General features: G+C 34.8%; 1 protein-coding gene and 3 non-coding genes across 4 annotated transcripts; 1 reads left to right on the forward strand and 3 right to left on the reverse strand.

Moving 5' to 3' along the window:
• Window positions 1–28922: 28922 nt before the first annotated feature.
• On the forward strand, window positions 28923–34763 carry LOC105060807 (subtilisin-like protease SBT5.4). The gene is made up of 11 exons (XM_010944640.1): window positions 28923–29012; window positions 29129–29241; window positions 29328–29425; window positions 29528–29692; window positions 30507–30618; window positions 31381–31912; window positions 32278–32372; window positions 32879–33124; window positions 33623–33737; window positions 33818–34031; window positions 34228–34763. The coding sequence occupies exons 1-11, from the start codon at window positions 28923–28925 to the stop codon at window positions 34761–34763; spliced, it is 2316 nt and encodes a 771-aa protein (XP_010942942.1).
• Window positions 34764–48046: 13283 nt separating this feature from the next.
• On the reverse strand, window positions 48047–48134 carry LOC140855001 (small nucleolar RNA snoR27). The gene has a single exon (XR_012138094.1). It is a non-coding gene; the product is annotated as a small nucleolar RNA snoR27 (small nucleolar RNA).
• Window positions 48135–48276: 142 nt separating this feature from the next.
• LOC140855003 (small nucleolar RNA snoR27) lies at window positions 48277–48366 on the reverse strand. The gene has a single exon (XR_012138096.1). It is a non-coding gene; the product is annotated as a small nucleolar RNA snoR27 (small nucleolar RNA).
• Window positions 48367–48402: 36 nt separating this feature from the next.
• LOC140854999 (small nucleolar RNA snoR26) lies at window positions 48403–48494 on the reverse strand. Its single transcript, XR_012138092.1, has one exon. It is a non-coding gene; the product is annotated as a small nucleolar RNA snoR26 (small nucleolar RNA).
• Between the last annotated feature and the right edge of the window lie 23595 nt (window positions 48495–72089).

The following is a 72089-nucleotide window of genomic DNA, read 5'->3' on the forward strand; positions in this document are numbered from 1 at the left end:
GTATCAGAGTAGGTCTGAAATACATGCATGTATAACTAAATTTTTTGAAATTAATTACATATGATGTAATCAAAATTTTTTATGAGATATTAAATCTGATTTAAATCTATTTGTAAAAAAAATATGATCTAATTTTGATTGGATTAGATGAGCCTAATCAATTATTGATTAAGATTATTATAAGTTTATTATAACAGAATTCTGCTGTTGCTAAATTTTTGATGGAATAACAATGTGAATTAAAATTTATTTAAAATTTATTTTAATAAAATTTTAATATTATTATTTTTATTATGAAGTAAAATTTATTTCAGATTGGATCTATTTTGATGGATATTTAGATCTGAATCCTATCGAAATTCAGCACTGTGTGAAAATAAATTTTACCAACAATTTATTTCTTATGCATTCATATTTACATCTAATTAATTTTTTATATGATATCAAATCTGAAATTGATATTTTATAATCAGTATAAGATGTGTTTCAAATCTAATATAATATATGTGATGTATTAAATCTAATTAGATTAGATGAGGAATATAATTGATAAGATCAAGGATATGTTCATGACATAAAATTATTTTATCAATAATTATATATTGATGTGATTATATATGAAATTAGATTTCAGATCTTAGTAGCTTAGTACTCAGATTAATGAGATCATCAGATCATCCGGTCATAGGAGATTGAAGAGATTAATCTCTTTTTTACCTATTCGATTGATTCTCTTATGACATATAAGGGTGTCATCATGATCCGATTTCATAAAGAAGAAAAGTGAATAGATTTTAATATATTATTTTGATCATAAATATATTTAGATTCGATCTAAATTGATTTATGATTCATTATAATAGGATAAATTTTAGACTTAAAATTATTTTAGATCTGAATTGTATGTTACATAAAATGTAATCTATATTGATCTAAAAGTTGTCATGATGCATGAGATGTATATATGAAGTTTAGATCATACCTATGCATGTTTAATTGTTAAACATATTATAAAAATTTATTTTTATGAATTGAAACATATGGTATGTTTCACTTGAAATCCTTGTAGAATAGTTCTACAGACTGAAACACATGTTTCATATATTTAATTATGAATTAAGCTTTGAATGATCTAGATTTGAGAATTAAAGATTATTAAGACACTATATAAAATGGTGGGCAAAGGGTTAGCTTGAATCAGATCCTTCTAATGGGTTAGACCTAGGGTTAGAAATACATATGGATCAAGTAGAGAAATTGATTAAATCTAATCAAGTGTTGAATTAGATTAGATCAGAATTTTTCTAGATCAATTTTAATAGTTGAAGTTTGATCAAGTCTATGTGTTTGATCGTAATAAATGGACCATGATCATGGCTCTATGGTTGAATTTGAATCTTTTGGTGGACCAAATTGAAACTAATTAACCAGTTGGTGTCTAAAGTAAGTTTGACAGATTCGATCAGGTGGTTTTTAATTGGGAGCTATTCACCTAGATGCGTCTACAATGAGTTAAGGGCATATCCCTCCCACTAATCTCACTTACCTGGACAACATGGTATATTATGTTTTGATTAGATCACTAGTCGATTCGTGTAGACCCATGCCATTAAGGTGAATTAGTGTGACTGATTTAAATATCTTTAGATCAGCTTGTGTTTAATTCTTTACATGACTTGGTGAAGTCAGTGGGAGGATTTGCAGCTTGCAGGTCGACTTCTTCTCTTATTCTTAGATCAATAAAATCAAATCTTCTAAATTATTAGATCTATAAAGTGATAAAGGTATGATATAACTTAGTCATTGTCTCCCATTAAGGTGTATGATAATAAGTCCAATATTCTAAATAGGTATTGGAGGTGCCACACGTCTGGTGTCTATTATGTATTGAAATTGTCATTCATCATATGACCATCATAATGTACCTTCAGATCAATACTCAAGTTGGTTGAGCTACACTCAGGCTTGGACATCCATTTGTTGGATGCACTTGGTGTGTCATGTTAATGGTTGGACCTAACTGAAATTTTCAGTGGAGGCGTCACACACCTGCTGAAGGGATGCTTGGGGCAAAATCTAATTATTAGAAGTTGTTTGGAGAAACAATTAGTTATGAACCTACCTATAGATGTACTAGGGTTGGCCAAGCCATACTTGAATTCGAATGCAGTCTATGTGGATTCTAGTACTCACTAAGAAATTAGTACAATTTCTTGAGTTGGAGGTAGAGGCTATCAATTGGTAAAAATAGTGGGAGGATCTTTAGACAAAAGTCCATATCTTCAAGATTAAAAATAATTCATATATCAATAGGCTTATATTTTTTCTTTCAGTTATGGCCAACACAATATCCTTCTGTTCGCTGTTGGATAGAGACAAGCTCACCAGATCCAACTTCGATAACTGGTATCGAAAGTTGAAGATTGTCTTGGAGCATGAGAAGATTTTGTATATCCTTACAGACAAAGTACCTGAAGAACCTGCAGCCAATGCTCCTCGTGCCATGAGAGATACTTATATGAAGTGACTTAATGATCGTACGACTGTGCATTGTGTGATAATAGCAACCATGAACGACGAACTTAGCCATGAGTTCGAAGATGCACAGCCAAAAGAGATCATTCAAATATTGAATGAGTGCTTTGGCACCCCAAAAGATGCGGAGAGACACAAAACATCCTGCACAGTGTTCCGCATGCGAGAGGGAGCTTCAGTCACTAATCATGTATTGTACATGATTGAGCATATTGAACACCTTAGCAAACTTGGCTTTCTATTGCATGAACAGTTAGGCAAGGATGCTATCCTCAATTCACTACTAAAATTCTACCTACCCTTTCTCAATCATTATAGAATGACAAAGTCTATAGTGAACTGTCATGGTTTGTTAGGATCACTACAGACTTTTGAGAAGGATCAGTAGCTCCAAAAGAAGTCAGTAAATTTAGTGGAAGGTTCATCTGCAGGACATCGATCTTTTAGGAGAGGAAAGAAAAAAAAGGTACAGAAATCTCGTACCGTTGATCCTAAACAGAGCAAACCGTCAAAAGTTGACAAGAACCAGATAGAGTACTTTTTCTGCAAGAAGCTGAATCATTGAAAAAAAAATTATTCTGCTTATATAGCTACCCTTGACCCAAACAGGCCTAAGAACAAAAGAAAGAAGTAAACGATTGCTTCACAAGGCACTTATATGATAACTCCTTGTAATTTCTTTGTTTGTGATACTACTACCTAGGTATTGGATATCGAAAGTCTTATTAATATATACAATGCGTTGCAGGGACTACAAGTAAGTAGAAAGTTTCGAGAGGATGAGCTGTTCTTTAATGTTGGAGATGGAAGACTTGTTCCAGTTCTGGTCTTGAAAACTTTGCAGCTTGTCTTCGAGTCTAGTAATGTCATGTTAGATGATTGTCATTATTGTTCCTCTTTTTTGATAAATATCATCTCTGTAGGCCTTTTGATCAATCTTGATTATAAATTTATAATAAAAAATGATTTTTGTGATATCATTATGAATGATACTACAATTATATGTAGACAATTGAAACATGACATATACATAATATCACGGCCTATTAATGTAATATACACAGTCAGTAAATGTCCTAAGTTAGATAATGTTAGTGAATCCTACCTTTGGCATTGTAGGCTTAGTCATGTGAACAAGAATGGAATTGACAGGTTGATTAAGGAACATATCCTTGAGATAGATGATTGTGAATCATTGCCTACCTACGAAATCTGTCTACTTGGTAAGATGATTAAGTTATCTTTTAAGAAAAAAAGTGAAAGAGCCAGTGATATCTTAGGTCTAATACAACTGATGTATGCGGACCTATGAACATAAGTGGCAGAGAAGGATACTTCTACTTCATTATGTTTATAGACGATCTATCGAGATATGAGTATGTCTATCTTATGAAGCATAAGTCAGAATCATTTGAAATATTCAAATGATTTCATACTGAAGTAGAGAAACAAACTAGGAAGAGTATTAAGATCCTTCGATCAAATCGAGGAGGTGAATATCTCACCAATGACTTCCTGACATATCTAGAAGAGAATAAGATTCTCTCACAGTGGATCCCTCTTAGAACACCACAACATAATGGGGTGTCTGAAAGGAGAAATCGAACCTTATTAGATATGGTCCGATCCATGATGAATTTTGTGAGTCTGTCAATCTCTTTTTGGGGATATGCTCTAAAAACTACCTGCTATATTTTGAATAAGGTGTCCAGCAAGTCTGTTGATAAAACTTCCTATGAGATATAGACTGGACGTAAACTGGTGCTCTCATACCTTAGGGTCTGGAGGTATCCAACTTATGTCAAGTGTTTAAAGATAGATAAACTTGGATCAAAGTCTAATAGATGCTTGTTCAAAGGGTATCCAAAGAAAACTAAAGGGTACTACTTCTATCTTGCTGCAGAACAAAAAGTGTTTGTCAGCAGTCGGATAGTCTTTTTGAAAAAGGAGTTTCTTGCTGAAGGAGCTAATGCCTGTAAAATTAAACTTGATGAAGTTCATGAGATGGAAAGACTGACACACACAGAATTATATTTGATTGGTGAATCAAATCTGGAGCCAATAGAGGTACCATTAAGAAGATCCGATAGAGTACCATGTCAGTCGGACAGATACTATGGTTTCTTGATTCAAGATGGTGATCTCATTGAACTTGATGAGAACGATGAGAATCCGATCATTTATATAGAGGTCATGCAAAGGTCCGACTCTCAGAAATGACTTGAAGCCATGAAATTCAAGATGGAGTCCATGAAAATTAATGGTGTATGGACACTAGTTGATCCATCCGAAGGGATAAAACTCATAGGATGTAAATAAATTTTCAAGAAGAAAAGAGGAGCAGATGGAAAGGTAGATACCTATAAAGTTTGTCTAGTTGCTAAGGATTACCATCAGCATTATGGTATTGACTATGATGAGATATTCTCTCTTATGGCAATGCTCAAATCCATTCGGATTATGCTTGCTATCGCTGCACACTTATATTATGAGATCTGACAGATGGATGTCAAAATCATTTTTCTTAACAGGGAGTTGGAAGAAGAGATGTATATAATACAACCTGAAGAGTTCATATCCATAGATGAGTTGAAAGTGTGCAAGCTGAAAAGATCTATTTATGGACTAAAGCATGCATTTAGGAGTTGAAACATGCATTTTGATAAGGTGATCAAAATATATGATTTTATTAGGAACAAAGAAGAGCCTTGCATCTATAAATGAGCTTCCGATTCTATAGTCATCTTTCTTGTGCTCTATGTGGATGATATATTGTTACTAGGAATTAACATCTCAGCTTTGCAGAGTGTGAAGCTATAGTTATCACCACAGTTTTTTATGAAAAACTTGGGAGAAGTATCCTACATCCTAGGGATGAAGATCTATAGGGATAGATTTAGAAGGTTGCTTGGATTGTCCCAATCCACATACATCGATATCTTATTGAAGCAATTCAACATGGATAATTCTAAGAAAGACTATCTTCTGATAAGCCATAACATTACTCTTTCTAAAAAAAATTATCCGACAACTCTTGAGGAGAGAGAGCATATGAGTAGAATACTATATACTTCGGTAGTGAGATCTATTATATACACTATGACATGTATGAGGTCGGATGTGGCCTATTCACTAAGGGTAGTGAGTAGGTACCAGTCTGATCTTGGTGAAAAGTATTGGAAGATTGCGAAAGTAATTCTAAAGTATTTGAGAAATACTAAAGATCAATGACTTATCTATGGAGACACTGACTTGAAACTTGTGATATATACTGATTTTAGTTTTTAGTCAGATTGTGATGACAGTAAAAGCATGTCGGGCTACGTATTTACCTTGAATGGAGGAGTTGTTTGTTGAAAAAGTTTCAAGCAACATATTGTGGCCGATTCTGTATGCGAAGCGAAATATAATGCTGCATTGGATGCTGCAACATGTTTTGTGCCGCTATCACCTGATATGAGAGATCGTGAACTGAGATGATGTCAAGCTTCAGAAGATTGATGGAAAGGAGAACTTAGCCGATCCCTTAACTAAAGTTCTCGAGATCAAAGAGTTCGATGATTTTAAATGGAAGATGGATATAAGATACTACCTTGATTGGCTTTAGTCCAAGGGGGAGTTATTGGAAATTGTGTCTTAAAATCAATCATATGACGATTGAGTTCATCTTTGTATATGAATTATTGAATAATGAATAATAATTATTCTGATATTTTTTATCATAAAGTTTTATCTTCCATGAACTCTTATGCTGTGATGAAGTCCTTAGAACTATACTAGTGTATGATAAAGAGAGGATTTATCATAGAGTTTTTAAATATGTTCGCGACCAAATTATACGTCATTATAGAATGATGATGTTTATCGAGTGGAGGTCGTTGTGTGCCATATGGGTTGGTTATCCTCTTAACCTAAGAGTGTGATGACATTGGTATGACATACAGGTGAGATATAGGAGTACATCATCATTGAACAAGTGACTCACCTATTGAGCATTCTGCTGTCAAGAGCTGCTCACGAAACATATGGGTATAAGTATCCTTCAGACCTGAGATCACCATAGTGACTTACACATAACTCATTGTGCTTTTGTGCTGGACATCTGAATTTCTAATGCAGTGACAGAAGACTACTGGGTACAGTCAAGTACTTGCAAAGTCTGTATATGGATCAAGATGAGATTGACCCCTTCAAATTATTGGAGTTGATGTATTGCTGTATTTTAATTTAGCAAAGTCTTGGCTAGGATAATCCATGAGATGGATTTGATAGGTTAAAATACAATGTGGATAATGCAATCTCGGTTGACAGTTAACCTGAGACCATCCTAGAGCATCCAGGATCAAAAGGATGAATTATGCGGTAATCATGTGTATGGGTTCTAAAATATTTAATTATGATAATTCGACCTATTTAGACATCAAAAATCATTGCTATATGGTATCTCGATTAGTACAAGATTGGTTCCTGTGCTACCAGCTTAGTGTTTGAACTTATGGAGTCATGCACACAAGTCAGATAAAGTAGGAAGAAATTGACCTATGTTTATATGTTCAATTTGGAAGTACTTGACTTGATTGAATATATAAGCTAACTTAACTGAGAATTAAGTTATGGATCAAACAGGATTGAAGAGTTGACTATGTCTAGTTAGCACTACACATGAGGTTCAGGTTCGATCTTGGGGATGAATAGTTTCTAATCTATGATCCATGGATCATATGAGAGATTGAATTTAAGTATTAATTAATTTTAGATTAGATCTAAATTAATTAGACTTAATTAGGTCTAAAAATTCAAGTTAGATTTAGTACAAAAGTTCTAAAGAATTTGAGATTGACAGCCTTTTGAAATTGTTTCGATCCAGCTTCGAATTGAATTCGAATCGGATCCATTTTGATGAGATATGAGAAATTCTACTTACACTGGAATTCTCATATCATATGGGCTGACCAACACTTAGAATGGTGCTGATTGGGGCATCCCATGTGGGTGAGAGATTGGGTGTAATTTGGTTGTCATATGTGATGGTAATTCTATCTCATGTAGGAATCCTTCTTTCATGAGTATTGGACTGATTTAAATCAAATTTGAGTTAAGACTCCTATACTTATTGGGTCATGAGATTCATCTATAAATAGAGAGGGTCTCTACCTATAGTAAATAGCAAACAAATCAGATTGAGAGAAGAGAGAAAGAGAGAGAGAGGCGTGTGAAGAGAGAAGCCCTTCTTCTTCTCCTTGGCCTCTCCCCTTTGGTGTCACCCCTCCTCCCTTGGACGTGGGCCCTCCTTAGGCATCCCACCTACTGGTGAGAGATGTCACATCAGTACATCTCCTCTCTCATTTGATTGGATTGCGAAGATCAGAGTTCATCATACTTTTCTGCAGCATCTAGCATGCATGCGAGTAAAGGGTCTGTACATCCAGACCTCTGTGAAGGTTTAATTCAGATTATTTGAGATTTGATCTCTGGTTCTGCTACTAATTAGATAAAAATTTGATCCTTATTTATGTAAATTAATAAAATAATTTTTAGATGCAACCTGGGCTATTCGAAGAAAAATAGTTTCCCTTCCTTTTAATTAGGTCATGCAAATTTTTTGAGGAGTTTGAATGATTAAGTATTTTATGAGAAAATATCAAATTTAGTTCAATTTATCATTTTTACAAATAGATCCAAGCATAATTATGCATATCTTATTTTATGTTTCATAATCAATAGTACGTTGTGAGCAATTGAGAATATGCAGAAGATAAAACTTATACTCATAATGATCAATATGATACTAAACTTAAGAGAACAAATTTATCAATATATCCAAGCAAGCAAAGAGAATTCATCATGATATCAAGTATAAGTATGAGGCATCAAAATCAATTATTCATGCAAGATAATATCAAAAATTAATAAATTCAAATATTCAATAATAGATCATCAGAATCAATCACTAATTCTAAACAAAATTAAAAAATATTCATGGCATGACATATGAAATGTTTAAATTTTATCAAGCATCATTGCCCATCCATTTTTATTTCTAAGGCATCCATCCAAAGAACTTTTTCTCTTTTTACTCCATTGGATCCTTGATATACCTGCAAAATCATTTCATAATTTTTGATGCCCAAGCTTTCTTAGATTCATAGGAGTTAGTGCTCAAGATTTTTTTAGGAACCCAAATTTGCTTATTTAAAATATGGTCAATTCTTTTAAAATTATATTTTAAAATTTTGTGGCCAATTTGATTACATTTAAAGTATTTAATATGATGATTTTTAGATGAAGTCTTGTAAATATATGTTTAGTATGTTGCTATTTTCTTGAAGCATTAAAACCAGTTTCTGTTTTATTAAAAATAGCCCTATGATTATTTATCATTGATTGAAGAGTTTGAAAGCTAAGGGTGAATTGTTCAGCTATTAGTTTCAAAATCTTAATCTCTTTTCTTAACTTTTTATTTTCTTCCACAAGCTCTTTTTTTTTTTTGAAGATTTTTATTTTTTTTTAGGAAAGATTTCATATTTTCTCATCTCTCTTTTACCTGAATATTTTTTTCAACTAAAGATTTTTCAGATTTTACATATTCTTCTTTATCTTTAGCCAAAGCATTCTTTTCTTTCAAGATATTTTCTTTTTCATTCAATAATTTACTCTTTTCATTATCCAAAACAAGATTAGAATTTAAGCTCTTTATTTTTTGACCTTAATTTTTTAAATTCATCCATAAGGTCATTAAAGGTCTCAAATAGTTCATCAAAAGTAAATTAAAAGAGTTTTCATGATTTATCTCATCCTCCACTACCATAAGGCAAAGACTAGCATTCTTCTCTTTTTCATTCGAACTTGACATGTCACTATCTCCCCAAGTCCCTGGTAATGCTCTTTTCTTGATCCTTTTGGAGTGCTTTTTGATAAAGGGGCAATCTGACTTGTAGTGACCCTCTTGTTGCAATTGTAGCAAGTGACATTCTTCTCTTGTTTTTTTTTTTTATTTTCTTTCATTTTCAAGCTTTTCTTCATAAGGAACCTTTTGAATTTTCTTACGAGAAGCATCATGTCCTCATCACCTTCACTCTCTTCTTCTTCTTCATCTTCTTCTGACTCATCATTTTCTTCAAGATTGGTGGACTTGAAAGTAATAGTTTTCTTCTTTGACTTTTCTTCTTCCTCCTTTTGGACCATTGTCATGAGTGTACCAATAAGTTCTTCTAGGGAGAGCTTGGTGAGATCTTAAGCTTCTTAAATTGCTATCACTTTTGCTTTCCATTTCTTTGGTAGAAACCTCAAAATCTTGTAAATAAGTTCATGGTTAGTATAGGTTTTGCCAAGAGCATTTAAAGCATTAATAATTTTAGTAAATTTAAAAAATATATTAGAAATAGACTCATATTTTTTCATTTTAAACATTTCATATTTGTGAACAAGTAAGTTAATTTTGTACTCCTTAACTTGGTTTATTCCCTCGTGAGTTATTTTCAATCTTGTCTAAATTTTTTTGATCGATATATAAGTAGATATTCTATTAAATTCATGTACATCAGGAGAACAATAAAGAACATTAATAACTTTTGTATTTAGTTGAGCCATCCTCTTATCATACTTAGCCCAATCCTTTTCGGACTTGGGAAGGAGAACTTCATTTACATTAATTATGGGTGTGTGTGGTCCTCTAGTCATGATTCCCTACAAATCATAGTCTAGAGCTTGTATAAAATTTTTCATTTTAATTTTTTAAAAAGAATAATTTGTTCCATCAAAAAAAGATGGTCTGGAAATGGATTGTCCCTCAACAAATAAAACACCACTTGGGGTTGCCATAATCTTTAGCTCTTTGACCGTTGGGTCAACACTTAATATTAGAGCACCCACTCTGATATCACTTGTTGCCCAGAGGTAGCTACCCAAGAGAGGAGATGAATTGGGTTCTTAAAAATTTTAAGCCAAATTGAACTTTATCAAGTATGTGCTTTAATCATAATCCAAAGGTGTGGTGAAGATGTGTATAATAAAAATAGTAGTGGAATGAAGATATAAATGATATTGTACAAGTATTAAAATAATGCAAGTAGAAATTAAAAGCTAAGCAGAGCAAACAAAGAAGGCCATAACACAAACATACAAAATTTTATAGTAGTTCAGAGCAATCCGCTCCTACGTTCACTCTCCGAGTTTTTCTTAAAATTTTTACTATAATCTTTTCTTGATTTTAAGATATTTGTTCTTGCAGGCTCACAAACAAATCCAATTGATTTTAACCTAGGTTAACTAATCAAAATCTTTACACCATTAATTTTTCGAACTGACTAACAATCCAGTTGATTTTTCAGACCAACCAACCAAAATCTAACAATTTCAATTTCTAGCTTGAACAGGTCTAATCTCTAAGTTTCTTTCTCCCAAAAAAATTTGTAAAGTAAATAAAAATACAAGATATAAATTTTAGCTCAACAACAAAAATAGAAAAATAAACTCTTTTGTAGCCCGGAGAAGTTGTTGATGTGTTGCTCAAATGAAACTTCAACTTCTCTTCTTGATACTTGAGAGGATGAAGAAGATGTTGGAGAAGATTGCTCTTTGAAAGCTCTCAAAATAGTACACTACTTTTTTTTTCTTCTCTTTTCATAGATATACAATGTTCCTCACAAATCTAAATATTTTTCTCTTTTTGTAATCTTTTTTTCTTACTTTCTAAATAATTCTCTTGCTTTTTATAACCTTAGAAGAGGCTTAAGAGTAAGTTTTGGCCGTTGAAGTACTTGGAAGAGCCATTGGACCCAAAAATTAGCTGTTGAAAAAGTACAAAAAATTAATTGTTATATATTGTCCCATACAGTCGAGCTGGCTCGGGCAGGTAATCTAAAAATATAATTTTTTGTCCTTCTAAGAGAGCTGGCTCGGATCCATTTTGAGCCAGCTCAGCTGCATACCAAGCCAAAATTTTAGCTCTATTTTATGCCAGAGTCGGCTTCAAACTTTCTAACTTTATTTTTGTTCATTTTTTGACCTTTCAAATCTGAATTTCTTAGCTCCAATCTCTTTTAAATAATATTTTCATCTTTCAAATTTATTTTCTTCATAATGAGCCATCTTTGTTTCATTTTTTTAAAACTCTACTAAGTCTAAACTTGAAAATCTCTTTTTCATGAATTGCTTCTTCAATTTAAATACTTGAAAAGACCTACAATCACTCTTGAAATATATAGTTCGATATATAATATACTCAAAATTTGACGATCATCAAAATCAATCATGGGGTCAACATCATCTTTTTTGCTTTTTTCATCATAGATAGCCTCTTGATCCTCGTTAGATGGTTCTTCTTTTTTGATCAATAATTACTTTCTGGGCCATCCAGCAGGCTTTCTGCACTTGTTCTACATGTGTCCAATCTCACTACAATTGTAGCACCATAGAGTTAATGATCTAACCAGGGTTAGCTTTGAGAACCTTGTATCAATAGCATCATGAACAAGAGGGGTGGAAGTTGGGTTGTGCCGTATGTTCTCTTGATTCTCTGGCATTTGGTTGCTCTATAAGAGAGGATCAGATCTGGATATAGGCCTTCATTGCAGTTGCTTCTTAGCAACCATGGCTTAGTGAAATGCTTTTTTGACCATCCATAAGGAGTGGAGCCTCAAGCCTTCTTGGATCTACTGCTTTAGGCCACCAGGATACTTCACCACTATCTGCTCCTCGCTTGCTGTCAGATCATTTCTGGTGGTCAATTGGTAGAACTCCTCTCTGTAATCATCCATGGATTTAGGCCATTGTCGGAGGTTTTGTAGATACTAATTTAAGGACTGCATGTATGTGAAGGGCAAAAATTACTCCTGCAATATTTTCTTCATCTTCTCGTAGTCTTGGATTTTCAACTTGCCTTTACACTTCTTGATTTTTTTCAATTATTGCCACCACATAGAAGCCTGATCTGTCAATTTTAGCACAATAAGCTTCACCTTCTTATCATCTGGGACCTCTTTGCATTCGAAGATGCTCTCAATCTGATCCAACAAATTAAAAAATACCTCCATTTGTAGACTATCCGAATAATCAAATGGATCTACTCTGATGACATCGAATTAGTGGGTTGGACACTCGAATTAATCACCTCATCCTTCACGATGGTGGGTGGGAGTACCCTTGTAGAAGGGATTCTCGAAATCTAAAGACTCTCCATCAGATTCATGATCTTTTGGATCTATCTCAAATCTTACCTTTCAAATTTTTAGCTACATAAGATGAGCAGTTAGTTCCATTACCTATCTCCTCAAATCTTTGCCCTCAATCAACAGATCCCATTCTCGTTGTATGATTTTTTCATGGGCTATCGCTGCTTGATTTATAGGTTGGTTCTTCTTACGACCACCACCCATCATCTAGATCATAGGAAAGAATTATTGTTCAAGGATTGAGTAGGTTCTGATACCAACTGATGCAATCTAGACCATATTTTGATGGAAAGAGGAAGAAGACGTACGAAACAAACAAAATACCAAAGGGAAGAAGCAACTCTCTTCTCTAGAATTTTGCTTTAATAATCATAAAAATAAAATAAACTGTAATTACAATGATAGCCAAAGGGGCTTTATTTATAGAGTAAAAGTTATAACTAAACAATAAAAAAATTGAAACAAATTAGGATAAAGACTAAGATAAGAATTAAAAGTCTTAATTTGACTATGATTATTCTGAACTCCTGATGACTTATCAATCAACTAAATTAGGCTCCAAAATTTGGAGTGGCGATGAAGCTAGCCTCATAGGGCATGAAAAGAGCTTTCTAAAATTAGGTCATAATAGTGATTCTAATACTAGATGAGAAAGTTATGACTATTCTAACATAGCAGTATCAAAATTATTAGGACCAGGCATAGTCAGCCTAGTTTCTTGACCTTTCGAGCTCGATTCTTCCTCTTTCGAGCCCGACCCTTTGAATCAAGGGATTTACTAATTATGACATTTGCATCAAACTTTTCAGGCTAGAAAGAACTCATCCTTGAGTTCGAAGAATCCAATACTTTCTATAAGTAAGAGTAATTCATCATAAGGTTGATGGTAGTCTTTGACTTTGATGTAGGCAGATCTTCCTTCTTCATCGATACTAGAATAATCTTCGGATAATTTTTCTAGAATGTGTAGGTATTCTAACGATCATCATATGTGACACTACGATTATACTACCAAGACCTCCCCAAAAATAGATGATAGACATTTATGGCAACAACATTGCACCAAATCTTGTCGAAGTATTTCTATCCAATAGACAAGGACATAAGGTAGTGACTATCAACAACCACCTCACTCCTTTTTCAGAACCATGATAGCTTGTATGGCTGAGGATGCTTTTCTATGATCAGTTCAGCTTAGAGACGGCCTCTTGAGAGATAATGTTCTTGCAGCTACCTCCATCAATGATGACATTACATACCTTATCTTTAATAGGGCAATGAGTGTGAAAGATGTTGATCCACCTCCAGTCTTCTTTTTCCTCTTGTTTTAAAGTAAGTAGACTCTTTCAAACAATTAGAGCCTCTCCTCTGTCTCTAAATAGTAAAAAACCATCATCTTCTTGGCCTCCATCATAGATGGCCTCTTGATCCTCATTAGATGTTTCTTCTTCTTCGATCAGTAACTGCTTTCTGGGCTATCTAGTAGGCTTGTTGCACTTGCTCTATATATACCTAATCTTGCAATAATTGTAGCACCGTAGGTTGATGATCTAGTCAGAGTTGGCTTCGAGGACCTCATCTCAATAGCACCATGAATAGGAGGGGTAGAAGTTGGGTTGCATTGCATGTCCTCCTGATTCTCCGATGTTTGATTATTTTGTGGAAGAGGATTAGATTTGGGCATAGGTTTCTATCGCAACTGCTCCTTAGCAACCATGGCTCGATGGTATATGATCGGTCATAGAGAGTGAAGCTTCAAGGCATCTTGGATCTGCTAGTTTAGACCACCAAGGTACCTTACCACCATGTACTCTTCACTCTCCATCAAGTCATTTTTGTCAACCAATCAGTAGAACTCCTCCATATAATCATCCCAAGGATCTACATCTTTGTCGGAGGTTTTGCAGGTGCTAATATTGGGACGTCTGCATGTAGTTGAAGGGCAAAAATTACTCCTACAACATCTTCATCTTCTCCCAATCTTAGATCTTCAGCTTACCTTTGTGCTCTTTAATTTTCTTCAATTGTTGCCACCATGCAAAAGTTTGGTCTGTCAACTCAACGAGACTAGCTTCACTTTCTTATCGTCTAGGATCTTCTTGTACTCAAAGATATGCTCGACCTGATCCAACCAATGGAAAAATACCTCTGTTTGTAGACTATCTGAATATTCAGATAGATCTATTCTGATGAAATTGAACTAACAGGTTGCATGCTCGAATGAATCACATCGTCCTTCATGTTGATGGGTGGGGATGCCCCCATGGAAGGGGTTCTTGAAATCTGAAGGCTCCCCATCAAATCTGTGATCTTTTGGATCCGTCTCAGATCTTACCTCTTAGGTTTCTAACTGTATAAGATGCGTAATCAGTTCTATTGCCTATCTCCTCAAATTTTCATCCTCAATCATTATATCCCATTCCTGCTGCATGATTTCTTCATGAGCTGCTGTCATCTGATTTGTAGGTTGGTTCTTCTTATGACCACCATCGCCATCTGGATTGTAAGAAAGAATTATTGCTCAAGGATTGATTGGGCTCTTATACCAACTGACACAGTCTAGGCCACATTTCAATGGAAAGAGGAAGAAAATGCACGAAACAAGAAAATAGCAAAGAAGAGAAAAAAACTCTCTTCTCTAGAGTTTTGATTCAATAATTATGAAAATAAACTTGTTGGGGAATACCCACCGACCGACCGACCGACCGACGGTCGGAGGGACCGACCGACCGACCGACCGACCGACCGACGGTCGGAGGGACCAACCGACAGCCGGAGCGACCGACCGATGGGCGCCATCACCGGCCAATTAACGGCCCATAACCGACTGAGGATGTGTCGGTCGGGCATACTTTTCCTATTTTTTCGATCGACTGAACCGGAGAGTCTGATGACCGACTCACGTAAGACTCGCTGACTAACAAAGGGGCCCGAATCTCCATCCGACACCACACAGCTGGCCACCGACCTAGGGTCGGTCGACTCCTCCGATCGCCGTACAGCCGCCAGGGCTTGTCAGTCCTGACAGCAACATGCGGCACTGCCACCTAGGGGCATTATCCCGCCTAGGGCATTGTCAACCCTAGTGATTTGACAGCCCCACGGCGATATGACACTTTTACGGTGACTCTGACAGTCTACAGTGAGTTGACAATTCCTCAATTATCCGCACCATTAATGGCGGCGCCATGCCATGCTCCACTATATAAATCGAGAAAGGCAACAGTGCAGGGGATCTCCATTTTTCGACTTCGAAACCACAGGCTTGCTCCTCTCTCTCTCTCCCTCTCGATTGAGCTCTCTGTCTTCATTTCACTGTTGCCCAGTCACCTCTCTGACTTGACCGTCGGAGGGTCCCCGCCGGAGCCGCCTCCGGTCAGTGTGGACTTCCCTTTTTGCAGACGTTCGTTCCCCGGTGATCAGGCGACGAGGCGATTGGCCGCAACAAAACTAAACTCTGATTACAATGTTGGCCAAAGGAGCCTTATTTATAGAGTAAAAGTTGTAACTAAACAACAAAAGAAATTTGAAATAAATAGGATAAACAATAAGACAAGAATTAAAAGTTCCAATGCAACTAAGATTTTTTTAGGCTCCCATTCATCTATCAAATAATTAAATTAGGCTCCAAAATTTGGAGTGGTAGCAGAGCCAGTCTCGTAGAGCACGAAAAGAGCTTTCTGAAATAAGATCATAATAGTGATTTTGACATCGGATGAGAGAGTTATGGTTATTTTAGCGTAGCAATATCAAAATCATTAGGGTCAGGTATACTCAGCCTAATTTCTTGACCTTTCGAGTTCGATTCTTTCTCTTTTGAGCCCTACCCTTTGAATCAAGGGATTTATCAGCTACAACATCTGTATCATATACTTGCTAAGAAATAAAGATGAGGCTAATGATATGTTTGTAAAGTATAAGAATGAAGTAAAAAACCAATTAAATAAGAAAATCAAAAGGCTCAGATCTAATAGAGGTGGAGAATATGATTCAACTTCGCTTCATGAATTATATGAAAAAGAAGGAATAATCCATAAGGTAACACTACCTTATTCACTTGCGTCTAATGGTATGATTGAAAGAAAGAACGGAACCCTAAAGAAAATGATGAACTCTTTGCTAATTAATTTAGGTGCTCCGAATGACTTATGGTGGGAAGCAATTTTATCAGCTCATCATATACAAACTAGAATTTCCAATAAAAAAATTGGAAAAACCTCTCGTGAATTATTGAAAGGATATGCGCCTAATGTTAAATATTTAAAAGTGTAGGGGTGTCTTGCTAAGATGATGTTGCCTGTTCCAAAGAAAAGAAAATTAGGTTCTAAAACTACTGATTGCATGTTTATTGGTTATGCTTTTTATAATATTGTATATAGATTTCTTATGCTTAGAAGTGATGTGCTTGAACCTAACACAATAGTTGAGACTAAAAATGCTGAATTTTTTTAGCATATCTTTCCTCTTAAAGTTAGTGTAGAAAGAACACAAAAAATTCCTAATAATGAATATGAGAATGATAAAAATGATAACATTGATATGGAATTAAGGAGTAAAAGGCAAAGAAAAGAAACCAACTTAGGGGATGATTTTTATATTTTTTTTGATAGATAATGATCCACAGACTTACAATGAAGCAATAAGCTCACTAAATGCACTATTCTGGAAAGAAGCAATAAATAGTGAGATAGAATCTATTATATAAAATCATACTTGGAAACTAGTAGATTTACCTTCAGAAACTAAAACTATAGGGTGTAAATAGGTCTTCAGGAAGAAAATGAAAATTGATGGATCTATTGATATGTTTAAAGTCAGACTAGTTGCTAAAGGCTGCACTCAGAAAAAGAACATAAATTATTATGATACTTTTGCTCCTGTAACTAGAATTTTTTCTATTAAAATATTATTTATCTTAGCCTCCATAAAAAAATTTATTATTCATCAAATGGATGTAAAGACTGCATTCTTAAATGATAATCTTGAAGAAGAAATTTACATGTCTTAACCTAAAGGTTGTGTAGCTCCTAGTTAGGAAAAGGTTTGTAAGCTTGTCAAAAACTTATATGGATTGAAACAAGGACCTAAGCAATAGCATAAGAAATTTGATGATGTATAGTTATCTTAAAGTTATTCATATGTTGATGCTAATAAATATGTGTATACTAAGCTTGAAAATAATGATTATATTATTCTTAGCTTTTATATTAATGATATCCTCATTTTCGAACTGAATTAGAAATTATTGAAAGGACAAAGAAACTTCTTGCATCAAGTTTTTGTATGAAAGATTTAGGTGAAGCAAATGTAATTCTAGAAATAAAAATAATCAGGTCAAATAAATGTATAATGTTATCATAAGAACATTACGCTGAGAAAATCTTACAAAAATTTTGGTATTTTGAAAGTCAACCTATTTCCACACCTTTTGATGCCAATTCATAATTAAAGAGAAACAAAGGTAATAATATATCTTAGTCTGAGTATGCTCAAACAAGTAAAAGTTTAATGCACTTGATGAATTATACTCAATCTAATATTGCTTATGCTGTATGTAGACTGAGAAGATATACATAGTCCTAATTAGGATCACTGAAATACTTTAATTAGGTTGATGAGATATTTGAAATGTATAATAGACTATGGTATTATGTATAGTAGATTTTTTGTTGTACTTGAAGGGTATAGTGAAGCTAATTGGATCACTAATTTAGATGAGACAAAATCCATTAGTGGCTACGTGTTCATTCTTGGTAGGGGTGCTATATCTTAGAAATCTAAACAAACCGTTATTGCCTAATCTGCTATGAAGTTTGAGTTTATTGTCTTAGAAGTGGTGGGAGCTAAAGCTGATTGCCTAAAAAAATTTTTAGCAGATCTTATATTATGGATGAAACCAACACACTTAGTGTCGATACATTGTGATTGCCATGCTGCCATAGTCAGAACATAAGATAATACCTATAATAAAAAAAATAGGCATATATGATAGAGACATAATATTGTAAAGTAGCTATTTAAATATGGTGTGATATCACTTGACTATATGAAGTCAAAAATAAGCTTAACAAATCCTTTAACTAAACCACTAAGTAAAAAATTAGTGAAAAGTACATCAAGGAGAATGGAACTTATACCTATATTAAAGGATAAGAGTGATGGTAACCCAACCTGTATAATTGGAGATTCCATGAAATAAGTTCATATAGATAAAAATAAGTCACTTGTTGACCCAAAGATTACTATCATTATAAAATGCTTATGTCTCCATCCTATGCTATAGATGGTACAAAATTGCAATGAATAAGGTTGAGTCTCTTAATGAATTCCATAGCCCTTAAGGGTGGGATGTTTAGTTGCAATGCACTTTTGATGGGTACACTTATATGAGTGTGGAGTGGGGCCACTCCTATGAGATCTTAGGCAAGTTATTTAGAGCACTCATGAAAACCCAGGCAAGGTGCATGGCCTATTCATGCAAACCCGCATTGAATAACATGACTATTGAGGATGCAATGTGGATGGTAAATATGTTAATTCATAATAAGAAATTACGGTTTATAGAAATTTATATTTCACCATACTCCTATAAATTATAATTTACTTATCCTAGGTTTGGTTCATAGCTCAAAAGGCACCAAGCTCAATGCATTGCATTCTTGTTGCTGATTCAAAATTTTTCTTAGACTTTTGAAATTATGGGAAATTGTTGTGAATTTATTTTAATATTTCAAAAGCCTAAAATATATTGCATGATGGCGTCATAGCCTAAAACCATGGGGTGGTTATATGTTTTATGTCAATCATGATTTCTTTGCACATGGTGCAAAATCTTTCAAGATTTATAGTAGTTTATAGCCAGAGAAAGTCAAGAGCTAAGAATAGAGTTCTAGTCTTGTCTATACCTATTTGAACATAATATCCTATTGCCTATTATACTATGATAGTTTTAGAAAATCAATGATATCCTATTGCCTATTATGCTATAACAGTTTTAGAAAATTAATGATTACCTAATATTCTATCCCCTATTGTGCTATGATCATGATAGTTTTCAAAATTAATGATTGTTTTAAGGATTGAATTTTTTCAATCATAGATCTCATTCCTTTCTTGCATGGTATTCCGTGCCTCTAAATAGGTCAATGCTCTTACATCAAAAGATAACTTTCTCATCCTTCTCTAATAGTGCTCATAGCTTATTCTTTAGAAAGTTTAATTCATATAATTGTCTATCAAAATTTTTTGGATCAAGGATAGTTATGTGTTCCTAAGATCTCATATCATGAGTGCACATGATTAAGATGCATCTGTCATACCCTGGGAGGGTGGTCGCCTAGAAGCATGTTGTATCAAGATTTGTTCTTCAAGAGATGAAATCTACCCTCAAGGGAAGTGACATCATATCCCAGATGATCCGTATTTTTATCTAGCATTTTTTATTCTAATCCATTTTCAAATATATTTTTTCTAACACCTTTTTCTGTAGGACGTCTCTTGTATTGAGTTTGTTGAAAAGAGCTAACCATAGGAATCATTTCACTTTAAAAGGGCAGGGAATCTTCCATACAATTTAGCAAGGGGGCAAGTAATACCTCTTTGAGAAAGAAACTTATATAGGGAAGTATATGAAAAAGACCCATTTGATTCCAAATTCGGGACCACCTGATCTAGATCAGAAGATAAGGTAACTCCTTGAAGAGTAGTGAGGATATTTTGCCTTTGATAATGGCTTTAGAAGATCTTGGTTGACACTAAGATTCCAAGAATGCTTGCTTCAGTTGTAAAAAGATTCAACCATTCCAATTTTTTTACTACAAATTTGATAAAGGTTAGGAAATAAAATCTTTAGAGGGCCATTGGAGAGCCAACTATCTAACCAAAAGGAAATTGATGACCTCTTTCCAACAATAAATTTGCATCTATTCCATAGAGGGGGAAGGGGTTCAATTATATCCTTCCAGACTTTTGAGCACCATTTGGGAGGTCTCCTCCTTTTCGAGAGCTTGCACTTTTTGAAATAAAAATCAGAAACTAACTGCCTCCAAGGTGCTAAATCTCTTTTAATATATATTTAGTCTCATTTAGCTAGAAGAGTCTAGTTAAAAATAGAAAGATTTTTGACACCCAAGCTTTCTTTCTTAGCAAGACAAAGTTTTGCTCAATTTATCTTACATGATAAACCACTAGATAGGGGTGCAAATGGATCAAGTCAGATTAGATCATGAGTGACACCAATCCAACCCAGTCTCGTGATCGGATCTTAATATTGGATCCAGACCCAATCCAATTGAAAATCAGATCGATTCGGATCGGATCCATAATCAAAAAGGCTGCCTCATTGGATCATTTGGGTCAGATCAGATCCATATATAATCCGATCCCAATATAAAAATTTGAGATCTGGCTTGGGCCCAAATTCTGATCGGGCCTTGTTTGCATGATAAATCAGCATATGCAAAGTTATGACAAAAGACAATAAATATTATTTTATCTTGACTATTAATTTATAAGTAATTTATCAAAATCTCATAGTCAAATTGAGAAAAACTATATAAAAAATAACAATACTACAAGAGCATTTGGAATTCTAATCCTGCTTTATTTGTTCTATCATTTACATGTTGGATTCAATACTAAATTCGGATCGGGTCGGGTCTGAATTTAGTAAATCCAGATCTGACCTAGAATATTGAACATGTTCAATTTTAGAATCTGACCCGACCCCGTGGGTCCTTTAAAATGGATTGGATCGGATCTAAGCGGATCCGGTTATGGGTCAACCCAACCCATTTGCAGCCTTACCACTAGACAAGCTTGAGCCATTCCAAAAGAAAGATATCTAAATCATGTCAAGCTTTTGAATCACCCATCTTGGTGGCTTAAAAAGGGACATATAATAAATAGGTAGAGAGGACAAAACAACATTAACAAGGGTCAATCTGTCACCAAATGAGAGTAATTTTTCCTTCCAAGTAGTGAGTTTGGATTTTAAATGATACAATAAAGGCATCCAATCGGATTTAGATAATTTTTTATGTTTCAGTGGAATACCCAAATAATTGAAGGAAAAAAAGATCTACAATTAAACCAAGATACTCCATCTTCCAAAAGAGAATTTGATGAATCAATAGTAGCTACATTGCTTTTTCGGAAATTAATAAGTAGACATATAATGAGTTCAAAGGAGTAAAGAATGATCTTTAGGATGACTACATAGGTTTTTTGGCTTTGACAAAAACAAGGGTGTGATTAGCATATTGAAGTAACTTATGTCCCCTATAGACCCAAGGATGCCCAATTTATGCAAAGTGTTAGCCAATGCAGCCTTATTTAGCATTTTGCTAAGGGAGTTAGCTACAAGGATGAATAGGTAAGAAGAGAGAGGATCTCTTTACATAAGGCTCTTTTTGCAACTTATCCACTTGCCTTGATCCCCATTGATACTGACAGCAACTTTAGATAATAGCAATAAGTTTTGAATCTAACCTCTCCATTTCAAAGGAAAATCTCTAAATTCAAGAACTTTGAGAAGATAGTTCAAGTTGACTTCATCAAAACTTTTGCAAAATCAAATTTGCAGATAAGGCTGGCCTCAGAATCTTGTTTTGATTGATGGGTTACCTCATAAGCACAAAGTACATTATCTAAAATCAACCTATCTTTAATGAAGGTAGTTTTAGCAAAATCAATCAAGGAATCAAAAAAGGTTGAAGCTGGGCAGCCAAGACTTTAGATACAATCTTCACACAACTGTAGATTAGGTTGATTGGTCTATAGTCTGAAGGAGAGGTCGCAACATCTTTCTATGGAATAAGAGTTAGAAGGGCATAATTTAGCCTAGACAAGTTGATATTTTCAGCATGAAGCTACTGAAAGAGGGCAAGCAGATCTTGGATGATGATCTCCCAAAAACTCTAAGAAAAATACATTGTAAAACCATCAAGGCTAGGACTGTTGTCTCCTTTGAAGCTGAACATGGCTTCCTTAATCTGATCGAGAGTGAAGGGAATATCCAAGTACACTTATATTTGGAAATAGGGGTGAATAAAGATTCCTTTTTTTGAAGATTTATCAAATAGATCTTTGAAGTAACACTAAAATGATCAAGGATCTGATCATGCTAGATGAGAGTTTTATCATCCCAACTAAGATGAGAAATCCAATTAAGTTTTTTATGATAACTGGCAACCCTATAAGAAAAGCTTGTATTATTATCTCCCTCTTGAATCCATTTGACTTTGGCACACTACTTCCAATTGATTTTCTCAGCTTTATACATTTGAAGGTGTTGGGATCTACAAAGGTTCCTACAATCTCTTTTGATGGGCGAGAGAGAGGACAACTCCTCTTCATGATCGAGACCTTAAATTTTGGAAAGCAAGTCAGCTTTAAGGGTGGTAGAAGATCTCCTTACCTTAGCCTCCAATTAGAGAGAGCCAATCTAGTCTTCTAAAGCTTTAGAATAAGTTTATGTGCTGTATCATTAGTAGGAGAAATAGAATACCAAGCGGTAGTAATAATATCCCGAATAGCACTATTCAATAGCGAACTCCTATTGAATCTTAAAAAATCTCCTTGTAGGTGCTATGTTAAGGATAATTGGATAGGACAGTGATCAAAGCAAGAGTTCGAAAGAGCACTTTGAAAAGCATTTGGAAACAAAGCATCTCACTCAGTAGATAAGAGGAAGTGATCCAATCTACCTATAATAGGGTCCTCTCTTCTATTGCAACAAGTGAAGTTTTGACCATTCAAAGGAAGGTCAATGAGCCGAAAGGAATGAATTAGACTAGCAAAATCCAAAGTTATCAAGTGAGGTTTTGGTTTGCCATTTCTTTCACTAGATTTGTAGGTGGCATTGAAGTCACCACCAACAATCCACAACCCCACAAAGGATCTCCAAAATTCTTTAAGCTCAAATCAAAAAAGAGGCTTAAGAGCATGATCAGAAGGCCTATAAACAGAAGTGAAACTCCAACTATTATTACTCAAACGATCTTTTTAATAGATAGAAATGGGGAACCGGCCAATATCTTTATGAATTAAGATAAAATGAGTAGAATTCTATTCGAGAAAAATACCACCTACTGAACGATGGGCCTTTAAAGGCAACTAGACATCAATTTGGTCACTAGAAAGAGAAGTTAAGGGTTGAGTAGAGGAAGAGTCAAGTTTAGATTCTTGTTTTCTGACAACATAGCATCCAAAGGAAACAATTATATCCCTTACAACTCATCTTTTGATAGGTTCACCTCATCCTCTAACATTCCAAATGAGCAAAGACATGAGGAACATCATTGAGGCTATAGATATAGAAAGAGAAGGTGGGGAATTCCATATTAGAATATAGTAAAAGGTGCTAGATAGACTTATCATCTTTGGCAACTTTCGCTCTCACCTCTTCCATGGAAAGCAATAGATTGATAAATTTTTTGGCATCATCATCATGGATTAATATGCCACAAGATTTAGCCCAAACAAGAACTGAATCTAGAGCAAAACCATAGAGAATCAGATGATCTTTATTTGGTAGAGAGATAACTATCTCATTAGTAGTAGAAGACCTTGACTCGATGGATAGAAGTATTTTTTTTCCTGATGCGAGGATAGAAGTTTGGCCTTGGCCACCCTAAACCCCTCCAAAGTCTTGTCTCTAGAGCATCTTTTGTTATCATCCACCCTTAAAGCAATGTCAGGCTCTAAAGGCACCTCAAGATTTGAGATGGGGGGGGGGTGGCAACTAGGTCGCACTCAAGGTATAGGTTCTCATTGCTCAAGCTCAGTTTTGATATCAATGCTATCAGGACTAAAGCTGTCTTACAGGCCCCCTTTTAAGGGATCATCTGGATCGATAGCAAAAACAACCTAGAACCCAAGGGCAATCGGGCCAAGGCCTAATGGGTTGAGCCAGAGATGAGATGGGCTCAGAATTATTAATAGATCCCATATTGTCAAAGAATAGTTCGGGCTCCAATAGAAACAAATTTAAAAGGGTCCGAAATTGATAAGTTTGAATCCCCTGAAGTGATCGCTTCATTAGTAGTCCATCACAGGTATCAGAAAAAGAAAATTAGGCTTGCATAAAGCCCTTTGAGAATTGTCAGAGTTGGCATGATACTCTAATTGTAAAGGCATCATCAGATAGAGAAGATTTTGAGTAGAAGGACATGAATCCTGATTGTCAATTGTGTCTTTGACCATTATGCTCAAAGGATTTGGTAGCATAATTGAAGCTAAAGGAGAGAGGTTGGAAAATGAGTTGATAGGATGGACTCAACAGTCATCCATGTCAGACACAAAAGGCAAGAGATGCAACTCAGGTGAGCTTGAGCAAACTTGAGAGGAGAGGAAGGTATCTGATGTCTTGAGGTAGCTGAGTTACCAAGCATTAGAGTAGTCAAGAGAGCTGAGGGAGGTACTTGATGCCTAGGGCCTTCATCACTTGTTGGACCTGCATATGGATATAGGATTGGAATTTTGAGCTCTCAGAGACTATCTGTCTTAAAATTTCTAAAAAAAGAAAAGATTCGACAATCGTGGGAGACAAGGATTAGCTCTGACTATTTCTACCCTAGTCGTATAGAGAATGTCACAAAAAACCTTATTTGAACTCTTAGGGATAGACTTTAATTTTCCATAAAAGACAGAGATGAGAATGAAATCTTGCTCCAAATAATATGGATAAAAAAATTTATCAAGAACATCAAAAATAGAGATACTTCTTCTCACCAAATCAAGATTTTTGTAGAAAAAAGATAGATCAATGATGCAGATTTGGACCCTCGAATTCATCTTGAAGGAGCTTCCTTGGTGCACAGTCCACAAAGAGATAGAGAAAGAAAAGTATAGAGTATAGTCCATTCCTTTTAGAGCCACTTCAAGCACCTCATAGAAGAGGGATCAAGAACCGATTTGTTCTAAGAAGCTGAGACTTCAGTCGAACTCTTAATTGATCTGGTGTAAATCCTTTACTAGTTTAGAGCAGGAGATTGGTCCATCATTCAATGTGCAAATATGAACAATTCTCGAGAGAAAAGCCACTGCCAGATGGTCCCTAGCCTTCAAGTCCAATGGAGGAAACACAAGGTTGAGATCTAATCTGCCTTCCACATTAATAGAGCTTTTGGCAGGGAGTGAGGGAAGAGCATTGCAGTTATGGAATCAGTGCCCAATACCTTTATAGCTAAGGCAAACAAGAGCATTTTGATACAAGTAATTTTTGCTTTCTTTTTTGTAACATCTATCACTTCCTAAAGCCTCAAAAATTCATCTAAAATTTTAGAAGCAGATTCTATCCATGTCTGCATGTAGGAGTGTCAAGCCACTTAAAGTACCTATATTGCTCATCAATCTACCAAGCAATTAACCAAAAAATCATATTAGCTCTCTCATATATCTAGTAAAATATGGAAATCAATAAAAAATTAAAGAACTCATACTGTATTTAGAGCAATTTTAGAATCATCTTTTGAAATTTCTCATCATCCATGATGTTTTAGCCATGGATTGTTCCCATAATAGTAAGAAATCTATTTTGTTGCTTGAAGAAGATAATGATGACAATATGCTTTACAATATCTGTCCAGATCACTTTTCTTCAAAAATTTAACAAATTTCAAAACAAACCATGATTTGAAAAAGAGAAAATACCTGATGTAATCCTTCTTCCTCTTTTTCTTAGGATTGGTCAAGAAAAGGACTTAGATTTGGAAATAGGCCACTGAAACCTTGATGGAGGACTCAATATGGTGAAAAAAAATCTTTGATTTGGAGAAATGGATATTCAATCATGCAATTTGGGGAAGAATATGGCCACAAAATCACTACAAAAAGAAACCCTCAATATCATTTTATAGCATAGGTGGGTAACAATACAAGATGGAGTCTGACCTCAAATGGATTGAGTGCTACTTTCTAGACTATAGATAGGTTTAGTGAAATCAAGTCTAATTGTGGATGGAGAAACTATAATTATCCTATCAGATATATTAAATTTCTTAGGATTTACCAATAATATAAGATATTAGCCAAAATAATATTTTATCCCAATTCAGATAATATATATTGTGTTTTCTCTTAATATGAATTATATTTTGGCAATTTATCATAACCCTTTTGATACCTTGGTATTATGTATTAAATGAAGCTTAGTACTATTTGTTATAATAATCATCCACTTTTCCAATTTTGAATACACTTTGTATTCAAAATTAATATATGAAATGTATTTATTAACCTTCATTTTTTTAAAATATGGTTATACAAAATTCCAACCTATTAATTTTTTTTTCCCACTAACTTATAGTCTGTGCAATGCAGGGTTAAGGATTTTTTTTTTTCTTCTTTTCAAACTGATTTTATAGTGAATAATGCCCTTGATATAAGATATGGTTACACTTGATATGCCTATTTAAAGTATGTCTAAAAATATAATCATTTTAGATGCTGTTGACATTTTCAAGTAAAAAAATTGGTCAGATTACTATCCATAAATTTGATTTATATTTTTTTTATGTTTTTAAAAAAATTGAAAAAAATGATATATGAATAGGGGATGAAACTCTGCTTCTAAGGATGCATACTACGAACAATCATAAACCTTTTTATGGACAGCTCAAGTATAATAGAGATGCTTGTCCCACCCAAAACCTTATTTTCCGTGAGAAAATTCGGACCACATGACCCACTCCAATTCTTCAACTGGTGTGCGACCACCTGTTTTGGATGTGTCCAATATGACATCCATGAACTAACAGTTAGAAATTAAAAAGCTCAAAAAATCATACTAATCTAATATATATATATATATATATATATATATATATATATATATATATATATATATATATATTAAAGCAGGAATTGAGAGAAGTTTGATTAGTTATTTAGGTTATCCATGTAAACAGTATATTATCATCTATGAATGCCATTTAGATCAAAATCAACCTACAATATACCACATGTTTAGACTTTTCTACCTAACAATTTTTAATTCTTCAAGCAAATTAAAGCATAATGTTATTAAAGCCTACTTATGTGATTTAAATGATATTCTTAAAGCCTGATATTATTATCTTTTTTCCACTCATATATGTAATTGAGAATATAAATAGACATAAAAAATTTGGATAGATATTATTTTATTATTTATATATATTTTTTAAAAAAAAAATGATTCATTATATGATTTAAAACTCGTGCGCAATGTAAGAGCTCAAAGCTAATCTAATATATCTAATATATATATATAAAGCAGAAACTAAGAGAAAATTTCTTAGCATTTCAGATTGTCTATGTAAGTAATTTTTTCTATGTCATCTGTAGCCTTACCTAACAATCTTTCAAATATTAAATTTAAATCTTGGATTAATAAAAAATTACATTAAATTTTTTTATATAAATTAAATTATATTATTAATGTATAGTATTATTGTATTCAAATCTATTTATATAGATATTTAAATATATAAAATAATATTAAAATTCTGAATAAATATTATTTTATTATTTATATATAATTTTTGTTAATATGATCAAATTTAGAAACCGTGCATAATATACGGACTTAAAATTAGTAAAATATAATGTTGAGCCAAGATAGAAAGGGGTTGATCCACGGTTGCCTCCACGCGCCAGCGAGAAATGTACGGTAAAGAATTAAATGCTCTACACATTAAATATATATCTTAAGAAATAATAGGCTTAAAAGTATCATATTCTCCGAGATTTTAATATTATAGGTTCACTGGCCGAGTGTGCCTTGTTTTCCTTGTTCCTTGATTGTTTTTTAAATTTCTATACATATGTAAATCAGATACCAACACCACTAAGATATCTCCAATTTTTAAATCGTCCTTATAGAAGGCATACCAACTGTCACAGAATTAAATCGGTATTAAATTTCTACTAATATAGAACTCCAATATATTATCTTGTCAATCCTCATCTTTTTTCATTTTTTTTCCTATCATTTCTAAATAATTATCTGTCAAATTTTCCTTTCTAAAAAAAGCGGCTTTTTGAATTGAAACAGAAAGTTCCAGCTACTTTCTTTTTTTTTTTCCCAATCCAAAAAAAAAAAAGAAAAAAAAACTTCCGTTCCCACTTCATTCTGTTACCAACTATTCCCCGTTCCAGCTTCGGGCCTATAAAACTCGGAAAAACCCATACGTTTCAACACCTTGGGCAGCCTGTTACCGGAGAAACAGAGGAATGGAGATCGAAAGCAAGAGTTTTCCTTCCCTTCTTCTATTCTTTCTCTTCTCTCTTCTTCTGCAAAGACCCACCTTTGCTGCCAAAAAGGCACGCACTTAATCATAACCTTTTTTACCTCTCCTCTCAAAAAGTTTGGATTCTTCTGAACTTCTAAGACATACTATTTTATCCCTCTCTTTTTTTCTCCACATATTTTGGTGCAGTCATATATTGTCTACTTTGGAGGTCATTCTCACAGCTTAGAGGAGGCTTCTTTGCTTACCCAAGAACGTGTTGTAGATTCCCATTACGAATTTCTTGGCTCGTTTTTGGGAAGGTAGGTTCTCTTCAGAGCTCCCTCTTCTTCTGTACTTTCCGTGAAAACATCAGATATTGTAATTTTTTTACACATTTGTAATGTAGCAAGGAGAAGGCCCAAGATGCCATCTTCTACTCTTATACGAAAAGCATTAACGGGTTCGCTGCTAATCTCGAGGAAGAAGAAGCCATGGAGATCTCAAGTGGGTCAATTTGCTCTCCGTGCCTCTCTCTTGCAAACCCCTGTTTCTAGTTCACACACTTTCTTTCTCGGTCTCTGATATTATTTGCTTGATTATTTTTAGAGCATCCTGGAGTCACATCAGTGTTTCCAAACAGAGGTCATAAACTGCACACAACCCGTTCATGGGAGTTCATGGGCCTCGAGACGAACGGAGTAGTTCCAGAGAGCTCCCTTTGGACAAAAGCGAATTTCGGCAAAGATGTCATCATTGGGAACCTCGACACAGGTAGTCTCCTTTGCTGCGGATTTGCCTCCGTCTCTCTCTTTATTTGATTCATCTTTCTTAAACTGGTTTTGCTGTGTCTTGCTGCTGTTTCTGCAGTCCCTGCACAGCGCTGCCATGTAGCTTTTAGTGGAAGTCACCCTGCCCTTTTTTGCATCTTTGTGATCCTTTTGAGCTATCTTTATATCAATTAACGTCCAGTTTTCTTGACCGACAGATTACTTTTTTATTTTGAGTTTTCTATTTGAAATTATTTTTCTGATTTTTATCTTTTTTTTTTTAAGTAAACATCTCTCTCAATCTCTCCCTCTCTCGGGAACAGACATTAAGCTTTACAAAAAAGTTTAGGCTATTCCTATTAGTCTTTTAATATATTTTAATCTTCATAAAAAAAGTTATTTATCAATGTTTGACTGTCTTTTAAAACTTGACATGCTACGTACAATGCTTCCCTCAAAAAGACATTCTGTGCGCATACAAAGAACTCCTTAATCGTTCACCAAAAAAAAAGAACTCCTTAAGCTTCCAGCAATATATTTCTTTGGACTATTGTATCAGGTTTGTTCCAGATGCTTCTTAAAGGCATTAGACTCTATAAATTTGGTTTCGTTCTCCTTGTTGTACCATCCAAAGTTGGACTCTTTAGTTATTACATCGACTTCAACATTAAATGGCTGTCAAAAGGAAGTACCATGCGATTCTTCATGGAAGACCGAGATAGTACTGACCAATCATTTTTTCACCTGTTTTCTCACCATTTGTCGTCTGTCAAATCTCTCTGAAATTTACTGAACCTTTTGTTTCTTGGGTGTAACAGGTGTGTGGCCGGAATCAGAGAGCTTCAAGGATGATGACATGGGTCCCATTCCATCAAAGTGGAAAGGGATCTGTCATAATAATGATACACAAACTCCATTTCATTGCAACAAGTCTGTCTTTTTTTCACAGCACCACCTTTCAATTTAGCCTGTTATATATGAGACTCTGATTGATTTGATGCTATTAAAGCATGAGGGCATCCTTGTTTGTTCTTCATCAGGTTGCCGACGTCATGCTATCAAGATAAGAAGTTTCTTCAAAACATTTTTTTTTGGTTGTAAAAGTTGCTTCTAAACTTGACATAACAACTTTTTCAGATATAGTGACGCCTCCTTTAGAAAGTTTTGAGTCTGTTGTTATTATTCAGCTGGAAAACTGTGTCTTCATCTAGGTAAAGAAATTTCATGGTTTAAGATTTGCAAGTGATATAAGCTTGACTTACATATGAGTTTTTTCCTTTACGTTGATTGTTATCTTGGAATGACTTATGATTTCTTTACACATGAGTTTTTTTTTTTGCTGCCTGAAAGCGAGGCCACCCAAAACTTTTTATTAAAATAGGGAGTTATAAAATAAAAAAGAATTTTATGTGAGAGTTTTTTTTTCAATGTTTCATTTGATATTGTAACTATGCATATTATTTATTAATCGATCTTTTTTTGTTTTATTAGGCTATAGAAAATTGGTGTAGATGATAGTAACATACTAGATTAGTCCCTATGAATAATTAGGGCTTATTCCCTACTCAGGATTAAAATGTGCTTGCTTGTCCTGCTTATTAGCAGGAAATGTACGGTCCATTTGAATTTGAACCATATTTTGCCATCCATCCATCCATCAAATGACTTCACATATGTCACTGCCCCGCACAGGAAGCTGATAGGTGCAAGGTACTTCAACAGCGGGTATAAGTCAGTTGTTCCGTTCAGTCATCTGGTGGACTCCCCTCGGGACTACGTAGGCCATGGCACCCATACCCTATCCACAGCTGCCGGCGCAAAGGTGCCAGGCGCCACCCTCTTCGGCTACGGCACCGGCATGGCCAAGGGTGGCGCGCCCAATGCTCGTGTTGCTGCCTATAAGGTTTGCTGGCCACCGTTCCTTGGTAACGAGTGCTTCGATGCAGATATCTTGGCTGGCTTCGATTCTGCAATCGATGATGGGGTGGATGTCCTCTCGGTGTCCCTCGGAGGAGATCCTGTGGACTATTTAGACGATGCGGTAGCCATTGGATCGTTTCATGCAGTGAAGCATGGGATCACCGTGGTGTGCTCTGCCGGCAACTCCGGACCAATGTCGGGCACGGTGTCCAACGTTGCACCATGGATCTTAACGGTTGGGGCAAGTACCATAGACAGGGAGTTCCCTTCCTATGTTCATCTTAGAAACAGGCAGCAAATAAAGGTTGGTTGTTTCTCTCGGCTTGTCTAATTAATCTTGCTCCAGTCTTATCTATGGAGTTTGTCTTTCATTTGGTCATTGATACAAACTTGCTTGAACGATTTGTTTAATCTTAGAGGGCGTCCTATGTTTAATAAAATTTTTATATTTAACTGTGTTGGAGATGCTAATTAATATATTGGTAATATTTTATGTTAACAATGTGATACGTTGTTTAGCTAATTCTCTCAATAGAAGGTTTAATGTACCCTTACGATTTCCAGTTCATGCTATCATCTGTCTATATAAAAAATTTGTATGTGAACAATAGTAGATTACTTCCTTCAGTTTATTGTCCTTTCATTTTATTCATTTGTTTTCGTTTTCAGGGACAAAGTCTTTCTCCCGTGAGCCTTCAACAGAAATTCTATCCCTTGATTGGTTCTGAAGATGCCAGAAACCCCAATAGATCAATTGCGGACGCGTAAGAGAGAATTTAAACTCAAATAGCATTGCAGTAATTTAAACTATGACAAATATACAAGATCCAAATTGCAGTTTTAGTTGATATCTCATCAGTTGCATAACAGTTTACAGTCTAGTTTTTCTGTCCATGCATAATCTTAATCTCACAGTAGAAATCATCTTTTTTTTTTTGCCTGAGAAGCCTCACATTAGAGATCTTCTTATCAAATAATTATATACGTCGCTTTTTTTTAAAAAAAAATTCTGGCTAGCTGATAGTCTTCACTATAACATATCGGCAAAATTATTTAGCAAAATCTAACTTTAACATACCACAAAAAATCGTCGACTGACGTGCATTCGTTTTTTTTTTTTTTGATGAAAACGTGAGGATATTCCAACCAGCAATTTATTGTAAGATTATCAACTGACATGAATTCTTGAGAATTAAAAGCTCGGTAATTAAGGAAGCAAATTACTCTCTGTACGTATATTTAGTTATGTTTCTTTTTCAAAACATTACAGCACTCAATGCATTTCTGGAGCTTTAGACCCAGCAAAGGTGACAGGAAAGATAGTAATATGCATTCGTGGGACCAATAGTCGAGTTGAAAAGGGAGAGACGGTTCGCCAGGCTGGTGGGACCGGAATGATACTTGCCAATGATGAAAGCACTGGGAATGAAGTCCTTGCAGATGCTCATGTTCTTCCTGCCACCCATATCTCCTATTCTGATGGTGTTTCTTTGCTCTCCTACATCAAATCTGCCAAGTACGTTCTCTCCAATCTAAACTTTACAAAAGCATATAAGATCTTGCTTGTGTCAAAATCTCAAGCTTACGTTTCTTCTTTTCAATCTTTTGAAGTAATGCAATAGTAATGTGCCAGCACATGCCTTTTTTTTTTTTTTTTGTTAAGCAATGTGATAAAAGAATGCCACTGCCAACGTTTTTATCCTAGATGTCCCAAAGGGGCAAGCCTTTAGGAGAGAAATGACTATCATGTGAGTTAGTTTTTAAGTAAAACGATGTGTTACTCATCACTAATTCATCAAGAGAACAGTTGGAAAAAGGGAGGGAGAACAGAAAGACAAGTGGAGGGGAAGGAAGATTAGTGACTGCTGTAAGAAACAACGTTTGCCACATAAAACCGAGACAAGACAATGAAATGGAATGACACTGCTACATGCGCAAATTTTGGCAAAGTTTGATGCTAAATTTCAGCCATTCCTATGTTATAATTTTTTCTAATGACTTTTACTTTCTGTAGGTCACCACTTGGTTATATCACAGACCCCAAAACGATGCTTGATACGTTTCCTGCCCCTTTCATGGCTGCTTTCTCATCCCGAGGACCGAATACCGTCACCCCTGGTATACTAAAGGTTCAAAGCAAATCTCATTTTCCTTTGTTGCAATTCCAGCTGTATCAAAGATTGAAATTGATCATTTTTGTGCTTCACAGCCTGATATCACTGCCCCAGGGGTTAGTATAATTGCAGCCTACACTGGATCATTAGGACCAACTTCTTTAGACTTCGATTCACGCCGTGTTCTCTTTAACTCTGAGTCTGGAACCTCCATGTCCTGTCCTCATGTTTCTGGCATTTCTGGCCTGCTCAAAGCCCTGCATCCTGATTGGAGTCCATCGGCAATCAAGTCAGCAATCATAACTTCTGGTGAGCATTTTTTAAGTATGATTTTTATGTACTATGACAATTTTATTTATGTTCAGTTATCTGGTTTTTAAGCATAGTTCACCAACAGATCATACTAGAGCCATTCCTATTCTAAAATAAATTTCTCGTCACATATATGCTTCTTGTTGGTAACTAATACAAGTACAATTCGTTGTCTTCTCTTCACCTTCTGCAGCTAGAACTCAAGATAACACGCTGGAGCCTATAAGCAATTCAACCTTTCAGAAGGCCGATCCATTTAGCTATGGCTCTGGTCATGTCCGACCGAATCGTGCCATGGATCCTGGCCTCGTCTATGATCTAACTACGAATGATTACTTGAACTTCCTGTGTTCCCTTGGCTACAACTCAACGCAAATCGCTGGGTTCAATGGGGAACCTTACTCTTGCCCTTCTAAACCTCTAAAGATTGAAGATTTGAACTACCCCTCAATTGCGATATCAAATCTCAGAGGTGCTGTCAGTCTTATACGAACTGTCAAGAATGTTGGAACACCGGGGACATACAAGGTTCGTGTGATGGAACCAGCAGGGATTTCAGTTTCAGTGAAGCCAAGAAAACTTAAATTTGATAAAGTTGGTGAAGAGAAGAAGTTTGTGGTGACTCTGAAGGCTAAGAGCCGTGATGTGGCTGGAGACTATGCTTTTGGGAAATTGGTGTGGTCAGATGGGAAGCACTATGTCAGAACCCCCATTGCGGTTAAGGCATGAGGATGGAGTCTTTAATAAATAGCTAGGTGTTTTGCATATTTTGATTTTTGGAAAAGATGGCATAAAAAGAAAATAATTTGATTTGTTTGTTGAGTTTGCTATGTTTGATGAAGAGTGGTCTGATTCATCATTTCATGATGGCAACAAGGTCACAATGATTAAATTCTTAAAGATAAATAAGTCTTTTTCCTCTTTTATTCTTATATTTATCAATTCTCTTCAAGTTCTTTTATATGTATATATATATTCCTAGGTTTAGAATAACTACTACCGCTGATCTACATAGACACTATTTTTTCAATCGATCATACTAGTGTTTATGTTTAATTTTGTGACAAAAGTATCTATGAACCTTGAAGAATAAAAGTTGCTTATGTTTGAGCTAGTGATGGTTTTAACTTCTCGAAGATGAACAACCTGTTGGATATTTCTAGACATCCTTAATGTATTTTGTGTCCTAGACCTTACTTTGTCATATGCCGAACCCAACACCTAGGTCGAACAACCTGTTGGATATTTCTAGGTATCCTTAATGTATTTTATATTCCAGACCTTACTCTGTCATATGGCGAATCCAACATTTGAGTCGGCAACATGACATGGCTATAGAAATCCTAGAGTAATGCTTTAGAGGTAATGTAAGGTTTTAAAGACTAGAACAATCTAGGACCTCAACTAAAAAGATTAGTTGGAAGGTATTATTTGAGTTCTTTGGCTTTGTATAAGTATTCAAAATTTTTCTAATGAATAACTGATGCAGGACTAAGTACACATCTCTATGGATCCTCACATACTTTCTTTGTTTAAGCTCTAGTGTCCTTACTAGACTAAGGATCTAAATTTATGTATCCATTCATAAATACCACGATCAGCCCATGGTCAGCCCAATAAATCCGTACTATAGTATCCCCTAGTTCACATGAGTTATAGGTTGGATTCTCTTTGATACTATTAGTAACAACCCAGGATCTCACCTTAAAAGAGTAACTAGAAGGTGTTATTTAGATTTCTTGACCTTATATAAGTACCTAAGATCTTTCCAACTAATAACCAATGTGGAACCAAATACACGTCTGCATGTATTCTCATATACACCCATTACAATCTCTATATCTATAAATAATAATGATCTAATTTTATAAAAAATAGCAAATTTGATCATCTGACCAATATTAATGATGCTTTATCTATTCATTCCTTTCAATCATGGTCCCAACTATAAACAAATATATGCATCTTGTAACTCTAAAAAGAAAAGAAAAGGAGGATTGTGAGCTTTACAGCTCAATAAGAATAGACATATATCCCTACTAAAATAATAATATAATTTAAAAATAATAATAAATAATATCACAGTAAAAATATGAGATATGAAATCTCACATCAAATAATCAGAATAACTCAAACATCCAGATAAACATGTATTCAGCATCCATCTTATCAAAAGAGATATATCATGTCATGCCAACAAATGAAATTTTTTGTTTAACATTAGTTTTCATATATCTTATCATCCATTTCTCTGATCACATGCAATTCTATATTTTGCTAACATTTTCTTTCCAATTTTGGACTAACTAAGATCATGCTCTAATCTATATCTAATCAAATTTTCATACGTAAGCCTATGGCGGCTATTTCAAATATAAGCTCCTAAAGACTATGCCACACATAAGTCCGTGAAAGTTATCTTAGGCATAAGCTTCTAACTGACCATTTTAGATAGAAGATTCTAGAGGCCATCTCAAGCAAAAGCTCCGGACTAGCTATCTAAGATATAAGTTTTTGGAGGCTATCCATATGATGAGGTTAGTCCAAATCATATCTTTGTATCTAATTATTATATTGATTTTAGCAAATCAATTCTAGTTTAAAGTATGATCAAGATAAGTATAACATAACCATATAATTGTATTATCAATAGTGGTACATATATAGTCAACACAATGTATGCATGCCGAAAAATCATATAAGAATGATAGAGGCTCTTGCAAAGTCAAATCGATCAACACAAATCTAACAATACAAAATCTGTAATACAAATCCAATAGTGCAATTAATATATATAATGGTGATGATGTATAGGGATCCTTACCTCTATTTTGTGACAAACTTAGTCTCAATTACTTATTAATTCATGCCTAACATGTTCAACCAATCAATATAAACATAACTAGCTCATCGTTGATCAAATATGAGTATAAAAAAATAAATAAATTATAAATAGTTTTTTAATTTCAAAGATCTAATATCCGAATTAATCTTAAATGTAATGTTTCTATCCTACCCAATTTAAAATTAAATAATTAAATAAACAATTAGAATTTTACCTTAACTTACGAACTATATCATAATATCCCTTGCTCAGCATCTTCTTACTTGGATGACTACTCTCATCTAGAATAAAAAATCAATAATTAGAAAAAGCTATAAAATGGTCAATGGTGGAAAACTTATGAAAGAGGAAGACATGATTGGTTGATGAACAACATCCAGCAATCCAAGTCAATCAAACAATATAACCAAATTCTTCAGATCAATGGATGGGTACCCAACTAGGTTTGGGCAATAATTCAAAGATTGTCAATGATAGGTCCATGAATAGCCAATAAAGACTAGGTTGAAAGCCAACAAGATGGGTGTTCACTCATAATATTGACTTTGAACCCTCATCAAGGGTCAACCTTGGGTCTCTTAAAGCTTTTGCTGGACCCACTAAACCATCATGAGAGAGAAAAAGAGAGGAGCGAGAGAGAAAGTAAAGAAGAGAGAAGAGAGAGAAAGCTCTTTTATTGTCCAAAAAGATAGCAACCCAAGAGGGGGGGTTGAATTGAATTCTTTAAAAATTTTAATTAAATCTAAAATCTAAATAAGTGCTTTAAATTATTCTAACTTAGGTAGTTGTGACACTACAAGAAAATTAATTATTAGCAATGGCTTAACACCGTCACTAATAACTAAGATACCATCACTAATGCTATTAGCGATAGAGCGCCGTCACAAATAAACCATCAAAAAAAATTTTAACACTAAAAAATCTTATTAACGACGGCAATCCATCGTTCATAATTTTTTCAGATTCGAAATTAGCAAATTTAGAAAAAATAATAGCGATGGCTTCCATCGCTAACAACTGTCGCTAATACTTTCAGTGGTGGTATTTTCCATCGCTAAAGCTATTGCTAATAATGATTTATTTTTAAAAAAAATATATTTAGTAATTATATTTATTAAAATCTATTATAATTTAATCAATAAGCAATTATATTTACAGACATTATATCAACTAACAATTAACTATCATCATTATAGATAAAAAATTAATATTATATATTAAATCAAAATTAAATCATAAAAATAATATTGCTCAAATTTCAAATACAATATAATAAAACTAAAAAAAATCAATGGAAATCCTCCTCCTTGTCCTCCTGCTACTGTTTCTGCTCCGATGCATCCTCTATAGCAATAGGTGGATGAGAGCTGGATATCCCAGTATTTTATAATCAAAAAAATATTATTAATAACTTTAAAACTAAATTAATTAAAACTATAAAATTATTGTAATTGATACGCCTCAAGCTTAAATCTTTATAGAGAGATATATTTTAATATACTGCTCTGATTAACGAATAATTTATTTTTATATATTTCATTCGATGATACGGAGCTATAGACATCTCCAACCAATACTTCATCGGATGGTTAAATTGAATTTTGACCCTCTGGATACTCTCTCCCTTCTGTTTGAAGCCTAAACCGGTATGGATGGATATATTTTGATATTCTCTTTTAATTTTTGAATGAATTATTTTTACATATTTTATTCGATAATATGAAGCTATAGACACCTCCAGTCCATCCATCAGATGGTTAGATTGAATTTTGACTCCCTTGTACCCCTCCCTTCCGCCTCAAGCCTAAACCGGCACAAAGAGATATATTTCGATATATTCTTCTGATTCTCAGATGGATTATTCCTACATATTTCATTCAATGATACAAATATATTTACATCTCCATCTCATCCATCGAATAGAAAGATTAACTTTTGACCCCTAGATCTCCTTCCTCTGACTCAAGCCTAACTATGTGAAGCTTTTAAATATAAAAAATTAAAGCAAGTAAAAAAATTTATTAATACTACATAATTTATCTACTGTGATAGTTGTGATAACGAGCTCAATTGATTTCATAGATATGGATCCTGAAGAATCTCAACCACCATATCGCGGACGGTGTACCCACTACAGGGAAAATGGTCATTAACGATGCTATTAATGTTATTTTATGATGCTTTAAAGCGTCGCTATTTAGCTTTACGACGCTTTGAAAAGCGTCGGCAAAGCATCGCCTATGTAAGAGTGGAGATGAAAAGCGCCGACGCTTTTTAAAAGCGTCGTTATTTTTTAACGACGCTTTAAAACGTCGTAAAATTTAACTATAACGGCGCTTATAAGCGTCGTTAAACTTGTCTTAACGACGCTTATAAGCGTCGTTAAATATATTTCTAACGACGCTTTAAAGCGTCGCAAAATACAATTTTAACGGCGCTTTTTAGCGTCGTTAATGACTCCGCGTCATCCACTCTACCAAGACGCTTTTCGAAGCATCGGCTTTTTTGTCTTTAACGACGCTTATAAGCATCGTTAAAATAATTTTAACGACGCTTATAAGCGTCGTTAAAGGTTTTAAGAGAAAAAAAAATACAGGTATTATCTACAAAAAAAAAAAGAATACATACATTCCTGTATGAAATTATATCAATTATTCGAACATAAACATGTACAATCACTACATTCACAGCTGTACAATCACCACCATTCACACCAAAAGCAAACTTAAATAGAAAATTTAACCAAACCAAAAGATAATATTTTATATAAATAAAAATAAAGTACTAATCATCCATTACAATCAAGAGTAATATAAATAAATATAAAAATATAATAAAAATAAAATAATATCAATCTGCAGGCGGATGGTCGTCGTTGTCTCCACGTGACGTGCCGCTATCTCGACGGATGCCTGATGTGCCAGGAGCCTACAAGAAACATATCAAAAGTATGATTTGCATATCTATAAATAAAAATATATAAATCATTAAATTAATACAAAAATATATATTTGATATTATGTGTTTACCTGAGATGAACCATACATCTCTAATAAAGATGTAAGGCGATCAATCTGTCCCCTCATGGCCTGCATCTCGGCACGGCTCTGTCGCATCTCCTCCATCTCAGCGGTACGACTCTGTCTAATCTCCTGTATCTCCACCTCGAGTCTGCGAACGCATGAATCCTGAGCATCTGCTGCAGCATGCTGCGTATATCTACTAACCTCAGATAACTGAGTGGGGGTGACTCATACTCCATAACCCCTCACTCGACCGTAGCGCTCTGGTCCCATCAATTCTGTGAACACCTCGACCTCGATACGGCTCTGCTGCGTAGATGCTGCGGACTCGTCGTCACGCTCCACAATGAGAGATGTAGCCCTCTCCTGTATTTTTTTTGAAAATAAGAGTTATACATTAATAGCTAACAAAATTAAATTTAAATCATTGCAAAAAATAGAATACTAATAATGCCATACATATAAATCTCTCGACTCATCTCGAACAAAAGTACCATCCTGATGAGTATGAGTCATCCGGTAAAACTCCACTTGTCCGGGTTCCCTCCCATGCTCATCCTCCTACACAAATAATTTCAATTTTAAGCAAACAATTATAATAATTTAAAAAAATATATGAGTATCATAATACAGACATGGTCCACGATACATAATGATATTAGTTATATAAATATTTTAACATAAAAATTAAAAATTAATTATGAAAGTTTAAGGAACATACAAACTCCTGTCGGAGTCGTGCATAACTCTTCGACCCCGATGTATGAGGAACAGACTGAGCTGCTCGTGCAGCTCTACCAATAGCAGAATAAGTCTGTAAAATAAAGTAAAGAACTTGTTATATATATAATATATAATAAAAATCAATATTTTTATAAAATATAAAAAAAAAAAGATAATAAACAGATAATATACTTGTGCCCTCTCGGAGAACCAATAATGAACCAACTCCATCCACTGATGAGGGGGTACATCAGGAGGACAATTCCTAGCAACCTCCTCCTCTGTCATACCCTGTCTCATATAGTCCTTCTTTAATTGTGCTCTATATTCTTTCCATTTGCGGTTGAGAGACTTCATTACAAAATCATGAGTGGATGGAGGGAGAACAAACTTGCTCTATAAAAAAAAAAATTAAATAAAATAAATTATATAAATGATTAACAATTAATATACAGTATGAACATCAATTCATTACCTCTATAACTCGGAGGAGCTCAACTTTGTACGTTGGAAGCATGTCATTCCATTTTGCATAGCCCAACGGACATAGCTGAGGCCTCCAAGCAACAGTCCCCAAAAATGAAGTCAATAAGCAGGCAGCTTTCTTAATTGGCTGACCTAGCTGATTGCACTCCACAACAATCCTCTCGCCCTCACGCATCTGCCACACATCTCGTACTACTGTGGGTCCGCGTCTGGGGCGTACTCTCCCAGATCCGTCTGCAAAAAATACATAAAAGTAACTATATTATAAATATACATAAAATGAAATAAAAAAAATTACATGAAAGATAATATATACCCTGCACGTGTATCTCATCATCTGGCTGATGAACAGGAGGATCGTGCTGTGCTGATGATGAAGGACAGGGCTCAGAATGCTGTGCAGCTGAACTGGCCTCAGGCTGCTGTGCTGAAGAAGACGTACCGGCCTCTGTCTGTGAAAACTGGAACTGCACACCAGCATATCGTCCCCTGCGACGCATGATGTCACCTAGTATTTATATAAATAAAAGGTAGAATCAGTTAATATATGAAGTAAAATAACACAATAATTAATGCAAAATATATACATCATAAATAATTATTACCAGTAACAATCAAGCAGTAGTGTTTTCTTCGAATTCTGTTCTAACCAACATCGTCGTAGCATTTAAATCATCAGCTGGCACAAAATTGTAGGGCATACATTGTGTATAAGTGTCATCGTCATCATCCTCCACTTGGTTTTCTATATCATATAAGTCTCTAGGTTTTGTTTTGATGACAGTAAATCAATCTTTATCTTTTGCATCTTGTACATAAAATACTTGACGAGCTTGAGATAAAAAAATGAATGGGTCATCCTTCAATAACACACCAGTGTGTATCAACCTTGAAAAATTTACAAGTGTAAATCCATTTGCATCTTGTTTCAAACCCCTTGGTGAGTTTATGTCTATCCAATCACATCTAAACAATACTACTTTAAATTTTCCATAATAATCCAACTCATAGATATCTTTAAGTGCACCATAATAGGATTTTCCATCTACTTCCACCATAACACCGCTATTCTGTATTTTTCTAAATTTTTCTCGTTCTCTAGTATGAAATTTAAAGCCATTAATTATGAAACCGTTATATCTATTCACAATCTTGTTAGGTCCTCGAGTAAGAGCTATTAGTTCATCTGAATTATTTGTCTCCATCATCTTTGATATCTAACAAAAAATGATATGACGAAGTGCAGTTGAGTTATCTGATATTAAATATGTATCAAAAATTAATATATCCCATAATTAAATATAAATCACACCTGATTCGAAACCCACATAGGGAATAACTAGACCAACCATCGCTGTTCAATCCTTGCATTAGGATGAATGTTATGATTGGCTCGTCTCTGATAAATTAAAAATTTACTGCATAAAATATAAATATATCATTTAGAATATTATATCTAATATAAAATTTAAATTTTGATGTCATTCCTTAAATATACTAACCTGCGATGGTCAGATATTATGTCACTATGAAGTAACACATAACGATGTGCTTGTGCTAAGGATTTTTGATCAAGTACAATACTTTCAGCTCTTCCCAAAAATTTTCCAGCAGTTAAGAACTTATACAGTTCTGCATTCTCCACAAAGTCATTATGCCGTTGAGGTCGACTAAAAATAATCTCTACACCTTGAAGATATTTTGAACAAAATGTCAAACATTCATCCGCAATATATGCTTCAGCAATCGAGCCTTCGGGATAGGCTCTATTTCGTACATAATCTTTAAGACGCACAAGATACCTTCAAGAATTAAATATTTATTAAAATATCAGTATGCTGTTGTTTCTAATAAAATTATCAAAAGATTTAGGGTTTGTAATAATACCTCTCAATAGGATACATCCATCTATAATGTACCGGTCCACCAACTTTAACTTCTGAAGCTAGGTGAATGAGCAGATGTACCATAATAGTGAAAAATTCAGGAGAAAAAATCTTTTCCATCTGGCAAAGTGTAATTGCAATATCGGATTCTAACTGATCAAGTTCCCGAGGATCAATAACTTTGGAACATAATGCCTTAAAGAATGACGATAATCGAAGTACAATTGTAACAACTTGTTTCGGCAATGACGATCTTAAAGCTATTAAAAAAATATCTTGCATCAATATGTGACCATCATGACTTTTAAGATTTAAAAATTTTCGATCCTTTAGATGCACACATCATGAAATATTTGATGCATATCCATCGGGTACTTTGATACTTTTCAAAACTTTCAAAAAATTATCTTTTTCTCGAGCAGACATTGTGTAACATGCAGGAGGCACATAAATTCTATCATTAGCAAGCATTTTAGGATGAAGTTCCTGTCGGATATCCTTTTCTTTTAAATCAAGACGTGCCTTCATGTTATCTTTGCTCTTTCCATCAAGGTTTAAAAATGTTCCAAGTAATTTATCGCAAACATTCTTCTCTATATGCATGACATCAAGATTATGCCGAATAAGATTATGTTTCCAATAAGGTAAGTCAAAAAAGATACTTCATTTTTTCCATAAATATTTACTTGGCTGTTGTGTAGATGCTATCTGTGTGTCTTCCTCATTTTCATCCTCGAAATAATTGTCTGGATCTTGAAACACCTCTGCATCTATAGTACTGATACTGACTTCCTCTGGTAACCCTTCTGCACTGAGCTTTCAACATCATCCCTTCCTCTTTTTTTAGAGGACTTTGAGTGCTTACCATAGCTGTAATTCATGCCATCCATTTGTCTATGAACATCAGTTCCAGAAGGTGGAATAGGGGCACATCCCAATTCTATAGTACCATCAAACAAATCTTTCTGAAATCGAAACGGATGATTTGCTTCCAACCATCGACGATGTCCCATGTAACAAAATTTACCTCCATGTTTTAACCAAATTGAATGTGTTGAATCTCCACAACAAGGACATGCGACCCGTCCCTTTGTACTCCAGCCAGATAAATTGGTATATGCTGAAAAATCATTAATAGTCCATAACAAAGCTGCCCGTAGTTTAAATGTTTGGTTGTTGGAAGCATCAAATACATCAACACCCTCCCACAACTGTTTCAATTCCTCTATCAAAGGCTGTAGAAAAATATCAATATCATTGCCTGGACCCTTATCTCCTGGAATAACCATTGACAAGATAAGTGATGATTGTTTCATGCACATCCACGGTGGCAAATTGTAAGGTATCAAAATGACTGGCCAAGTGCTGTAGGTAGAACTCAGGGTCCGAAATGGATTGAAGCCATCAGAAGCTAAGCCAAACCTAACACTGCGAACATCAGAGGCAAAATTAGGATGCCTATCATCAAATGCTTTCCATTGAAGACTATCTGCTGGATGTCTCAACATTCCATCCTTTGTACGTCCTTCATGATGCCATCTCATTGATGAAGCTATTTTTGATGATGCATAAATCCTTTTCAATCTAGGTATAAGAGGAAAGTAACGCAATACCTTGGTCGATTTCTTTTTACTCCGCGTTGCATCCAATTCATTCAGTACATCATCTCGATCTTCTTTTTGTGTTATCCATCTTGAAGATCCACATACATTGCATGACTCTTGATTAGCGTTTTCATCCCGATATAACATACAATCTTTCGGACAACTATGAATCTTTTCGTATCCAAGATCCAATTTCTTTACTACTTTTTTGGCTTCATAATACGATGGTGGTAAACGAGTGCTTTCTGAAAATGCATCCTTTAATAACTTGAGCAGCATGGTAAAACTCTTTCCAGACCATCCATTCAAATATTTTATATGAAATAAATGTACAAGAAAAGAAATCTTAGAAAATTTTGTACAACCCGAATATAATTCTTTGTCTGCATCTTTCATTAAGGTGTGATAACGAGCTGTCTCATCATTAGATGTATGTATGGGCTCCTCAACATGCATACGTTCCGTATGCGTACATCCATCAAACATCCCAACTGTTTCTTGTATACTACTGGATTCTCCTAAATTTTGAATATCAAATCCAAAAGCATCTGTGATCAAACCCCTTATATCATCATCTCTTGCAGAATTATCTTCTAGGCTAGTGGATCCAAAATGAGTCAGGAGTTGGTTACATGATGATGGCAACATAGATTCTCCATGAAAAATCCAGTCGGTATAACCTCTTAAAAAACCATTCCATACCAAATGTTCTTCAACATTTTGTGGATCTAAAGAAGAACTATTTACACATTTCCGACATGGACATAAAATCTTTCCATTCAAACTACTTTTCTCCATACCAAATTTAATGAAGTCATGAACTCCATCTAAATATTCTTTACTATTCCTTGGTTTATTTATCCAACTTTTGTCCATTGTAGAATAAAAATGACCGAACTTACAATTTATCTAAAAATAAAAAAAAATTATACAATCTATATTAATGCAATGAGTAAAAAATATCAGTCATTTCATAAAATCCAAAAAAATAACAGCTAGATAAAGTTTACATAGTAAATGCTTGCTATCATCAACTAATAGGTAAAGAAGGTCCTATCCCATTCAGAAAATGCATTAATTCTATAGGTCAATTACAGAAATCAAATGATATGCAACAAGAGCCAAAAAAAATTTCGGCAGCATTTCTCCTTAGTTCTTCCGTATAGGAAGAACAAAAGGAAAATACCATCCGAAATTTTTTCCGAACCCTCAGCATAGCATTTGATTATGGTAATGACCTATAGAATTACTCACATTTTCCAAACTATCCATACTGGACAATCAATTGATCAATGTACATAATTCTTTTACCCGTACAAAAATGGTCATAAATGTACGGATACAATAGAATATGTACATTAATCAAAAGACGGGTCTATGTTTCTATGCAATGCAATTTTTTTTAAAATTAATTCATAATTAACTTGATTTAATATCTGATATTAACTTGGGGAGTAGTGGACAAAGAAACTTGGCCCAGCTTAATCCAGATGCTTAGTCTTCATCAGTCACGAAGATAAGGATAACGTAGGCCACACGATATCAGGGTCCAGCCACATAACGAGCGCCACATGTCAGATAAGCAATCAATCAGGATTCATGAAACTATGAAATAATATATATATAGAGAGAGACAAAATTTAAGTAGAAAGAGATCGATCATAACTGGATTTACGTTCAGTTAAATCAAAACTTTATAATGAAGATTCTATATTGATGATTCAAATAGTTGGACGCGATCTACTATCTCAAATTTGTATGTACGTAAAAAATTATATGATTTAGAAAGTCCTATTCTATGCATTATGTAGTCAAAAATTGGATAACCTAAATTAAATTAAATATATTTTTTAATCATTTGATGTATAAGTTAGGAATCTTCAAATCATATGATTTTCGATGTTTAAGTAGTTTTAAGATAATATATCATATCTAATGGCTTAAATCATTAATGTATGATCTTTATTGTCCAATTTTGATTTGATCGAATCGAATCCAAATCGGTTGACTTTACCTAAACCTATCCCATATATCAAAGCATTATATATGTAAAAATATTAATATACATTGAACATTTTACTTCATTATATATTGAAGTACAGTAACTTTTTTCACCTATATAAGACGTCAATGATACAGTTGATGCAGTAATTTCAATACTACATACTTCAATTTGATTCTTATCTTTTCCTAATAATGATGATGTGGTAAAAAAATCAAGTTAATGGATAATGAGTGGGATTGAGAGGACCAAGTGAATTAAATAGCTGGTAGTCACTGTCAATGTCGGTTGGGCTTTCAATATCAGCACCCAAAATTGGACTTATATAATTCAGTTTTAACATGCATTGTTATGAGTAGTAAATCAGTGCCTAATGATTCCTGACTCATGATCCTTCACGAATATTCCTTTTCCTAATCTGACAGATACATGTTTATAATCTGACTATGCAAAGAACTTGTCACAATTTTTTTCGAAGAATAATAATAAATACACCATCAATTAGTTCTAAATACTACTAATTATGGATGTATATATTTCATCAGTATCATGGAGAAGAAATGATCGCTAGAGACGTAAACAAGCCAAGCTCGAGGAAGTGAAGTCTGGCTCAAGCTTCACCTGTTTTATAATCATGCCAAGCTTGAGTAGCATATTCAACTGAGACCCAAACTCAAGTCATTCACAAACAAATTGTTTAATGAAGTTGACAAGAGCCTCAGGTCTGCCAAGAATTTCATATGTAAATTTCGAGCTAATCTTCATAACTAGATCCCAGACTTATGGTTAATCTGTTTATGTATATAATAATCTGACAGGGAAATGGGGCAGTGTGATATACCTATGTACATGTATATGTATGCAAACATGTAACTGATAGAACTTTTTATACATTTCCTGGTTTCATGCATGTACATATGTGCTTAAGCTGTGAGAACAGAGTAACAGATGGTCCAAAGTTAAATAATTTATCACGTTACATCTGTGGAGATGGAAAGTTCAGGCCCTTCTCCTCAACGAAACCTAAGAAACCCCTCACACAAACCCCAATATGAATGGATCATCACTCCATTCATATTAGGAATTCTTAGATTCTTTGTTACCACATATTACCGTGAAATAAACAGGCAGTGGGTGCATAAGCATATTTTCATACAATTACACAGATGTGTTTAATAGGAACCACAGATAACTGCTGAGTTGATCTGAAACAAATAAAAATAAATCAAGTTGTGGTATAATAGAAAAGAAACTCTAGTATTGAATCAAGAGGCAAGCTAGAAACTAGATAAGTGAAGTCAACAAAAGGATTACCAAAAATAGGTAAAAACAGAAGGGGGGGAAGCAAGATCCAAAAGCGTTAGTATTCTCAAAGGATTGGACCTGGAAGAATAACAAAAATGCATGAACCTCTAGAATGGATCAGCATCCTTACATAGTCTCACTAGATCTCGGTAGATCGGTGTCATCTTCAATTCCTTCAACGAAGTTACGGAAAGATAACGCGGACTACGGGCATCATTGATCCAATTGAAAAAATAAACTAAAAAAGAAAGGGACTTTCAGGACTCGAAACTTGTCATAAGAAACAAACCAAAAATTTTCTTGCGACCCATAAACATGCCCCAGAATGTTTAGAATAATATCTTTGCAGAAAACACCAAAGCTATTTTACCAGATCTCAGTAGATACACATCATGTTCAAATCCTTCAACGGAGTTACAGAAACATAACGCAGATTATGGTTGCATCATTAATCCGGAGATACAGCACAAGAGAAATAAAATTAAGAATAAAAGAAGCATCTCAGTCAATGATTTCCCGCAAAATTTCTTCACCGACAATCAAAGTGCAAGGATAACAAAACGACGTTAAACATCACTGACGCTGACAAACATAAAAATTGAAAAAGGAGAAAAAGAAAAACCAAAAAGAACAGAAAAGGACAGATGAAAAGAAACCCCTCACACAAAATTTCTGTGGAGCGGCCGAGCAGGCTTTGTTTCCCTTCGATTTGGGGTGGCCGAATGGCGAAGTGGGATGGTGGGAAGCTTGGAGCAGCCGAACAAGGGAAGGAGGAGGAGGAGGGCCGGTCGGGTGGCGAATGGCGTATGGCTTGGACCGCGCGGGCGCGGCATCGACAGACGCGGCAGCAGAGGGGAGCAGCGGACGGAGGTGAGGCATGGACGGCGGGTGCGCGTGGACGGCGGGTGCGGTGCCGGCGGCGGAGATGGGCCGGGGTCGGCGGAGGAACGGGTGAAAATTAAAGGGGCGGCGGTAGATAGATTAGGGCACGGGAGGAGGGGGGTATTAAACGAACCTACCGATGCTTTTTAGCGTCATTAACAAGCATCGGTATTTTATTTATTTAACGACGCTTTTGCTAAAAGCATCGGCGTTGACACGCATAAAGTTTACGATGCTTTTAAGCGTCGTTAACAAACGATGCTTTTTAAAAGTGTCGGCAGGTCAGCGCAACCTGCCGATGCTTTCCAAAAGCATCGGCAAAAAAAAATCGGTAATTTCATTTTTTTTGTAGTGACCAGAAGCTCTGAGATTGCTGGTAAAGAAGCCTCTATGTGATCTCCTCGACATGTGCATCACCCCACATCGCAGTCGTTAAGATCTAAGAAGAGGATGTCAAAGACCAGCGAGCTATTGGAGGATCGAAGTTATGCCTGAACTCTATGATCCAACTCTTAGTAACCCCTCCAGTGGCCTTGAGCCATCCCTCGAGGTCAATGAGGGGCTGAGATGATGGGTCCTCACTATGCTGTGCGATGACATGCTTCGCATAATCAGTCTATACAATTTAAAAATTTATTAGTGCTATTATACATATTAATATATATAAAAGCTTAATAAATAATATTTTATTTTATCATAATCCATCTGAATTTAGAATCTAAGTAATCATCGATTCTCCTAGACTGGTGCATAGCCTCCCATAACTACAGCTATTGTGGTACATAACCCAGCTACTGTGTCTACAATAAGTAAAAAAATCAAGTTAATAAAAACTAATATATAATCAACTAAAAATGAGATTAATATAAGTTTAGAATTTTTATCAGTCTATCCACAATAACATATGTGCCAATTGAGTTGTTGGTGTGCTCGATCAGATCCTGCTGGATGGTTCGATTCTATCGAGTCCTCTGTCATCTATCTGAGTACTTCTCACTACTCCATTGATCACAGAGGGCCTCCCAAACATCCTCTCACATCTAGTGATCCATGAAAGACTTTCAGTCCGATGGTGACTCAGAACTGGAGAACTCAATGGCGGACTGCCTGAGGTGATATAGCTCATCACAAAACCGACATATGGTAACCTCCTCGAAGGTTCGATGGCCAACCTCCTCATCTTGAGAAGTCTCGAATCAATAGTATGACTGCAAGTAAAAGATAGCATGTATCAATATCTCTGAATACAAATACATTATGAATTTAAAAATTAAACACCTCTGACTTACCAGAAACATCTCCCACACAGCATCACGAGCCTCCGACGGCCAATTGGAGAACTCATTCACAGTCCTGACATCAATTGTTGGATGATCCCAGTGATGACAGAGGCACCCCAGGCTTCTTAAATATTCTACAAAATTGATTTTGAACCACAAATGTTGATTCTAAAATAGTAAATTTTTTTTAAAATATTATTCAAAAATCTAGTACTTACGTACGGCTCTGAATGTGTACTAGCTCTCTATCTTTTGATTGAGTCAGAGGTGCCGAGAGCTGGGCAGATCCTCTACTATAGTGCTGAGGCTTAGAGCAAGCTGCTGCTCCATGTGACTGTTGGGTCAATGGTGACCCTACATCATTAGAATCTGAGAGTAGCAAAAGATCATAAAGAATATTATATCAGATAATAAAAAATAAAATAACTTAATGGAAAAGTTTTAGTGTTATATTTTATCCTATTGTGTGGGTGCTGTAGAACCATATGAGCCACCTACATGAGAGCTCTCTCCTCTGAAGCTCTATCCTCTGGAGCTCTCTCCTCGACTAGTACGGCTTTGTCCTTTAGAAGTACTTATCATGTAATCTATAAAAGTAAAAGTAAATAAATTTATAAATTAATTATATAAATTATAATATCATAAGTATAATAATTGAAATGAAGAAAGGCAAGTATATAAAGCAAATAAAATAATTAAAAAATGGCTCCATCTACCCTAGGGCTGACTCCTGCTATGTGCCAGTCTTCTCTAGCATGCTAGAGTTGACTTCTTTATTCTTGAGGTCAACTCCTTCCTTCCTAAGGTTGACTACTCATCTTCCTCTTCAGATATTTCATACCCTTCATATTCTTCTTTGGATTCTTCCTCTTCCTTCTCTTCTTTCACTTCTTTCACTTCTTCTTCTTCTTCATTTTTTTGGATAGGATGCTCCCTAAAAACAAACTCAGTATGATCTATCTCTATTGGCCATCATGTAGGAGCATCTGACTCTATATCTATTAAATATTGATGAACTCCTAATATTTCATCCTCTTGAAAGTATTCTGATAAATAGAGCTCTTCTTCTTCTTCTTCGAGCTCGTAATGAATGGCTCAAGACTTAACTTTACATACAACCCACCAATCTTTTCTTTCTCTCATTCTTGATGGAAAAAGAGCATAATACACTTGAATGGCTTATTGAGCTAGCACAAAGAGATCATTGATATATGCTTTTGGTCCACATTTTATTTCAATATACCCATACCGTGAAGCAACCTTCATACAATTATCGATATCAAACCATCGATACTTAAATAAAATGATACTATTACTTCTAAAGTAGGTCAACTTAATTACTTCTTCAAAGATTTCATAGTAGTCACTCTCTGTCTCTGCCCACCAGCTGTCTTTTATATACACACCACTATTCGTTATGCTCTTATGATATCCATATTGCTATATGTAAAATTTAAAACTATTTATATTATAGCCATTATAACATATTACGTAGGTACTTTGCTGGTCCGTAACCCAATGGTCTTAGCTTTTTAGGTATGAATTCACCTTTTTGCATGACCCGCATATTATAAAAGAAATAAGCTGAGAGAAATTAAAATAAATAAAATGACAATAGTCACTTACCAATTGATGGAACCAATTTACAAAGTTTTGTGAGTGCTGAGTGAAAATTTCTTCCTTGCTCATCATCAGATTGTCCCATCTCAGCATCTCATCATATTACTTATATATGCATAAGATAAGTACATAATGATAAACGATTAAAAAGTTGAGATTGTAATGGATACTTAATATATGGGTCGATCTCTACACAATTTAACAAAATTCATGAGCGTAATAGATAAACATTGAGATCTCCACCTCTGATCCCTCAGAACCACCATCATTATTTCAACCTACTTGAGTCAGCTTTGTCTGCACACTGAGATTAAAATGGTGTTTGCTGAAATTAAAAATTTATTTAATTATATAAGCCTCCACAATAGAACCTTTGACTCTAGCCTTATTTTTCACTTTCTTCTTGAGACTGTGCATATATCTTTCAAATAGATACATCCATCTATATTGCACTAATTTTCGAATCCTAGCTTCATATGCCAGATGAATCACAAGGTGCTCCATGGAGTCGAAAAAATTAGGAGAGAACATATTCTCCAACTTGCATATAATCTCTGTACTGCTAGTCTTAAGACTGGAGATGTGGTTAGCAGATAGTTTGGTAGCATAAATATCTCTGAAAAAAAGATTAAGCTCGATTAAAAAACTCTATATAAGATTAGAAAGGAGATCATATCAAGCTAATGGAAGTAATCATTGCATCAAGATGCTAGAAAATGTGTCTTAAAGTTATTGGTTTATTATAAATAATTAAATTTTTTTATATGAATTATTCATCAATGAATAAAAAGTTATTTTGTCATATTCATCATATGTACATCTTTCCTATATAACTCTCAATTTTATAATGAAGTCCTTAGAACTATAATATAATCGATAAAAGAGGATTTATCAAATAGTTTTTAAATATATTTGTGACCAAATGATACATCATAAAAATTAAGAATGACGACGTTTATCAAGTATAGATCATTGTGTCTCATATAAGTTAGTTATCCTCGTAACCAAGGAGTATGGAGATATTAGTACGGCATACAGGTAAGATGTAGGAGTACATTGTCACTAAATAAGTGACTTACCTGCTGAGCGCTTTGCTGTCAAGAGCAGCTCACGAAGTGTATGGGCACAAATGTCCCTCAGATCTGAGATCATCATGGTGACTTGCAAGCAACTCACTATACTTTAGTACCAGACTATCTACATTTTTAATGCAGTAATGGAAGACTACTAGATATAGTCAAGTACTTGCGAAGTCTGTGTATAGATCAAGATGAGATTGATCCCTCTGAATTACAGGAGATAATACATCATTGTATTTTAATTTAGTAAAATTTTGGCTAGGATAATCTATGTGATGGATTTGAAAGGTTAAAAAATAATATGGATGACTCATTCAGGGTTGACAGTTAAACTCTGGGTCATCTTGAGCATTCAGGATCAAAGGGATGAATTATGCAATAACCATATGTATAGGTTCTTGAATATTGCTTTACATATATTTAACTTATTCAGATATTGAGAACTATTGCTAGATGGTAACTTCTATTAGTACAGAAAAAGATTTTTATACTACCTGCTTAGTGCTCAAACCTATGGAGTCATGCACAAAGTCAAGCAACGTAGGAAAAAATTGACCTAATATCTATAAATTTAATTTAAAAGTATGTTACTTGATTGGACAAATAGATTAGCTTAATTGAGAATTAAATTAAGAATCATATGGGATTAAACATATAACTATGTCCAGCTAGCACTGAACATGAGGTGTAAGTTTAACTTTGGGGATGAATATGATTTGATCAATGATCCAAGAGATTCATAAGAGATTGAGTGTGAGTTTTAATTAATTTTAGATTAGATCTAATTTAATTAAGACTAATTGAATTAAAAATTTAAGTTGGATTTGGATCAGAATCCAAATTAGATTGTGATTGACAGGCTATTTAAGTTTGGTTCGAATCAGGTTCGAATCAGATTCAAATCGAGTTAAATTTGAGCTAACTAGGATTAAACCCAAATAGTCCTAAAAACCTAAGACTCTCTCTCATAAAGTGGCCGACCAAGAAAGGGTGGGCGTTGATTATTTTTGCCCCTTCTTTGTGAGTGTGTGAAGGAAGTTCACGCATAAGGTTGGCATCCAATCTCCTTCTTGGATAAGGATGGAAAATTCAAACCTATTTGAATTAGGAATCCTAATTAGTCGGGTCATCATCTATACAAGGAGAGGACCTCTAACTATCGATGAATATAATTAGATTTGTGCAATAAGTATTGGAGAGAAACCATCATGAGTTGTGAGAGATTTTGTACAACAAAGAAATGGAGGCATCCCTTCTTTCTTGGCGTGGGTTCTTAGCGCTGATCTTCCTCTTAGCGTGAAGAGCTCCAGGCATCCATCATCTTGGCATAAAGGGCCACATCCAAGATCAAATCTCATCCCTCCCTTGCTACCTTCAAAAAAAGCAATGCAAAGATCTTTATCCCTCTTTCCTACGAGACTTGGCGTGTATGCGAAGTAGAAGATCTATATCTTCAGACCTCGCAAGATATTAGATTCGAGTAACCCCCTAAGGATCTTGATCCTTATTCCACTGCATACAAGATAATTCATAAAAGTTATAAATTAATAGAATAGAAAATTTTTTAGATGCACTCTGGTGATCCGATCCTGATTGACTTTTTTTCTTTAAGTGGTATTAAAGCCAGGCTGATATATGGATGTATAGTTAATTTTTTCTTATATGTTTATATCTTGTATGCAACCAAATTTTTATGTTAGACATTGAATCTGATTTCGAGCTGTTAACTAAATTTTTCTGATCTAGTTTTGATCAAATTTCAAGATCCTAATAAATGATTGGTTATGATTCATTATAAATCTATTATAATAAAATTTTTTATGTTATAGATTTTTATTGAAATAACAACCTATTTATATTTTATTTTAAATCTATTTTAATAAAATTTTTATAAAATATTTTAGATTAGAAGTTAGACTTAATCAAGATCTTAATTGAATCTGTTTTGACAGATTTTCAGATCTGATTTTAAATAAAATTTGCACAACAATAAATCAGGTCTAACCAAAATTTTATTTTCTATGCGTACATACGTTTATTTGATTATTTTTCTATATGATTCTAGATCTGAATTAAATATTTTATATGCTGTATAAATTTTAGTTTCAGATCTAAAATAATGTATATGATATATTGATCTAATTAGATTAGATATGTAATATGTATGATCTGATCATGTTAGTGCATACCTGAATTTTGTTCATTACATATATTAATATAATTAATTTTAAAAATTAAATTTTTGATCTTAGTAACCCAGTACTTAGATTGAGATCATCACCAGACTATCTGGTTATAAGAAGAAGTAGTGATTAATTCTCTTTTTTGTCCATTCGATGGATTCTCTTATGATGTGTAGGGCTGCCACTGTGATCAAGTTTCATAAAGAAGAATAGCAAAAAAATTTTAAAATTATTTTAATCATGTATATATTTAGATTAGATCTAAAGTGATTTATGATTAATTATAAGTTTAATAAAATAAATTCAGATATAAAAATTAATTTTAAGATCTGAATTATATGTTGCATATGGTGTAATATGTAAAGATCTAAATATTTCTATGATGCATATGATGTATATATAAAATTTAGATTAGATTGATATATGTTTAATGGTTGAACATAGATCTGAAAATTAGTTTTCAAGATCTAAAACATATGATGTATGCTTAGTATGATACCCTAATAAAATAATTTTATAAACTGAAACATACATTTTACATATTTAATTTAAAATTAAATTTTAAAGAGCTAGATTTGAGAATTAAAGATGTTAAGACATCTCATATATCGATGGTCAATGGGTTAGCATGAATTAGATCTTCTAACCAAATATGGACTAATTAGATAAATTAATTAAATCTAATCAAAAGTTGAATTAGATTAGATCAGAATTTCTCTAGATCAACCTCAATAGTTGTAGCTTGATCAAGTCCATATTTTTTATCATACCAAATGGATCTGATTATGGCTCAGTGGTTTAGCCTGAGTCCTTTGGCTGATTGAATTGAAATCAATTGATCAATTGGTATCTAAGATAAGTATGACATTTTGATTGATAGTTTTTAATTAGCAATCTACTTACCTGATCATTTTGATGGTGTCTAAGATAAGTCGAGGTAGACCCTCCCATCGATCTCACTTATCTGACCAATTTGATAGATTTTATTTTGATTAGATCACTGATTGATTCGAATTGATCCATGCCATTAAGATAAATCAATTTGACTGATTTAGGTGTCACTAGATCAGCTTGTTTCTAGTCTTTTTCATGACTTGGTGAAGTCAGTGGAAGGATTTATGACTTATTGATCAATTTTTTCTCTTATTTTTAAATCATTAAATCAAAATTTTTAAATTATTAGATCCTTAAAATGATATAGTTATAGAGATAACTAGTTCATAGCCTCTCATTAAGGTGCATGATAATGGTTTCAATAATCTAAATAAGCATCGGAGGTGCCACATTATTGGATATTGAAATTATCATTCATCATATGACCACCTTATTGAGTCCTTCAGATCAATGGTCAGATTGCCCGAGCCATACTCGAATTTGAACATTCATTTATTTGATGCACTTGGTATAGTCATGTTAATGGTTGGACCTAACCAGAATTTTCAATGAAGGAGCCACATGTCTGTTGAAGAGAAGTCTGGGGCAAAACATAATTGCTACAAATTATTTGGAGAAATAATTGGCTAAAAACCTATCCATAGATACACTAGAATTGGCCGAGCCTCACTTGGACCTGAATGCAGTCTGTGTGGATTCTAGTACCCACTAAGGGATTAATGTAACTCCTTGAATTGGAGATAGATGCTATCATTCATATAAAATAGTGAGAGAATCTTTACACTAAAATCTATATCTTTAGGATTAAAATGATTCATATACTAATGGACTTTTGATTTTTTTTTTTTCAATAATGGCTAATACATTATCGCTCCACTCACTGTTAGATAGTGACAAGCTTATTGAACTAAACTTTGATAACTGATATTGAAAGTTAAAGATCATTCTGGAGTATGAGAGGATCCAGCACATGCTTACGGATCCAGCATCCAAGAACCTACTGGGAATGCATCCCGTGTGACGAGAGATATTTATTTGAAATGGCTCAATAATGGCACGACTGTGCGTTGCATCATGAGGGCAACCATAAACGATGAGCTTAGTCATAAGTTTGAAGATGTGCAATCAAAGGAGATGATTCAATTGTTGAATGAGTCCTTTGATACCTTATGATGATGTCGAGAGACATAAAATCTCCTACACTGTGTTCAATGTCCGTATGTAAGAGGAGGCATCAATCACTGATCATGTATTGTACATGATCGAGTAGATTGAATACTTGAGCAAAGTTGACTTTCCATTACATAAACAGTTAGGTAAAGATGCTATCCTGAACTCACTATCGAAATCCTACCTATCCTTCTTGAGTTATTATAGAATGATCAAACCTGTAGTGAACTATCATGATTTGTTAGGATTGCTGCAGATATTTGAAAAAGATCATCAGCTTCAGAAGGAGCTAATGCATGTAGTGGGAGGTTCATCAGCAGATCGTCATTCCTCTAAGAGAGAAAAGAAGAAAAAGATGTGAAAAAATCATGCCATCGATCCAAAGTCGAAGTAGAGTAAAAAGTTGAAAGTTGACAAAAGCCTGGTAGAATGCTTCTTTTTGCAAGAAGCTAGATCATTCAAAGAGGAACTGTCCTGTATATATAGCTTTTCTTGACCCAAACAGGCTAAAAAAGAAAAACAAGCAATTAGTTGCTATACAAGGTACTTATATGATAACTCTTTATAATTTTTCTATCTATGATACTACTATCTGGATATTTGATACCAAAAGTTTAATTAATATTTATAATTTAGTACAGAGACTGCAGGTCAGTAAGAAGTCTAGAGAAGGTGAGTGGTTTTTGAATATTGGAGATGGAAGACTTGTTCCAGTTCTAGCTTTAGAAACTATGCCGTTTGTTTTCGAGTCTAGTAGTATCATGTTAGATGAGTGTCATTATTATCCTTTCTTTATGATGAATGTTATCTCCATAGGTTCTTTGGCTAAACTTGATTTTAAATTTTTAATAAAGGATAATTTTTGTGATATTATTGGGAATGATACTAAAATCATGCGAGAACAATTAAAATATGGTATATACCTCATATCATAGTCTATTAGTATAATATACATATCGAACAAACATCTTAGAATAAATAATGTCAGCAATACATACCTTTGGCATTATAGGCTAGATCATGTAAATAAGAACAGGATAGATAGGTTGATCAAAAAGGATATCCTCGACATTGATGATTGTGAATTATTACTGACCTGTGAATCTTATCTTCTTGGTAAGATGATCAAGTCACTTTTTAAGAAAAAAAATGAATGAGCCAGTGATATTCTAGATCTAGTACATAGTGATGTATGTGGAGCTATGAACATAGGCGCTAAAGAAGGATACTATTACTTTATTATATTCCTAGATAATCTATCGAGGTATGGATATATCTATCTTATGAAGAACAAATCTGAATCATTTGAAATGTTCAAATGATTTCATAATAAAGTAGAAAAATAGACTGAAAAGAGTATTAAGACTCTTCGATCAGACTGAGGAGGTGAATACCTCATCAATGATTTTCTGATATATTTAGAGAAGAATGGAATTCTCTTATAATGGATCTTTCTTGGAACACCACAACATAATGAGATATCTGAAAAGAAAAATTAAACACTGTTAGATATGGTTTGATCCATGATGGGCTTTACGACTTTGTCAATCTCTTTTTGGAGATATGCTCTTGATATTGCCTACTATATACTGAATAAGATTTCAAGCAAGTCTGTAAATAAAATACCATATGAGATATGGACAAGACGTAAACTGATACTCTCATACCTTAGGATTTGGGGATGTCCGGCTTATGTCAAGTATTTAAAAATAGATAAGGTAGATCTTAGGTTTGATAAATACTTGTTTGTAGGATATCCTAAAAAAATAAAAGGATATTATTTCTACCTCGCTGAAGAATAAAAAGTATTCATCAGCAATAGGATAGTCTTTCTATAAAGAGAATTTTTTAGTGAAGGAACTGATACCACTAAAATCAAACTTGATAAAGTTCATGAGGTAGAAAATTTGGCACATACAGAATCGAATTTAATTAGAGAATCAAATCCGAAGGTTGTAGAGGTACCATTGAAGAGATTCGATAGAGTACTACATCAATCAGATAGATACTATGGTTTCTTGATCTGGAACGATGATCCTATTGAACTAGATGAGAACGATGAGGATCTGATCACCTTCATGGATGTCATGCAAAGGTTCGACTCTAAAAAATGACTTAACGTCATCAAATCTGAGATGGAGTCTGTGGAGATCAATGATGTATAGATACTTGTTGATCCATCCAAAGAAATTAAATCCATAGGATGTAAATATATTTTCAAGAGAAAAAGAAGAGCGGATGAGAAGGTAGAGATCTATAAAGTCCATCTAGTTGCTAAGGGATATCGTTAGTATTATGGTATTGACCATGACGAGACGTTCTCTTCTGTGGCAATGCTTAAGTCTATCCAAATTATGCTTGCAATAGCAGCACACTTAAATTATGAGATTTGATAAAAAGATGTCAAAACTATTTTCTTTAATAGGGAGCTAGAAAAAGAGGTGTATATGATACACTGAAGAGTTTACATCCATAGATGAACCTAAGATGTGCAAGTTAAACAGATCCATTTATAGACTAAAGCAAGCATCTATAAGTTGGAACATGTATTTTGATAAGATGATCAAAATATATGGCTTTGTTAGGAATGGAGAAAAATCTTGCATTTGCAAATGGGTTAATGATTCTATAATCATCTTCTTTATACTATATGTAGATGACATACTCTTAATAGAAAATGACATCCCAGCTTTATAAACTGTAAAATTATGACCGTCGTCATAGTTCTCCATGAAGAATTTGTAAGAAGCATCCTACATTTTACGATGAAGATCTACAGAGATAGATCTAGAAGGTTGCTTGGATTATCTCAATCCATGTACATCGATATTATGTTGAAACGGTTCAACAAAGAGAATTTAAAAAAGAGCTATCTTTTGATAGGTCATAAAATTACTCTCTCAAAGAAAGATTATTCGACAACTCCTTAAGAGAGAGCATATGAGTAGAATTTTATATGATTCGATAGTAGGATCTATCATGTATGCCATGACATGTACGAGATCGGATGTGGCCTATTTATTAGGGATAATGAGTAGGTACCAATCTATCTGGGGGAGAACCATTGGAAGGTTGTAAAGATAATCTTTAATCCCTAAGTATTTGAGAAATACTAAGGACCAATGGTTTATCTATAGAGATACTGATTTAAAATTTATAAAATATATTAATTTTAATTTTTAATTAGATAGTGATGATAACAGAAGCATGTAGCGCTACATATTTATCTTAAATGGAAGAACGATATGCTAGAAGAGTTTCAAGCAACACACGATGATTAACCAGTGTGCGAAGTGGAATATATTGTGGCATCCGATACTGCAAAAGAGGCTGTTTGATCAAAAAAGTTTATTACTGAACCTGGGATGGTTCTTTTTATTAATGGTCCTATTTTTCTATATTGTGATAGTACTGGAGCCATAGCACAAGTAAAGGAGCTCCAGTCCCATTACAGAACCAAGCACATTCTGTGATGCTATCATCTTGTCCGTGAGATCATGGATTGAGGTGACGTCGAGCTGCAGAAGATTGATGGAAAAAAAAATTTAACCGACATCTTCACTAAAGCTCTCAGAATCAAAGAGTTCAATGATCACAAGTGAAAGATGGGTATAAGATACTGCTTCGATTGGCTTTAGTCTAAGTAGGAGTTATTAGGAAATGTATGCTAAAGCTAACTAGCTTATTATAAATAATTAAACTTTTATATATGAATTATTTATCAATAAATAAAAGGTTATTTTGGTATGTTCATCATATATACATCTTCCCTATAGAACTTTTAATTTTATGATGAAGTCTTTAGAACTATAATATAATCGATAAAGAAAGATTTATTGAATAGTTCTTAAATATGTTCATGACCAAATGATATGTCATTAAAAGGATGATGACATTTATCGAGTATAGATCATTGTGTACCATATAGGTTGGTTGTCCTCGTAACTAGAGAGTATGGAGACACTGATATGGCATACAAGTGAGATATAAGAGTATATTGTCATTAAACAAATGACTCACCTGCAAGCACTTTGCTGTCAAGTGCAGCTCGCGAAGTATATGGACATAAGTGTCCTACAGACCTAAGATCACCATAGTGATTTGCAAGCAACTCACTATGCTTTCATGCTAGATTATTTGTATTTCTAATACAGTGATGGAAGGCTATTGGGTACAGTCAAGTACTAATGAAGTCTGCATGGATCAAGATGGGATTGATCCCTCTGGATCATAGAAGATAATGCATCACTGTATTTCAATTTAGTAAAGTCTTTGTCAGAAAAATCCATGTGATAGATTTGAAAGGTTAAAATATAATGTAGATGACTTATTCAAGATTGACAGTTAAATCCTATATCGTCTTGAGCATTCAGGGTCAAAAGAATGAATTATGCGATAACCATATGTATAGGTTCTTAAATATTGCTTTGCATATATTCGATCTATTTGAATATAAAAAACCATTACTAGATGGTAACTTCGATTAGTATAGAAAAAAGATCCTATATTATCAGCTTAGTATTCGAACCTATAAAGTCATGCACAAAATCAAGCAACATAGGAAAGAATTGGCCTAACATTTATAGTTCTATTTGGAAGTATGTGACTTGATTAGATAAATAGATTAGTTTAATTAAGAATTAAGTTAAGAGTCATATGGGATTAAACAGATGACTATGTCTAGCTAGCACTAGACATGAGGTGCAAGTTTAATTCTGGAGATGAATATGGTATGATCAATGATCCAAGTGATTCATGAGAGATTGAGTTTGAGTCCTAATTAATTTTAGATTAGACCAGATTTAATTAAGACTAATTGGGTTAAAAATTCAAGTTAGATTTGGATGAAAATCCTAATTAGATTGGGATTGACAGGCTATTTAGGTTTGGTTCAAATCAGATTCGAATCGGATTCGAATCGAGTCAAATTTAAGCCAAATAGGATTAAACCTACAGAGTCCCAAAATTTTGAGACTCTCTCTCATAAAGTGGCCGACCAAGGAAGGATGGGTGCTGATTATTTCCACCCCTTCTTTATGCGTGCGTGAAGAAAGTTCAAGCATAAGGTTGGCATCCAATCTCCTTCTTGGATAAGGATGGAAAATTTAAATCTATTTGAATTCAGAGTCCTAATTACTTGGTTCATGGAGCATCATCTGTATAAGGAGAGACCTCTAACTACCAATGGATATAATCAAATTTGTGCAACAAATATTGGAGAGAAACCACTGTGAGTTGTGAGAGATTTTGTGCGACAAAGAAAGGGAGGCGTCCCTTCTTTCTTAGCATGGGTTCTTGGCATTGATCTTCCTCTTGGCCAGGCATCCATCATCTTGGCATGAAGGGTCACATCTAAGATCAAATCTTATCCCTCCCTTGTTGCCTTTAGAAGGAGCGAAGCAAAGATCTTTATCCCTCTTTCCTACGGGGCTTGACATTTGGAGGAAATACCGGCAGTTCTATACATGCAATTTTTATAAAATTTTCAATAAAAATAGATTTGATTAAACTATTTAATCTATATTACGTGCATAAGATCATATCTAAACTATCAATTAAGGATATATGATAGGAGTTTATATGTAATTAAAATCTAAAATTAAAGAAATCCTGCATCGATCATATCGACGCATCCAATCAGATCTAACCGTTAGATCTGATTGGATGAGCTCAAAACTCATTACCTTCGTATGGGTTGTTGATCTGATCTCCACAACTAAATCCATAGATCTGACATCCTTCTTGATTGCTTGCAGTCACACAGAGTGTCTAGCCTCTACGGATGGTTCACTCGAAGATCCAATCTGATCGGTCCCTTTGAGAGTGCTAGCTCTTGCAAGGATCAACTTGATGGCCGATTTTGATCCTTCTTCGATTCACTCGGACTCCTCCAAGATTGAGAAAGATGCAATAGAGAAAGCAAGGTGCTAGAAGATGAAGAGAGGAAGACACTTTTTGCTCTATTTTATCTCTTCCCAAAAAACCCTAGAGTAGAAATCCTAGGGAACCTACCCTAGAACTCACACCTAAGAGGAAGCAGATATCCTCTTTCTATCGCACAGAAGGCCCACCCCCTCTCAGATTTTCCACCCCACTCAGAGACCTGTCTCATGGTAATCTCTTCACATTTCTGTTGCACAAAAAAGCACTGATTTTTAAAGTGGGCGAACAAACCATGGATAAGGATAAAGACTAGGTTAGTTTTCATTTGAATTCAAAACCATTTCAAATTCAAATGCAACCAACCCTCATCCTTATCAAGAGAGGGCATCCAAGCTTGTTGGCATGATGGAATTCTCATGCAAATCTGATATCTACGTGAAGAGCAAAAGGGTGTGGAAAAAGGTGTTGCATGGTGTTGGGAATAGTGTCCCAAAGCCAATCGTCAGCCTGTTGATGGTTGTGCTTATTTTTGTATTTGTACATGAATTATTAATTAATAAAAATTATTTTAATATTTTTTATCATAAAATATTTCATCTTCTAATGAACTCCTATGTTGTGGTGAAGTCTTTAGGACTATTTAGACTCGACAAAGGAGGATTTGTCGTTTAGTCCTTAAATCTGTTCGCGACCAAATGATACGTTGTTATCAAGGACGACAATGTTTATCAAGCATAGGTCGTTGTGTGCCATATAGGTTGGTTGTCCTCTTAACCAATGAGTGTGGAGACACTGGTATGGCATACAGGTGAGATGTAAGGGTACATCTGCACTGAACCTGACCGACTCCGGAGCTATTTCTGCTGTCAAGATTTGCTCCGATGGAATATGGGTATAAATATTCTTCCGATCTGAGATCGCCATAGTGACTTGCAAGCAACTCACTGCACTTAGGTACTGGACTACCTGAATTTTTAATTCAGTGATGGAAGGCTGCTGGGTGTAGTCAAGTACTTGACTTATCGGTGCATGTGTCAAGATGGGATTGACCACTCCACTTTAGGAGCTGTGTACAATCATGTTTCAATTTAGCAAAATTTTGGCCAGGGTAGTCCTTGTGAGGAGTCACAGGACTGTTTGAGTTGAGCACGATTCGGATGATCTGATCAGGGTTGACAGTTTAACCCTGAGTTGTCCTAAACACAGGGGTCAAAAGGATGAATTATACAGTAACCATATTCATGTAGGTTCTGAGTGTTGCGATTGTGACTCTTCGACCTATTCGGACATCGGGTACCATTACTAGATGGTCACTTCGATTAGTACAGAAATTGGTTCCTGTGCTACCGGCTTAGGTTCGAACCTGCGGGGTCACACACATTAGAGATTCCTATCTGATCTGATGGCTGATGTAGAATCCTACATGTTTGAGACTCAGTGATCGAGAATCAGGATTCTCTGATCACGAGTTCCACACATTATGGGTACCGGGGTCAAGAGTCCCACTGGTTGGGACTTTTCGATCAGGGTTACATATCGATGAATTCTGATGCCCGATTGCCCATCAGATTTGGACTCAGTATTTATTGAGAGGTTTAATTAGTAATTTAATTGCTAATTAATTCAATTTAATTGAGTAATTATTTTTGGATCAAGTCTAATTGAATTGGATTCAGTTGGGTTTGACCCGATTAGGTTAAGAGTTGACCTAATCGTCAAGATGGTTTGGTCTCTGATTTGATCAGGGATTGGGCTTAGTCAATTCCTGATTTGATTAGGATTTTATAGAGCCTAATTAAGCCTAATTAAGTTGGGTTTAAATTAGTCTAATTGGACCTAATTTATTTGGTTCAATTAGGTTGGTTTAAATAATTAAACCATCTTGACCCAATCTCCATGCGCCACCTCACTTCCATTGCACCCATTTGAATTCATGAGAAGAAACTTCTCATGAATTTTTTCCTCACACCAAGCCCTCTCCACGCTCCACTTTAATGTGCCATATGAATGGATAAAGATGATTGGTTGGCCATTCAAATTCAAAATAAAGTTTGAATTTGAATGGGCAATCAATCTTTGCGTCTTATCCCTTTTTTTATGCCCCATTTATTACATGAGAAAAGGTTTCTCATGAAATCACTCCATGCATAATTTAAGCCATGCCTCATGCCTTTAGTGGATAAGGGATGAGTTGGTGTCCATTTGAATTTAAAATTTGATTTGAATTCAAATGTGCAATTACTCATCTTTATCCTTTCTTTTGGATAAGACGCTTGACATTGTTATAAAAGGAGGAGAAGAGTGGGGCATGCAAAAAAAAAAAAAAAGATTTTTGGAGAAAAATTTTGGGGCGAAAAGTCTTGTGCATGAGAAAGAAGTCCATATCCTTCCAAGAGAAAAAGAAAGAAAAGAAAGAAAAGTGGGTGCAAGATTTCTGGTGAGTTCCCTAGAGTTTTAGCCTGGGGTTCGGGAAGTGAGAAAGTGAGCTACGAGTATTGTGAGCCCATAAAATCTCAGAAAGATCTTTAACATCCTCTCAAGCACGTCTGTTGATGATCTGGAGTATCCAAAAAATCGATAGACATCGATCGAAGGAGTTCGATCAGCATCGACCATCAAAAGGGCTCTACAACGAGCTAGCACTCGTGAGGAGTCGATCAGATCGGGCACTTCGTGTAGACGATCCGTAGAGGTCAGACACACTGTGTGGCTACATCACAATGATCAAACTCTTCCGACGGTGATTAGATTATGGCGATCTACTACCCGCATAAAGGTATTATGTTCTGAACACATTACAATAAAGTGTTTATTGTTCAAATTCGAATTTCAAATTTAAATGTATGCATGCTATATATCATATTTAGATCCTAGTGTAGGATAAATTTATATTAATTAATTAGATTAATTAATATTTTTCTATTGTAAAATCATGATTTTGAAAAGTTTTAAAATTATTATTTTTCCTCTGCACTGAATTTCCCTACAAATGGTATCAGAGTGGGTTCTTAGATATGATATATATATTTGCATGCATAGATTAAATTATAATCTAAAAGTTTAAATTTAAAATTTAAAATTCAAAAATTTGAAATTTGAATTTTGAAAGTTGTTCAAAATTCAAAATTCAAAAATTTGAAATTCAAAATTTGAAATTTGAATTTTGAAATTTGAAATTCGAAATTCAAAATTCAAAAATTTGAAATTCAAAATTTGAAATTTGAAATTTGAAATTTGGTTGAAATTTCAAATTTAAAATATAAAATTTAAAATTCAAAAATTTGAAATTTAAAATTTATATAAAATTTGAAATTTAAAATTTAAAATTTAAAATTTAAAATTTAAATTTTAAAATAGGTATATTTAGATATACTTGATCTAAGTAGCAAGTAATCGAATTGGGTTGGTTGCCATGACCATCCGGTCATAGGAGAAAAATAGGATTTAAAGGCCCTCTCCTCCCATTCGATGGGGTCTCCTATGGTGGTAGGGGTGTCGCTGCAATTATATCCCATGCAGATGAAGCAGCGAAAGGAATTAATTATAAATGTTCAATTATGAAATTTATCATGAATGTGTTAGATTAGATCTAAAGAAATATTCATGATTTATTTTGATTGAGTTATTTTCTGTTATGTAATTAGCAATAGGATTGCTATTTATGAAATATGCTGATCTATTTATGAAATGAGTCAACATATTTGGTGAACAAAAAGTAAAACCTTTCAAATTTAAAAATTATTTTTGAAATATCAAACCCTGACCCATCAGCCCAAATACTTAATTAAAAGAATTAAGTGTTGTCTAGTAGGTCTAGAATTATGAATTAAGACCTAAGATAATTGCATAAACTTGTGGGTCAATGGGTTAGATGGATTAGGTCCATAATTGGGTTAGACCTAAGTTAGCTTAAAGAAATGGACTAAATTAGAGTAATTGGTCAAATCTAATCAAAAGTTGAATTAGATTAGGTCAAGGATACTCTAGACTCAACTCCAATAGTTGTAGTTGAATGGGTCCATATCTTTAACTAGACCAAGATGGACTTTATTCATGGCTACGTGGTGGAACCCTATTTACTAAGTTGATCAAATTAAAATTAATGAACCGGTTGGTGTCTAAGGTAAGTTTGGCAGTTTGATCAGTGGTTTTTAAGTGGGAGCTACTCGCAGTGATTTGATCTCTGACGAGTTAATGGATTATCCCCACCACTGATCTCACTTACCTGGCCAACCTGGTAAATTAAATTTTGATTAGATCACTTGGTGATTAGGGCTCACCCATGTCATTAGGTAAATCAGTTTGACTGATTTAGGTGCTCCTAATGCCAACTTTAATTAAATCCTTTTTAATCTGACTTGGTGCATTCAGTGGGAGAATTGAAATTGGCTGGATATTTTCTTCTCATCTATCCTTTAATAAAATCCTCAAAAAAAAAAATTATTAGGTCCCTAAAAATGATTAAGTTATATTGATAACTAAATCATATCCTTCCATTAAGTTAGTGATAATGAGTCCATTAGTTTAATAATCATTGGAGGCCCAAAGACCTGGTGCTTATTGACTAATGAAATTATCATTCATAATATGATAATTTGGTTTGAGTCTTTCTGATGGTGATCAGGTTGGCCGGCCAAAGTCGGGCCTGATCATTTATTGGTCCGATTCATCAAATCAAATCATGTTAATGGTTGGACCTAACCAGATCTTTTCAGTGGAGGCCAAAGCCTACTGATTAGGTTCTGGGGCAAAATCAATCACTAGAAGTTGTTCAGAGAAACAACTGGTTATGAACCTACCCATAGATGCACATGGGTTGACCAACCAAAGTTGGGCTCGTGTGTAGTCTGTGTGGATTTTAGTACCCACTAAGGAATTAAAGTAATTTCTCGAATTGGAGGTTGGGGCTACCAGTTCGTAAAAATACTGGGAGAAACTTTAGACTAAAGTCCAAGTCTTTAGTATTTATAATTTATGTACTAATAGAGGTCTGGTTTTCCTTTATGCAGCTATGGCCACTACCCTGTCCCTCCGGTCATTATTAGATAATGACAAGCTCATGGGATCTAATTTCGATAGCTGGTATCAAAAATTAAAAATCATCCTTGAGCATGACCGGATCCTTTATGTAGTAACGGATCCAGCACCTGAGGAGTCAGTCCCGAACGTTAGAAAGATGATCCGAGACACTTATCAGAAGTGGTTCAACGACCACACCACCGTTCGGTGCATTATGCTGGCGGTAATGAATGATGAGTTCAACCGCAGGTTTGAGAACGCCCAGCCATAGGAGATGCTTCAAATGTTGAACGACTCCTTTGGCACGCCTGACGATGTTGAAAGGCACAAAACTAGTTATGCCATTTTCAATGCTCGGATGAGGGATGGAGCCTCAGTCACTGATCATGTACTGTACATGATCGAAATGATAGAGTGCCTAAGTAAACTGGGCTTTCCCCTGCACGAGCAGCTCGGTAAGGATGCGATCCTTAATTTATTGCCCAAGTCCTTCCTCCCCTTTCTTACTCATTTTCGGATGACAAAGCCTGCAGTGAACTACCACGGCTTGTTGGGGTTGCTGCAGAACTTTGAGAAGGATCACCAGCTCCATAAGGAGTCGGTGAATGTAGTGGGAGGGTCTTCTTCTGGTCGTCGACCCTTTAAGAAAGGGAAGAAGAAGAACAAGAAGAAGAAGAATAAGAAGGTGCAGCTGCATGCTGGGACGTCTGCACAGGGTCAGACCAAAAAATGCAAGCCCGACCAGAGCCAGGTGGAGTGCTTCTTTTGCAAGAAGCAGGGGCACTGGAAGAGAAACTGTCCTCTATACATTGCCTTCCTGGACCCGAATAGGCCGAAGAAGAAGCAAGGTATTTATATGATAACACCTTGTAACTTTTTTATTTATGATACTACTGCCTGGGTATTGGATACCGGAAGCCCTTATCATATTTGCAATTCGATGCAGGGTTTGTAGGTCAGTAGGAGATTTGATAAAGGCGATAGATTCCTGAACGTTGGAGATGGAAGCAAAGTTCCAGTTCTAGCATTAAAAATCATGAACCTTGTAATCAATTTTTGAAATATAATTCTGAGTGAATGTCACTATTGTCCAAGCTTTTTATTAAATATTATTTCTGTAGGCCTTTTGGCCATGAACGGTTATCAATTTTTAATAAAAGAAAATATTTGCAATATCATTTTGAATGATGTTACAATGTTTGTTGGATAGCTTAATAATGGAATTTACTTTCTATCACAACCTGTTAATGTGGTTCAAACCTCCGGTAAATGCCCTAGAACAGATAATGTGTCAGAAGTCTATCTTTGGCACTGTAGACTAGGTCATATCAATAAGAACAGGATAAACAGGTTGGCTCAAGAAGGAATTCTTGAAGTAGGTGATTGTGAATCACTTCCAACCTGTGAGTCCTGTCTTCTTGGTAAAATGACCAAATCACCTTTTACTGAAAAAGGTGAGCGAGCCAGTGAACTCTTGGTTTGGTACATTCTGATGTATGTGGACCCATGAGCTCAAGTGCAAAAGGTGGATATTTCTACTTCATAACCTTCACAGACGATCTATCAAGATATGGGTATGTCTATTTAATGAAGTATAAATCAGAGTCGTTTGAAATGTTCAAACTATTCCGAAATAAGGTAGAAAAATAAACTGGAAAGTGTATTAAAACTCTTCGATCTGATCGAGGAGGTGAATATCTTTCCAATGATTTTCTGACATATCTTGGGAAGAATGGGATTCTCTCTTAGTGGACTCTTCCTGGAACACCACAACATAATGGTGTGTCTAAAAGGAGGAATCAGACCTTGTTGGACATGGTTCGATCCATGATGGGGTTTGCTGGTCTGTCGATCTCTCTCTGGGGATATGCACTCGAATCGGCTTGTTACCTTCTAAATAGAGTTTCAAGTAAGTCTGTAACCAAAACGTCATATGAGATATGGATAGGACGTAAGCCAGTACTCTCGCACCTTAGGATTTGGGAGTGTCCTGCTTATATTAAACGTTTAATTACGGACAAGCTTGGACCTAGGTCTGACAAGTGTAATTTTATAGGATACCCAAAAGAGACCAAAGGGTATTACTTCTACCTAGCTAATGAGCAAAAAGTGTTTGTCAGCCTTAAGGCAATCTTTTTAGAAAAGAAGTTCCTTGGTGAAGGGACTCTTGCCTCTAAGATCGAACTTGACGAAGTTTGATAGGTGGAAAAATCGACACAAGTTGCTGAACCTAAATCGGATTTGGTTAGATTAGATCCGGAGCCCATTGTTCAAGCACCCTTAAGGTGATCTGGTAGAGTACCACGTCAACCAGACAGATACTATGGTTTCTTGGTCCGGGATGGCGATCCTATCAAACTTGATGAAAACGATGAGGATCCGATCACTTATATGGATGCAATGCAGAGATCCGACTCTGAGAAATGGCTGGAGGCCATGAAATTCGAAACAGAGTCCATGAAGGTCAACGATGTGTGGACATTGGTTGACCCACCCGAAGGAGTAAAACCCATAGGGTGTAAGTGGGTCTTCAAGAGGAAGAGAGGCACAGACGGAAAGGTGGAAACCTATAAAGCCCGTCTAGTTGCCAAGGGATATCGTCAACGTTATGGTATAGACTATGATGAGACATTTTCTCCTGTAGCAATGCTCAAATCCATTCGGATTATGCTTGCGATAGCTGCCTATCTGGACTATGAAATCTGACAGATGGATGTGAAGATAGCTTTCCTAAATGGAGAGCTGGATGAAGAGGTGTATATGATACAACCCGAAGGATTCACATCCATAGATGAGTCTAAGGTGTGCAGGCTATAGAGGTCCATTTATGGACTTAAGCAGGCATCACAGAGTTGGAACATACGTTTTGATAAGACGATCAAGATGTATGGCTTCGTTAAGAACGGAGAAGAGCCATGCATTTATAAGTGGGCTAATGGTCCAATAATAGTATTTCTTGTATTGTATGTGGATGACATTCTCTTGATCGGGAATGATGTCCCTGCATTACAGAGAATAAAGATTTGACTGTCGTCACAGTTCTCCATGAAGGATCTGGGAGAAGCTTCCTACATCCTAGGGATGAGGATCTATAGGGATAGATCTAAAAGGTTGCTTGGTTTATCTCAGTCCACGTACATTGATACTATGCTGAAGAGATTCAGCATGGAGAATTCCAAGAAAAGCTATCTTTCGATAGGTCATGGAATTTCTCTCTCAAAGAGAGATTGTCCGATAACACCTCAAGAGAGAGAGCGTATGGGTAGGATTCCATATGCTTCGATAGTGGAATCTATCATATACGCCATGACATGTATACGACCAGATGTGGCATACTCACTAGGGGTAGTGAGTAGATACCAATCTGATCCAGGGGAGAATCACTGGCAGGTTGTTAAAATCATCCTGAAGTATTTAAGAAATACTAAGGACCAGTGGCTTGTTTATGGTGAATCGGACTTGAGACTTATAGGGTTTACAGACTCTAATTTTTAGTCTGATCACGATGACAGCAAAAGTGTGTCAGAATTTATTTTTATCCTTAATGGTGGGGCTATCTGCTGGAAAAGTTTCAAGCAGCACACAGTGGCTGATTCAGTTTGCAAGGCAGAGTATGTCGCCGCATCAGATGCCCAAAGAAGCGGTGTGGCTGAGAAAATTCATCACCGAGCTTGGTGTAGCACCCTCCCTTGTTGGTCCAGTTCTGCTCTACTGTGACAGCTCTAGAGCCATTGCTCAGGCGAAGGAACCAAAGGCACACCAGCGGACGAAGCATATTCTGCGTCGCTACCATCTCATCCGGAAAATTATGAATCGAGGTGACATCGATCTTCGAAAGATCGATGGGAAGGAGAACCTGGTTGACCCATTCACTAAAGCCATTGCGGTGAAGGAGTTCGACAACTACAAGTCGAAGATAGGTATTAGATACTACACCGATTGGCTTTAGGTCAAGTAGGAGATTGTTGGAAATAGTGTCCCAAAGCCAATCGTCAGTTTGTTGACGGTTGTGCTCATTTTTATATTTATACATAAATTATGAATTAATAAAAATTATTTTAGTATTTTTCATTATAAAATATTTCATCTTCTAATGAACTTCTATGTTGTGGTGAAGTCCTTAGGACTATTTAGACTCGACAAAGGAGGATTTGTCGTTTAGTCCTTAAAT

This window comes from Elaeis guineensis, chromosome 1, assembly GCF_000442705.2.
Source record: "Elaeis guineensis isolate ETL-2024a chromosome 1, EG11, whole genome shotgun sequence".
Classification (NCBI taxonomy): Eukaryota; Viridiplantae; Streptophyta; class Magnoliopsida; order Arecales; family Arecaceae; genus Elaeis; species Elaeis guineensis.

What these genes read in the sequence shown, in the direction of transcription:
- LOC105060807 (XM_010944640.1), top strand. Translation starts at nt 28,923, where the DNA reads ATGGAGATCGAAAGCAAGAGTTTTCCTTCCCTTCTTCTATTCTTTCTC. An exon ending in AATAGATCAATTGCGGACGC is followed by an intron (nt 32,373 to 32,878) that starts GTAAGAGAGAAT and finishes AAAACATTACAG; the next exon opens with CACTCAATGCATTTCTGGAG. An exon ending in GTCAGCAATCATAACTTCTG is followed by an intron (nt 34,032 to 34,227) that starts GTGAGCATTTTT and finishes CACCTTCTGCAG; the next exon opens with CTAGAACTCAAGATAACACG.